We start from the raw sequence: 72,089 nt of genomic DNA, 5'->3' as shown, positions 1-72,089 counted from the left end.
AATGCCTGAAGATATTTTCTTGAAACTTAGTGTATACATGTTTTACCCAATTAAGATTCTCTGGTGAAAGTTTGGGTCATGAGGTCAAAGGTCAAAGGTCAAAAGGTCAGGGTCAAATACATAAAATTTCACTATTTCCACCATATCTATTGAATGCCTGAAGAGATTTTCTTGAAACTTAGTGTATACATGTATTACCCAATTAAGATTATCTGGTGAAAGTTTGGGTCATGAGGTCAAAGGTCAAAAGGTCAAGTAAAAATATTAAAACTTCTTTTTTTTTCTCCGTACCTTGGAAAATTGTTCAAGGTATCTTCATGGAACATAGTATACAGTATGTATACATGTACTGACTGGAAGTGATTATCTAGAGAATGTAGGGTTCATGGGGTCAAAGGTCAAGTGCAAGACTTCAAAATTTTACTATTACCCTCATATTTATGCAATGCCAGCAGGGTTATTTTTTTACACTTGGTGTATGCGTGTGTAACCTAATAGAAATTCTCTGGAAAGTTTTTTTTTTTTTCTCTTTTTGCCTCAAAGGTCAAAAGGTCAAAGATCAAGTGAAAGTGCTGAACTAACTTTTTCCTCCATATCTCGGAAGTGGCTCAAGTTACCTTGAAACTTAGTACATATTATGCATGTTCTACCTGAAAGTAATTATCTTATGAATTTTAGGGTCAAGGGCCAGCTGAAAATGGTAACAATTTACTGTTCAATTCAGAAATTGCACTTTTTCTCCACACCTGTACCTTGAAAATTACTCAATGCCTAAATGTATGAATGGGTCAAAGTCAAGTTAAAGTCCTTAAATCCCTAGATACATGCTCTCCTATTCATCCAATTAAACCTACGTCAAGGAAGGTGAACATTCAACACATTTGTGACAAACTTGTCATTCCAATATTTTGCCAATTTTGTGAAAATGTAATCACACAGTGTCCACATGTACTATCTAGACCTATTGGGAAAATCATGCATTATGGCGGAGGCATACCAGTCGCCAAAGCGACATTTCTAGTTACACTGAATATCATGAACGCGACTGAACCCGAGTGAGCGGAGCGAGCGAGGGGGATTGGGAGGATGTGGGAGGGGTGTTCCCCTCCCATGGTAAGAACTTTTTGCATTTTGATTTTGCAAATGGTGCAATTTGATGCATGTTTTTGCGCGTTTTATCGACGTGAAACATTCCCACTTGCTTATGGTAGCAGTATATTTTAGTGTAGATTATTATTGAACAATTTGCCTATATAAAATGGTATAATTTAGATACACTTCTTGTATTAATTCTTTTCACTGAATATCATGAACGCGACTTAACCCGAGCGAGTGGAGCGAGCGAGGGGGTAGGGGAGGGTGTGGGAGGGGGAGGGTCCCCCTCCCACGGTGAGAACTTTTTGCATTTTGATGTTGCAAATGGTGCAATTTGATGCATGTTTTTTGCTAGTTTTAACTCTTTATGTGCCACGTTCGCACGTCCGACTCAGTCGACGGCCTGCTCAACAAACAAAGCCGCCAAGACCGATCGATAAACCGATAATTACTGCTAATCCCGCGGCACAATGAAAGCGTTTCTCATGCTTTTGTCCCTCTCATATACGGCTGGCATTCTATGTGGTGATCGACTATCAAGCGATGTTCCTAACTAGATTTGGTCGTACATTCTGAGTTTCTGTCACGGTTTTATGTGCAAAAGTCATACCTTAACAGTAATGTAGCAAGTGGTCATTCAAAAAAAAAAAAAAACAAATGAAAGTAGATTCGTCATACAACTTATGTCGAAACAAAGCTTGGCATTCCTCTTTTACTTTGCCTACTATTATGCCCATCTTAACAGAAATTTGTAGAAGTTATACAAATTGAAAAAAAAAAAAAAAAAAACAGAATTCTATCTCAAAGCATGACTACCGTACCTTGGTGTCTCAGAATAACGTGGCACACAAGGGGTTTCCACCATGGCATATAAAGAGTTAACGAGTGTAGATTATTATTGAACAATTTGCCTATAAAATGGTATAATTCAAATACACTAGTCTTCTTGTATTTATTCTTACACTGAATATCATGAATGCTGTCTGTTCAGCAATCAAACAGAAAAAGTATGCACACGAGGGTGTAGATAGGGGCATATCCCCTCCCACACGAAGGTGATTTTGCGTTTTCAGATCTGAAATTCAGCGATCTGGTGCAAATTTTTGGTGCAATACTTTTTCATCGAAGTGTTAAAATCACGCAATATAGCTCTTATTCCGAATGTGCACCATCTGTGACGCTCTATGTATAAAGTATAGTGAGGTAGAGCTTAGGGGAAGGGGGATTCCCCCTCCCGCTCGCGGAGCTTTTGCGTTTTTTTAGAATTGAAATAAAGCGATCTGGGTATAGCCACAGTCTACTCCTTTGCATGGCGGGGGGGGGGGGGGGCGAACAGGGAGAAGGCGTGGGCGAGTGTTATCTCCACCCTTCCTTTCCGATGGAGCTTTTATCTTTTTAAGGTTGAAATTGAGACATCTCGTATACGAACGTATCAAAGAGCGTTCTTAAACCTATTACTAAATCATAATTTTTTTTCAAACATGTGTATTCAAAGTAAGCACAAAAGCACAAAAGCACAAACAACTTGAACTGTATTTTTTATTATTTTTACCGTATTTTTACGCTGTAAGTCCTTGTCAAATGCAAAATATAAGTCAAAAGTCAACCAAACTATACATTTCCTGAAAGTAAATTTAACAGGCTTTGAGATGACATTAAAGAATCTGGTTTCTTAGATCATCCTGGCGTGTTCTATATATATATATATATATATATATATATATATATATATATATATATATATCATATAGACGATGAAGACAAACAAGTTGACATAATGCATTAGAATCCAACGTCATTTATTTGTAAACCAAATTTTCGATCCTTGCACGGATCTTCCTCAGGGTAACAGTGATATTTGTATTTGAAGCTCAGCACAAAATAATAATAATAATAACAAAGAAACGCGCATGGTTGTTAGCTTAGAGTTTAAGCTAGCAACCAACACAGATGTTCAATCAGGCAACGACGAACCGGTTTCCCAGTAGCCGAGCATTTCAGCCAAACCGACCATTCCTTAAGTGGTCTTAAGATCTGCCTCTTCTGAGGCGGGTATAAATCCGCGGATGAGAGAAAATTGGCTGAACTGCGCGCTATAATTCGTAGCAAGAGTTTTCAGACTGGGCTGACCAGAGACCTGTCATGACTAGACAAATATAGTTTCTTTAAGTAGTATATCTCTTTGTCTCTACGCCTCAATTTAGGCCCAATTTGATAAAGTTTACGGGCTATTACTCAAACATGCCTTTAGAATGTTTTATCTGCATATTTTAATCGTTATGCTCTCTTCGGGTTGCTATGTGTTTTGCGCGGCTGGTAAACGATCAGTTTCATTATGTCTTACTTCTTATGCATTTTATGATACATTGTTACGTCATAATTGAGTTTAAGGATTTTGCACTCATGAAGGAAGAACCGTGCAAGGGTCGAAAATTTGGTTTACAAATAAATGAAGTTGGATTCTAATGCATTATGTCAACTTGTTAGTCTTCATCGTCTTCATGCTCTCATTCCAACACGCGGATAATAATACCATTATATATATATATATATATATATATATATATATATATACATATATATACATATATATATATATATTTTCATATATATCGTCGGTCGCATTACGAACCGGCGAATGTTCGAATTTGCGCGGAAACACGATTTCGAGATAATCGCGTTTAAAGAATCGGGACTTCTTTAAACGTATAAAAACGTGTCTTATAACCGCACATTGATGATGATATTAAGAGAGTGATGAAAGCGGAATTTTCTGCTTTGTCTAATACTAAATATTATTTTGTAGCTGCACCTGGGGCTCTGTGGTAGTGATGGAAAGTGCGTTTGCCGGTTCGTAAAACACCCCATTTCAGCGTTTTACGTACATCGCGTACTAAAGAGAGGGCATTACGAACCGGCAAATGTATACATTTGCCGGTTCGTAAAGCCCATGCTCAATACGTGTGGACGTAGCGAGTGCGCATTACGAACCGGCAAATGTAACATAAAATGGCGCTTATCATCACACATTCCACACGCTTAGGTGGTACGCGCACAGTGTAATGTATACATTCGCCGCTCTAGGTAGTGGGATTGTGATTCATTCATGTTCATTCATGTTCATTCATGTTAGTTGTATCATAATCATGGATATTAAGGAAAGTGTAAGAAACACCACAATTATTTTCTCAAACTATACAACCTACCTGTACTTTAATTTACACATTAATTGTTGATGCGAGTAATGTTATCAAACTGTGCAATGGGTTTTTGATTGGATGAGTACCGTTCTATCAAAGTGTGCCTGGTAGTCACTATCTATAAATACTACAAGTGTTAAGTCATTATCAGTATTGAGAGAATATAATTACACCCATACAAACACAAACATACACAAACACACATACACGCACATATACCAGTAAACACACTCGAACCCACACACACAACCTACTTTCTGACACATTAATTGTTGATGCCAGTAATGTTATCAAACTGTGCAATGGGTTTTTATTGACTACTGGATGAGTACTAAAAGTGTGCCTGGTAGTCACTGTCTATAAAAAAGTGTAAATTCATTATTGAGAGAATATAATTACACCCATGCAAACACAAACATACACAAACACACACTATACATGCACATACCAGTACACACACTCGAACAAACACACACACACACATACCCTCTTACAAAGCAGTCATAATCACCTTGTTCTCCCAATTCTAGGTATCTGTGTCTCTCTCACCCATTTTTTTTTTCTTTTGTTCTTTTTTTTTCTATTCACCAGTCCCCAAGTTTGTGAAGAATTCTGCATTTTATTAATTCAAAATGCACCATTCCACATGTCTGCCCCCCCATGGAAAAAAGCAGTAACTGACATTTTTATGAATGTTTACTTTTTTGCAAAAATGAATAGTTTACCCAATGCTCTCCAATGTTAATAGGTCAGTTTTGCAAAAACAAAAATGAAAGTGACCAAAAATGCAATTTTTCACTTTTGCAAAAAGCAGTAACTGCATCCAGTTGATTTAACTTTGCAAGTTTCCCCACGGAAGAAAGCAGTAACTAACAAAGCCCACGGAAGAAAGCAGTAACTAACAATTTAGTCTAATCATTCAGACTCTGTATAGTCCTTCCTGTATATTTTTTCCCTAATACCATTTATTTATTCTACTATTTTTTTTTTTTTTAACAAATGTAAACAGCAGTTTCTTCCATAATTTAGGGGAGTAGATATACAAAGATTGTTTCACCAGTAACTTGACTCTGCCCGCAGGGAATCATATGATAAGTCGTAGAAAAAGCTTCTTTCTGGAGACTAGCAAACCTGGCAGACTCAGCGCGCTCAGAGTGCAGAATACGCGTGCAGCTAGCTGCATGCGCATGAATTCTGCAGCATACAGTAACTAGCTAAACAGTGCATCACATCACAGTCATCACTTGCACAGTATTGCAGGTCTGGTACAGTCTGAGTGATCATGCCAGTGCTAACCATGCTGTCACACAGTTTCTGCGGTCCAGGCATGCCTGTAAATCTATCATGAATTGCAGAGGAAAAGTCATGGTAGCCATGGCTTTGGCCAGAACCAGAAAATCTAGGTGAGCTGAAAATATATTGAAGGGAGATGAGCACTAGTATTAATACACTAACGTTAGTCTAACGTTAGATGTAGGCCCTAAAGTTAGGTCTACCAGATCTAACGTTACAGAGTAGATCTAGAGTTTAATCTATTGTTAACTGTTTAGTGTTAGACAAAATGTCAGTAGGCCTAATCTAACGTAATAGATCTAGGTCTAGCACTAACATTGGGCATAGATCTGTAGTCTAGCTTATGTGTAACGTGAGAGTTCGACTAGGATCTAAGACGAAGAGACTTGACTTTATTGTCTAGTCCAGGGTCATGTGTTAGGGGCCAGGCCGGGCACTTCAAAGTTCAACTTCAATTACCTTATTTTTACACAGAATGCCATTCAATCGACAAGACCTAGTCTAGGTCTAGCGTTAGGTCCTAGATCTTATAGATCTAGACTAACCAGAAAGTAGAACCTGGTGGTGGTAACAATTCTCCTCCTATGGTCATGTGACATGTGCAGTTACTGCTTTTTTCCATGGGGAAAACAGCAGACTCCTGGCCGTCTGCAGTTACTGCTTTTTTCCGTGGGGAAACTACCCAGGATCAAGGGTGAGCCACCACAGTAACTGCATTTTCCTAAATAACATTTAAAAAATAACGGAAACATAATTTTTTCCTAGGTATTGTTAGACAACTAGGTATGGTGCATTATCATACCACAAAATTATTTTTGAATGTTTCTGTGTTTTTAAAGAATCTGCAAAAAACACAAAATCGCATTTATCTCAGCTCAGCAGCTATGCAGTTACTGCTTTCTTCCGTGGGGGGGGGGCAGAATTGTGTGTTCATAATTACATACAGTAACTACAAAACAAAGCATTCTCCTCAAACTTCCAGATATAACCTGTAAATTCAGAGAGTGATTTTTTTTGTTGCATTTTCGACAGCTCACAATAATTACATTGCACACTATTATTACAATACATTAAATTACAATTGATACAAAATAAATGTGACATTCTCCATGATACTTCACTATGGAATCTCACTTGGAATGAGAAGTTAGGCATTTGTTGCATTTCAGAATTGTGTTCTGACCACTATAAAAGTGGTGCAATAACATGTACAAAATACAAAATTCTCCCAACACTTCACGAGGTAATCTGACCTGTAAATTGGTGAGAAGTTCTGCATTTCCTTGACTTTAATGTATTACAGTAGTACGCGTGTTAGTCACAAATAGTGCAATAACATGATCAAGTGTACCATTCTCCTCACGTGACACACTTCACAAGGTAATTTTGCCCAGGGTTGAATGAATGAAAGTGATACCCAATGTGTTTATAAACACGAGTCTACAAACTTTAACAGTCTGCCAACTACTGGACTGCTGGGAGGAGAGTAGTGTACGTCATTTGTCTCTTTTTGCTGTCCTTAGGATGGGGGACAACATGACAACATGTTAATAACATGTCTGGCTAGCCATTCTCTTTCTAGGACCAGAATTTTCAAGGCATGATAATATTGTCTGATAGACATTCTGCCATTTTCACTGAGGCAATCATAGCCAAAAGATTGATATGGTTACGTGTTAAATCACATCTTTGATGGTTAAAATATGTTCTACCATCTACAAATATTTCTGACTTTTTGTAGGCTTCCCCACTGTTCAGCTTTTTTTGGACAATTCTGTTTTAGATTCCATGAATTTTTTCATGACAACTGAATATCTATCAGGAATAGAACTGATGTCAGTACCTACATATTCTTCCACATGAAAATCTTCTGGCTTTGCACTGACATCTATCTTTCACTCCCTCAAAAGCCTCAATGGCAGTAGTTTCCAAATTTGCAATGAAGAGACAATAAATGGAATACATACTGGAACACTACACTTTATTTCTATTGTTTCTTTTATATTTGAATAAGGTCCTCCCGAAGTGATAAAAATTGGTCGATTTGTGTGAAACTGTGTTGAAATTATTGAAAGCATGTAGCAAATATGTAACACTGAAGATAAAATAATTACCAGAAAGTATTACAAACTTGATCATGCATCAAGTCTATATTTTTACAAGGCACTATGAGCAAGAAATTCACCAATAATTCCCTTTCCTTTCCTTACAAGAAACATGTACAATAGTTTGCCTAAATGGTCTTTATTTTAGGAAAGTTGGTCAACAGTTAGTGCACTACATATAATAATGTAAATACAACCAGATGTATACCAACAAGACTAGATAGAGGGCAGTATAGAATACATACAGCATAATATGAATATGCTGTACTTCCATTACACTTCACAAACAGTTTTCTATTGCTTTCCTGTGTCCGGTTACCATCAAAATCGGTTCTTCAATGTCTGACAGGGACATTGCTTTCTTGAGATTTAACAGTTTTCCATCATCCAGCAAGGTTCAGTATTCTTTGTAATCTGAAATAAGAGTGGAGAACTTAGTCTGCTTTCAAATTGAAATCAGGTACACCTAATGCAAGGAAAACAAATACATGATTTGATGAAACTGCCAAGTCTGGTTGAATAATTGTTACTTCATTTACTGTTTTTTTTTTAAACTATTCTTTGCAGAAGACAAACTATTTTCTTTAAATTTTACAGGTTGCCTGCCACAAACTTTTTCTTACAAGAGTGAAGGATAAAAGAAAAAAAAAAGATAATCAAAGTATTTATCACATGTTTAAATTATTTTACATTTGTTATTGGAAAATTAAGTTTAGGCTCATAATTGCTTTTTTAGGAATTTGCACCACACAGACAGATAATGCAAGAAATACAAACAGCAGTTGTACAATGCCCTGAACTTCTCAACTCCAGTTGAATTACCTTCAGTTTCAAAGGTAACATTGCTGCGTTGTTTCTTAGAATGCGGACACCACAGTTGTTTGTAGAGGCTCTGCTTCTGTTGCTGCTGCTGCTTCTAGCAGTGTTGCTAATGTTCCTGGAAGTGCAGATGCTAAAGTTGCAAGTAGAGACTCTGCTGCTACAGTGGTAAGTAGAGGCTCAGTTGCTACAGTTGTAAGTAGAGGCTCTACCACTGTTGTCGTACTTAGAGGCTCAGCTGCTAGGGCTGTATGTACAGGCTCCGCTGCTGCTGCTGCTGCTGCTGCTTCAAGCGGTGCTGCTGATGTTTCTGGGGATTCAGCTGTCACAAATCGACGTTGAGGCTCTGCTACTGCTGTCGCAAGTAACGATACTGCTGGGGAAGTTGTAAACAATGCATCAATGAAAAAAATTATGTGACCATTCTGAGGGTAGAATCAACAAGATTTATACTAGATATACTTGCAAACATCTATCATGGACACTAGAATCTACAGTGTATTACATGCACATAAAGCAAATTATCAGTAATTGATTTTGTTTTGGGACTGAGAAGAGACGTTGACATAATAAATTGTAAGTAATAATCAATATCAGACTTTTAAAGAAAGGAAGTGGAAAGCTAACAGTCTTCAGCATCCTACAGTCATTACAAACTGCAATTACGACATTTGTTTTATTCATTACACAGAATTGAACATTTATATTGAAATGGTAATGCAATGAAAGTACATTGTACCTACATGATACTATGCATAAAAATCTCTACATCATTTTAAAATGAAAAAAGACATAATATATCTTGATAAACTTATTGATGTAGAACAAATCAGTAACTATGTATTCAAATTACCTCAGGCAGAAAGAGGAATGCCCTCGTCAACTGACATCCTACGTCCATCCATGGGCATGTTGAAGACTTGAAGCATCCTCCCTTTCCACCAGCCATTTTCACTTCTCATATGTACGCAGGAACCTTGTTTCGGTTTGGTCCGTTGAGCATGATAGAGGTCACTTGAGCTGACAGGATTCATAGAACCATCCCTCTTCCACTTTACAAGAACATCTATGCCTACGGTGGTTCAAAAACACAAAAAATTGTATGGACAATTTCAGTGAGAAATTTGACAGTTGTGTCATACACTATGTGATAAAACATTACAAGTACCTGCAGGTTTGAAAAATGTGAAGAAGAGTATTTCTTAGAGCTAAAGCACAATTTCAGAAGAAAAAAACAAAGTAACATAAGGAAATTCTTTACAGGCAATCACCTACGACATTTTGTGAGACAAAATGAAAATAGCTACAGCCAGCATACCTATTTGAAATGCAAAAAAAAAAAAAAATGTCAAAGTCTGCTGATCTCTGAAGGGCATAGTAATTCAGGTGCTATTGGTCGAGCTTTTACACCTTGGGGTTGGCAAAGGTAAATAATGATAACTGCTACACATTCTTTGATTAGAAATGTGATGTCTTTCACATAAAAACCTAACAATCTTATACACAGAAGTATTAGTGCTTGCTTTTTTCTCTTTTAATACATTGAGTAGCAGTCAACATTGATATACATGTATGAAATAATTACAGTAAGGCCATTAGAAACTTCCCCCAAGTATGCTCAAGCAGGTGCCTAGGGAAGAGCTTGTAATATCAACATGAGCCTGTCCTCACCAGGTTAATATCTGCATAAGATACTTGACAGTAGAGTTAGATAAGATCGACATTACAGAAAAGGTGTGACTACATTACATTCCAGATATCAAAACAGTGATTTCTGTCAAATGACATGGTATTGTTCAATCATCTATTCCACTGAAAGTAATAAATGACCTATTCCATTCACCGTAAACTGAGAAATGTTTGTGAATACCTGGTTCCCGGTACACTTTATGGTCCACAAGTACCGGTACCATAATCACTTGTTACGAATCAAACTTACCATTATAGGCAGAAGGAAAAACATCCTCATCACCACTACTCTCTGCGGTTGTACGTAGAGGCTCTGCTGCTACAGTCTGAAAGGCTCAGCTGCTACAGTTGAAAGTTAGGATCATGCTGCTACAAATGTAGAGTTTTACGGTAGCATACGTAGACGCTCTGTTGCAATAGTACTGTCGGTAGGCCTATTGTAGTACATAGAGGCTTCGCGACTACAATTGTATGGAGAAGTTCAGCAGCTGCTACAGTTGCACTTTACAGGCTCTGCTAATGCTGCTCCTGCGCCGAGAGGTGCTGCTGATGTTCCTGGGATGCTAGCTGCTACAGTTGTAATGATAGCGGTGCTGCCTTTGTTTGTGGGGACTCGGCTCCTGCTTGTAGTGGCCTGCTGCTCCTAGAATTATCCCCAAGATATAAATAAGGAAAATCATGTCAGTATTATCAGGGCACAAATAGGATATAAATCCCTGGATATAGGCTTATACTTGTACCGGTACATGAGTGTTAAAAAAAACTGTGAGTACCGGTACCGGTAATCAACTTCGTTTAATTTTTCTGAAAGTTCATTGATATCTGTCCCGGTAATCAAAATAAGTAACATACCGGTGAATACAACCTCGAACTAGCCTATAAATTTACTGTTTATGCAGGATTTTAGTTAGACTACTAGGCCAGAGCAGCTATTCTTGCATGCTTAAGGAAGCTATATGTAACTATAACTGACTTAACACTGACGCTAAACAGTCTCATCATGCAATTTCCTTCTTACTTAGGGCCTAAATACTATTTTTTTTTAATGCAACAACATGAATCTTTGAAAACAATGATAATCATTTATTACTTTGGGCCTATTTTCAGTTCTACCTGGGTATTTGCAATTGCTACACGATATTTTTTTTTTTCAGTTTATAGATTCTACTATGCTTTAGTTTAAAAAACAATGCATCCGGGTTGTATGGGAGGATTGCTTTATCTCTGACCAAGAATAATCAAGGACCCCCTTCGACAAAAATGGTGGCTAGGTGTACGACTGCGTAAGATCTACAAGGAAATGAAATACACAGGAAAGCTACTTTTACATGATAATGTCGAGCAATTCTACTTCTCTGATGTAATATTTTATGATTACACATAAACCTGCCCAGATTATCATTACTTTTGTTTTTAAACAGCAGATTAAATAACAAATGAGCAACAAAATGCACCTAGTAGTTACATACCAGCACAATTCCGAGTGCATGGGACTGATGGTGATGACGAGCCCTCGCTCGCGGCCTCGCAAGCTCCTCGATTCGCCCCACATACCTCACGTGTGTTCCGTCTGAACAGGGATTTTACGAACCGGCGAATACGAACATTTGCCGGTTCGTAATGTCACAAATTGCAGCATTTGGACATTTTGAAAATTCGTCACTACCAAAAATACATGTTTTCGTGAATTTTGCGATTTGATATTTTGGGGATAGATAGAGTTTGGTATGGACATTCAAAAAATGGAAAAAAGTGAATTTTGAAAAATTGACCCAAATTCGAACATTCGCCGGTTCGTAATGCGACCGACAATATGTATATATATATATATATTTACATATATATGTATATATATATATATATATATATATTACATATATATGTATATATATATATATATATATATGACCATGCATTACAAAACGAACAAAAAGTCGCACACACTGATTTTGCGTGAGGACTGAAAGTAGGTGAAATGGGTCAACCTAGCCGGTCTTGACGTTTTCATATTTTCTCAAAGGACAAATCTCTTACATTATGCTAAATTTTGGGGTCATAAAAAGGGTGGGAAATTGTAATTTTTAGCAGTTTATCTCGAACACTTTTTGGTAGAATAGTGTGATTAGGTATGTCTTTAGAGTCCCTTTCTCATTTCTGAAAAATCTTGTACACACTATTCACTTTCAACTCTAATAACTTTTGAAAAGATAGTGTTACTGCTTTGGAAGTTTGCAGTAATTATGGACAGAATGTGTTAATGAGGCATGCTCAATTTCAGTTTATTCTGATAATCCCTTCATTGTTGTTACTCCGGTGGACAGAATGTGTTAATGAGGCATATTTAATTTCAGTTTAATCTCATAATCCGTTCATTGTTGTTACTCTGGTGGTTTACTTCCTGTTTTTTGTCCCATTCATCGAATACCCAGCACGGTTTGGTAAAGATTAAGCGCTTAAATAGACACTGTACTTCAGAGCCTCTTTTCTCAGTTCACACTTTTCCTCAGTTTCTGCTTTCTTTCCAATATTTAGATAGGTTAGGTGAGTCCATTTGATTTGAGTTATACACCATTTTAAAGCTTAAAGTCTGTTCTTTCAGAATATGATCTTAACTAAAAATTCATGTCTGGCGACATTTTGTTTGTTTTGAGGTGCAGGGTCACATATGGTCTTAACTAAAAATTCATGTCCGGCGACTTTTTGTTTGTTTTTGTGGTGAAGGGTCGTATATTATATATATATATATATATATATATATATATATATATATATATATATACAAACATATCGTACACATATATACCTGCATGTAATAAAACAACAACACAAAAGGTGTGTCGTGTATTATGTTTCTGTTGTTTTTTATATATTCATTTTTTTTTTTTACATCGCAGACTCTGTTGTGAAAGGGACAAGTCTCTACTGGTACTATGAATCATACACAACCGTGTACGTAGAAGTGGAAAAGGGAGAAACGGGCTTTATTGTGTGCAAGCTTAACGCGAGCTTCGATGTCGTCTTTTGGAAACGGTTGGCTGATCCTCATGATTATGAGCTGGTGAGACTCGATGTATCCGTCACTCCACCGGTGAGGTCTGGTCAAGGATATGAGGCCGGAATGTTCAACATCACAGACGACTTTTCCTTGGTCATTAATGACGTCCACCCTGACGATGAAGATATGTACTATTGTGTAATGGAGGACTATGTACACGATATTTTATATGAGAACACAACAAGACTTTTTGTTTACCAAAAAGGTATGAAACTTTCTTTTTCTCTTTTCGTTTTCAATAACAAATGACTTAGCCTATCTATCTTAAAGAAGAGGAGTGTTGGGTTCGTGGAAGTGAAAATTTCTGATATGATGATACCGCAAAAAAGGCAATGAAACTGTTTTGTTTTCTTCAGTCATAACATCAGATATTCTTGTTGTATGTTTGGTATCAACCGTTTGTATAACTTCTCTTACATTGGTTTAAGTGCATTATTACTATAAGTTTATCGTTAATATTTTACCCCTAATGTCACAAAAATACATGCTTGAATTAAATAATATTTAGTAGGTTAATCAATCGACTATTTCATTTTATGGTTATATTTTTTTCGTATAAATTTGTTTAGCATACAATTGAAGACCCGGTCTATAAAAAAAAAAAAAAAAAACGACCCGAGTCCAATTTCTGGCCGAATTCAGTTCATCATTTATATAATAAATGATAAACCTTAATTCCCCCCGAAAGTGCCTAAAATGAATGAGTGACAGCTGTATGAATAAAAGAATGACCTAAGTCCAAAATATGTCATAATAAGTGATTATTTTACTCGTCAACGTTTTACATACGTAGCGGCCCCAAAGAGATCTACTGTACCATCGGCGAACCTTTCCACAGAACAAACTCGATCTACTCCAAAGGCAGTGTATTCCAATGATATTCAGTGTACGTATAATGGCTGAAATTTATCTTTTACTAGTTTTTCTTGCTAATGCACTAAAGCTATTGGTTATGAAATAAGGCATCATGCTGACTCACACATTAAGATAACGACTTCCATTATGTGTGCATCATAATCAGCGGTCCGGTTGCCAATGGCCACCGAAAAAGAAGAAGAGGAAAAAGAAAAAAAAAATAGAAAAGATGCCGGATAACCGCTTGTATGTAGGCGAGCTTATTTATTTACAAGCATGGGCGTAAATCCGGGGGGGGGGGGGATGGGGGTATGAATCCCCCTGAAATGGAAGAGGGGTGGGGGTGGCCTATACAATCATCCTCCCCGTGAAATTTGAAAAATGAAAATGGAGGAAGCAGAAATGTGATTTTATCAATTTTGGCATATTGCATGACATTTTGGCGTATTGGATACGCCCGCCTTCTGCTGCTAGGTGACAGAGCTGAACAGTATTCTATTTTTTTTTTTTTTTAGGATAATGTGTAATAATTTTCTCAGCGCTCGCTCGCGAAGGAAGTGATATCGACAAAAAGTATGGTCGATACAGACTTTGACAACGTCAAATAGTATAGGCCTACATGTAAATATGATATGATGCGAGCAACTTGGGACCATCTGCAAATTATGTACAAATACAAACAAACAAACAATAAAAAAAAAAAAAAAAACACCGTCATAATTGACCCCCCCCCCCCTGTTGCGACACGGATTGTCGCCCCTACACGGATTGTCGCCCCTACACGGATTGTCGCCTCCTGCTCGGGGCGACAATCCTGACGGGCGCTGTCAGCACGGATTGTCGCCCCCTACACGGATTGTCGCCTGGTGACAATCCGTGACGCTTGTGCAGTTCCCAGTTTTTGACCTCGAAGGCGACAATCCGTGTTGGCTAAAAATTTGTTGCGACACGGATTGTCGCCCCGTCACGGATTGTCGCCCCGGGCTCGGGGTGGTTCCTCCAGTGTTAAGCTTTGGTGGGATGGGTATGACTGGTAAGTTATGCGTATGTGTGTGTGTGTGTGTGTGTGTGTATTGTGAGCTGCATGATATGTGATGTGTATGATTTGTTGTGTGTGTGTGTGTGTGTTTGTGTGTGTGTTTGGAGTATAATAATACAATATGTAGAAACTGTGCATGTGTGGTGGTTACATAGTGGTAGTGGTTTGTTTGTGTGTATACGTATGCCTGTATGTTTACGTGTGTATGTGAAATATAGTGGCGCTACTGTGGCAATACAAACGCCTTCAGAGTGTATGAGCACGTGTTTAAAGAATTCACACCAGCGTTGATCTAAAAATAGTATGGGTGTGTTAATCAAATATCAGCGGCGAGGCGGGCTAGGTGAGAGAGAGACCGAGAGAAAATACATACGAGGGAGGTACCCTCCCCAAATGTTATTTGTCTTTGTTCATTTTTCCCTGCAGTCATTTTCTTCCATCAGTCTTATAAACTAGAACGTCCATACCACTATTCTTTGTCCCAGAATAGGTTTGGCATGCTTTATGCATGAGCGAATAATTTCCACACGCCGTAAAAAAATTGTCAATCGTTACTTGATTAATTAGCACAAACGAACTGCCATTGCACACCGCTAATACACACGTAATACAAACAAACACTAACAAACACTCAAACAAACCTCATAATGCAAACAAACCAACTCAACACTTTTTTTCCTTGATATTTATTGATTTCATTCAAATCATTCATAAATCGACCCATTCTGGGTGTAACACGAACAAAAAAGTTACAAATGGCAATTCGAAACAAAAGCAAATCCATGTGTCAATTTATACCACAAATAATCTCACCTCAAAATAGATAACTCGATTATAGACCAACCATACTAACAATTTCTTCACGAGAAAGTTTTGACATGTATAGGGCCCTACCAAACCTATATTCCTTGTATATATTGGTTTGGATCATGTAACACCTTCTTACTTAAAAGGGCATACATTAAAAAAAACACACACACACACAAACATATTACACAAATCTAGAATGAAATCAGTCATAAAAAACCCCACCACCCCCTCCCCTCCCAAACCGAAACAAATCTAGGGCCTACATCTATCCTAAATATTAAATCCTACCAACATCCGTCATACCATTTATAACTATCCTTCTTCAAATCCAATCCCCAACCCACCAACCCCTGATTAAACAAAACCTAAATCATCCCACACCCACATTCACCGATCCAAATACATACACACACACACACACACACACACACACACACGAAGGTTCGTTATTCCGAAGTTTCGTTTTTTCCGAGGCTTCATTTATCCGAAACACACAATTCCCTATACCTAGTGGTTCGTTGATCCAAAAATGAAATTCGGAATAACGAACCTTCGGAATAATGACCCTTCGGACGAATGAGCCTTCGGACGAATGAGCCTTCAGAATAACAGACTTTTGCAATAACGAAATGTAACCCCCTTCCCACATACCGACGCACACCCGAACCGACACCACATCCTTCCTGATGAAACGATTTCCCAATGTTGATAAATAAGACATAATGGACCGTATGCAGAAAAGCAGCATCCGCCCGCACGCAAGCTCCACTCCGAATTCATATACAAATCTGCCAAACAAACTCATCAAATTCAAAGCTGCTGATAAAATCAATATCAATGTTTATGCCAGCAACAGCTTACTAGGTATCCCTCCCCACGCGCAGTTAAAAAAAAAACATACGCAAAAAACTGACATAATAAACACATTCTTCCATCACACACACACACACTCACACACGCACACGCACAAACGGACACTAAATTATCATGTGCACGCGCACATACACACTTCCTTGAAACCTCACCATGAGTTTTTACATGGCATGTTTGCATGGATGTAGCCATGTAAGTTATGTGTTAGTATTTCAATGATTATGTCCAGAACGATATTACCCAGCAAAATTTGCTTCGAGGGCGGGCGACAATCCGTGTAGGGGGCGACAATCCGTGCCGCCAACGCCCATCACGGATTGTCGCCCCGAGCAGGAGGCGACAATCCGTGCAGGGGCGACAATCCGTGTCGCAACACACCCCCCCCCCCCCTTCTTTTCTGAATCATTCCTTAAACGATGATGACTGTGATGACTCAGTCAGGATGCATCTATGGGCATACACAGGGATACTCAGGGGCGTCAATTATTTGGGGGGGGGGGGGTCATTTGCCCCACCGCTACGAAAATGTTGGGAGCAGACAAATCATTTGTCCCCAAGCAATTCCCGAGATGAGGACAAATCTCGAACTTTCTTTATAGAAATGTATTCAAATATCGCGGGAACTATGCACAAGGTTGTTAAATTGCAATCATGAACATGCAAAAGCTGCACTACTGGGTCCCTTTGTCATTTTGTACAATATTGAGATTGACGTATTTCCTAATATTTTATTAAAGAGTGTGTAGCAGAGTTTTCACGTACAAAAGTTCCCACATATGCAGAGGCGACAAAGGTGTGCGTGTGTGTGTGTGGGGGGGGGGTTCCCCATATAAGTATTGGGGCAAACATATCATTTTGCTCCTTCTCGTTACTCCCGATGTGTTGAAATTTCTTACTTTTTTTATAAAAAAAAACTGTCTAGATATTTCACCAAAAGATGGCTAAATTTCATTTCCGAATTTACAAAAATTCCCTCGCGTGAGAGGGTGATAGGCCTATAACCCCTTCCATACCCTTCCCGTTCAGCCTTTTTTACTTAATACAGTGACAGATTTCCAAATGTTTCATTTAAAGTGTGCACCAGATTTGTTACTTCAAAAACAAAACAAAAAATAAAAGTTTCGTGGGTGGGAGGAGATATCTAGATACTTTCAATTAACGGAGGGTCCCCCCCCAAAAAAAAAAAAAAAATAAATAAATAAATAAATAAAATAAAATAAAATAAAAAAATAGTACACTTCTGGGATTGAAATTTTCACAGATTACACCCTAAAAACAGATTGGTTGGAATAACCAATATATTGGTTAAAATTTAACCAATCTCGTTGGTAGATATGTGTTCAGCCAATCTCTTGGTTACAGTAACCAATCTCGTTTGGTTCAAATATCAACCAGTGTACATTGGTTGCACATTTAACCAACATGGATTGGTTAGTTGATTGGTTAGTTTAACCATAGATTGGTTAATCTAGTATGGGCTATATATGATGCTACCAATCCACATTGGTTGAAGGGACCAGTGATATTGGTTGGGATTTAACCACATTTCATGAATAAAAAATACGACTGGTGAGTGTCACACGTCATATTTACGACTAATTTCATATCATACTCCTTAGCTAGACTATAGTGCACAACCAACGATGACGTAATGTTAGCCTATTGAATATAAATGACCTATCTTATACACCCTAGTACTCTCGAATCTATGTCTATGTCCTATTCCTAACTACAATCACAATGCGACCCATGGTTTATATACCCACGAAAAATTGTAATGATTGAAGGCATGGTTACTGAACTATATTTCATTCTTATCAGGCCAGCTGAAATATGAAAATATTTCCTGAAACACATGTTGAAATTTGAATAATGCATATCACAATAAAGTGTACAATTTTTCTACACATTTTAAGATCGAAGTCAATATGAATACCTTGTAGATTCATGTATTTACTTTTTGCCACTATCTTTTGCATATCAGATCATTTCTCATGAATACTCATGATCGATATAGAAGTAAAACGTATGTCGGCTTTTGACGACTTTATGACGTCTTAAAGACGTTTTTATGACCAAAACACACATATTTAGACAAGCAAAATTCATGTCATATGGAAACATGAAAGTTGAAAAAATATAAGCTTTGATATTCGATGTTTAAGTTATTTTGTACATATACTCTCTAAATGAAAATGCATGATGGATATAATAAAAAAAAAAGACCGACAACAATCAAGCTCCATCTGGAATCACATTTTGTTATTTTTACATGGTATCGTAATGGAGATGCATGATCGATATAAGAACCAACAGAAATTATGTTCAAACAGAAAAAAAAAAACGCCCTTTATTCCCGCACACAATTGCGCGCGCGCACACACACACACAAACACACATATACACAAGTTCATTTTATTCATTTCATTTCATTATCGGCCTATAATTGTGTTTTATCAATGCAATCATGCATAATATGTAACTAATGCATTGTCTCATTATCGATCTGCACTAAATTATCGTATGAATGAATTAAGATGCAATTAAGTTGATATGTTTAACCATTTTTGAATAGTAGCGTCTTATTTTCACAACTTTCTTACAATTTTCTGTAAGAAAATCGAAGTAGGTCAAGTATGAAGCATCTTTTGATATCGCGCTCGTATAGGTTATTCAGGAATGGCCGACCGCGTAGGTCCAGTGACCCAATTCCTCACTTTTCGTGAGACAAAGTTTTATGCAAAACTTACTGATAGTTTTTTGTTTGTTTGTTTGTTTGTTTGTTTGTTTGTTTTACTGTGAGATGCATAAACCGGCCTTATATGGTTACACTATTTAAAACAAACTTTGCAAAACAACACAAAATGTCGCTTACAAAAAAAAAATATATATATAATAAAGAAATAAGATTACTGCATGACTGTGAGCGCGAACCAATGTGAATTTGTTACAGGCCCTAGCTAGCCTAACCGATTACATTGGTTACTGGTTGACCAACGAATTGGTTAGTTTATAACCAATATAATGGCTGAAACAACCAATATCGAGTTAACCAATGAGATCTGTTTTTAGGGTGCACTATTACATCATAAATGTGTTTACGAGATATTTCATCAGAATTCTAAAAATGCAAAAAGCATCCTCGTATGCAGGGACGTCGATCCTTCAGAACGGGGGGGGGGGGGGACGGGCATTATCATTTTGATCCCCAATAATTCCCGAAATGAGGAAAATTTTCTTGCGTTGTTTTATAGAAAACTGTCAAAATATCTTATTCAAAGCGTGCACCAGATTGCAGAATTTTAATTCTGAAAAAAAAAAACCTCGCGTGTGAGGGGGATACCTCCTCCAACCTCCTCCCACCTCCTCCCCCTTTCGGTCCGTTTCCTTGTTTCTTTCATGTCTTTTTAGCAGTTTCGTCTTAAGTGTGCAGCAGGTCTGTCACTTCAGGTACAAAAACAAACAAACACACACACACACACACACACACACAAAACAAACAAAAGAACCACGCGTGTGGGAGGGGATATCTTCTTTCAATCAACCCTTTCCTCGTACGGGGAAGGGTGGTAATAGCCTTCTCCCTGCCCCCCCCCCCCCTGCCCTATGCATATACAAGTAGACTGTGGCTACACTTTGAACATTGACAAACATGCCACAAAATGTATGAACCAAAACGTTTAAAATGCAACCAGAAAATACAGAATTTCCCTTGTGTAGGAGGGGGAAGTAGGGCTCATCCCCTCCCACCTTCTCTGATTGACAAATTTCCAGATATTCCAACAAAAGTGTGCACCAGATTGTTAAATTTCAGTTCTAAATCTGAAAAAAAAAAACCTCCATCGAATATGGGTGAGGGTATCTTGTCACCCTACAATTGCTTGGTCCCCTTTAGACCAGGCGTCCACTAGGGCGCGGACAAGACCCGGACAAGACCCGGAATGCAAATTTGGCATTCCGCACTCCTTCGGCAACCTGTCCGCACGTTCCTGAACGTGTCCGCTCACTAGCCTAAACATGTCCGGGCGTTTCCGCACCATCGGGAGAGAGAAAAATTTCCGCGTCCAAATTTTGATCGAGACCAAAATTTGGACGCGGAAATGAACTTCATGACACCTTCGGCGACTTGTCCTGACGATGTCCTGAGGATGTCCCGCTTGTCCGGAACCCTTCCGCTCCTTCCGCCCACGCTCCGGAAAGAATCCCGCGGTGTGGGGAGGCTTCCCGAATGAAAGCGGAAGACACCAGGAATGTTTTAGGACAGCGCGGAGCCGATGCGGATCTATATATGCAAGTGTCCGGAACCGATGCGGAAATTTTTGTGATCCAGACACGAAAATGTCGACACTTTCCGCGAGCGTCATGCCAATGAAACGCAAAATGAGCAAGAAGGGAGGCGAGGACCCCATGCAAATATCCCCATCACAGGCACACCTTTCGTCTAGTGATGAAGAACAGGTAAATCTAAGGAATTTCCGGTCCCAGAAGGCAAAGAAGAAGGTAGTAGAGACTGTGCCAAAAGCAACCAGAAATAAGTGAAATCAGCACCCTAACTTCCTAGTAAGTTTGTTTTGATTTGATCTTTTCAGAAATTATTTTTCATCTGAGTGACTTTCCTGGTCCCTATTACTTACGATAGTACATTCTCCTTTATGTTGTTTTCGTATTTTATTTGCAAACAAACTAGGTTGTCCCATGTGACAGCCCAGCTGAAAAATCACAAAAGTGAGGTGGAAGTACACTCAGAAAAAAAAAAAAAAAAAAACAAAGAATTTTTGGCTAAATGTTAATGTATTATATAAATATGAACAAGTTGTTATTCATACGTAAATGCTTTCTAATGATACAAAAGACAAATTCATCACACTACAAAGCATGAATTCAATTGCAAAGATATACCTGTGGTCTCATTACAATGTAATATCTTTGAAGCCCAAAATAACAATGAAAGGTAAAGATGATGGAGGAAAATGAAGAATTTTCTGTCACTTCAAAACTCAAGTGAGATGAGAGAAAAAGCAATAAATCATGAACTCGAAAAAGTGTTAAATTTTTGTCTTTCTTTTGCTTTGTTTTTTTTGCTGAGCGTATATATTTAAGTACACATTAAGCATCACAAATCATTTCAGAAATATTCTTTACCTGAATGATTTTCGTAGTTGCTATTACCTAATATTTTTTCTTCTTTTTGTTTTAGTTGCAAACAAACTCGATGGTCCAATTTGACAGCCCAGCTGAACCCCCCCCCCCAAAAAAAAAAGAAAAGTAAAATAAAGTAGCTTACAAATATTTCTCCATTTTTACACTTCATTGGCAATAGGGTAGTAAGCTCTAAGCATGAAAAAAAAAAAATTCTCGGACTTGAAAATGTTCAAAAGTGATCAAAATAAGAGAGGGTTAGAGATGCACAAGGGTAAAAATCAGAGAAAGAAAAAAAAATAATGCTTAGGATCATTTTGGCATGCTCTACAGAAGTATCAGACAAAACATGTATATACTTCACTATGGATAAAGCACATGTCTAAAAAAAGGAATAAAGAATATATATATATATATATACATTTATAAATATATATATATATAATATATATATATATATATATATATATATAAATATATATATATATATACATATAGTAACATTATAAGCAACAGTTAGTAATATAAGTAACAAAACTGCAACAAAGTCCATGCTGTATTCCCCAACGGTTTATTTCTTGTGAAGAAATAAATCGTTGGTGAATACAGCATGAACTTTGTTGCAGTTTTGTTACTTATCTTTCTATCTTGCCCACACGTGGACTACCTTATCAACATGATTATATATACATATGTATATGTATATGCATTTACATTTTTATGCATACTATATATATATATATATATATATATATATATATTTATATATATATATATATGGTTCAAAAAGTTTGCGAATATCATCCATGTGACTGTAGGCAGAGAAAAAATTGTTCTCCCAGATGAGACAAATCAGAAATAAAAAAAAAAAAATGAATCGTCAGCCCACATGCAGACAATCCTATTCTTCGACTTTTGGTGGTCACATTTATCAAATGATATTGACCAATCATATTGATATAATATCAGCCGCTATTACGGAAGCAAAACAAGGAGCAGCAATGACGGCTAGCAGTCAAATGAGGAAAAGTTAAAGTCAGCGCCAAATTTATACCTTTCCATTTTCCTGGTATTGTCCGCAGTTTGTCCGCATGCCTAACTTTTGTTGTCCGGAAGGCATCCTGATTGTCCGCGTTCATTCCTGGTGTAATCCTAGATGTTTCCGCGCTGCCCGGCTACGATTAGCATATTCCGAGGTATTTCGCGCTCTTCCGGAGTGATTCCTAGGAATGTCCGCAGTCAGTCCGCGGACAGTCCGCGGACAGTCCGCGGACAGTCCTAGGAATGTCCCAGGACAAGCCGATTCACAAAGTTATTCCGCGTTTGTCGCGGACAGGATGCCGAAATAACAAAATTTGCTTCCGCAACCCTTCCGGGCTTGTCCGCTCCCAAGTGGACGTCCGCCCTATAGACTTAGTACACTTTGGGAAATGACAATTTCCGAATTTTCCACAAAAAGTGTGTTTCAGATCGTTTAATTTCAATTCTAATGACGCCAAAGCTCCGTCCAGCGGGAGTGGGAATTCCCCTCCCACATCCTCCCCATAGCTCTACCTCAATAGACTTTGTACATACACAGAGATGATGCATACTTGGAATAAGACCTAAATTCCGTGATTTTAACACTTTCCTGAAAAAAAAAAAAAAAATTATTCCATTATAATTTTCGGGCACCAAAAGTTTGCACCAGATCGCTGAATTCCAGGTCTGAAAACGCAAAAATCACCTTCGTGTTGGAGAAAAAGTGAACCTTATTTACAACCTCGTTGTTTGCTTTTCTATTGTATTGCTTATAAGAGAGCGTTCATGATATTCAGTGTAAGAATATTGATACAATAAGTTTATTTGAATAATACAATTTTAAAGGCAAATTGCTCGATGTAATCTACATCAACATAGCTACCTTAAACAAGTAGGACAGTTTAAAATCGATAAAACAAGCAAATATGCGTAAAATTGCACCATTTGCAACATCAAAATGCAAAAAGTTCTCACCGACGGAGGGGGGGGGGGAGGAGGACACCCCCTCCCACTCCCCAACACCACTCTCCCGTCGCTTGCTCCGCTCGCTCGTGCTCGGTCGCGTTCACGACATTCAGTGTAAGAATTAATAAAAGAAGTTTAATTGAATGATACAATTTGTGTAGGCAAATTGTTCAACAATATTCTACATCAAAATGTACTGCCACCTTCGAAAAGTGGGACCGTCTCTTGTCGATAAACACGCAAAACATGCATCAAATTGCACCATTTACAACATCGAAATGCAAAAAAAAAAAAAAAAAAAAAATCTCACCATATGAAGGGGATCACCCCCTCCCACACCCATTTGTGATGATATTGCCTGCTGACAACGTCCCACCACCAACCAGATAATGACAATTCATAAATTTAAAGGCGAACTGACACACAATGATCTCATAAAGTCCCGCAAAAGTAAACCAATAAAACAGCAATACACAACAAACAAGACGTATAAAATACACATATATCAGTTTCAATAAAGTCGATTTTATTTTCATCGAAAGTGTCAACTAACCCTCCATATTATGCTCGTCCGTATTCAAGTCTAGGGCAGTTTCCCCCTGGGCAATTACCCTGGACCCTTCCCTGGCCCTATTCCTAAGCATAATCCTGAACCTAATCCCAACCCTAACCCAACTCCTAACTCTTAACCTAACCCTAACCCTTATTGTTATTCTAGTCTTACCACTAACCAGAATTTAGCCGGGGGGTAATTGTCCTGGGGGGGGGGGGGGGGGGTAATTGCCCTGATACTCTGTATTCATGTACAGTGCCTAATGTTTATTTCTTTGTTTGTTTCATTTCCATCGAAGAAGATGGCTGGATAACCCATATTCAGCTGCAATAGCTGGTCTTTCATAATGGGGTCCAGTTGTTAAACACCCTGCTCTTTGCGATGAATGAATGAAGTTGGACCTTTTACGTGCATGAGTGTGACTCTCTCACACATGGGACCGCCATTACTATGTCCAATCCGAGGGACATGTGCCTGTATATTCATTTTCGCTGAGCGTGGGTGCAAATTTTCAATGAACAGGTGGACCTCTACCGCAAAATAAATAACCATCATATATAATCCCAATATATCCAAAGCCACATGCGTACACGGCCCCCAACTAACTAAATTCAGGACTTCTTTTAAATCGAATGCAGTTATTTGGCACATGGTTGCCTATTTACGATTTTGGAATATCCGACGAAATTCCGTCGCCAGCTTGAGAAGAATTTGAATGCCCCGACAGTGAATTTGAATGCTCGGATAGTGAATTCGAATGACCGGATTTTGAATTTGATTGCTGATTCACTACTGCGAGCGTGGAATGCGTGAAATCGAATGCTCGGAATAGGAACATAAACGGCAAAGGTATGAAATTGACCGGGAACACCTATAATAAATCTTACAGGCAAATTGTTTGATACTCTACATCAAACTATACTGCTACCTTTAACAAGTGGAATTCTGTCAAGTAGATAAAACACGCAAAAACAGGTATCAAATTGCACCATTTACGACTTCAAAATGCAAAAATTTCTCACGTGGGAGGGGGGACACCCCCCCCCCCACTCTCTCCTCCTCTCTTCCCCTCCCGCTTGCTCGCTCCGCTCACTCGTTCATGATATTCACTGTAACAATAATACAAGAAGTTTGATTGAATGATACAATTTTAGGCAAATTGAACATGATAATCTACATCAAAATATACTGCCACCTTCAATAAGTGGGACTGTTTCTTGCCGATGAAACACGAAACACATTCATCAAACTGCGCAATTTTTTACAAAGCGAAATGCAAAAAGTTCTCACCGTGGAAGGGGGAAAACTCTCCTCCCACAACCTCTCCCTCCCCCCTCCTCTCGCTCGCTCCGCTCGCTCGGGTTCGATCGCGTTAATGATATTCAGCGTAATAATTGATACCGACAAATATCTAAATAATACATTTTTATAGGCGAATTGTTTAATAAACGGCTCGGGTTCGATCGAGTTCATGATATTCAGTGTAAGAATTTAATAAAAGAAGTTTAATTAAATGATACAATTTGAATTGAATGACACACCCTCCCCCCCCCCCCCCGCTCCCTCCGATTGCTCGGGTTTGGTCGCGTTCATGATATTCAGTGTAATAATTTATACAAGAAGTTTATTTAAATGAAAAAAATTTGAGCAAAACACGCAAAGCATGCATTAAATTGCACCATTTACAACATCGAAAGCAAAAAGTTCTCATCTTGTGAGAGGGAACACAACCCACCTACTACCTCCCCCCCCCCCACCCCTCCCCTCACAAGCTCCGGTCGCTCGGGTTCGATCGCGGTCATGATATTCAGCGTAATAATTATTTCTAGAAGTTTATTTTAATAATACATATTATAGGCAAATTGTTTAATAATCTGCATCAAAATATAATTCTACCTTTAACAAGTTGAATTCTGTCAAGTAGATGAAACACGCAAAAGCGTGTATCAAATTGGACCATTTACGACTTCAAAATGCAAAAAGTTCTTACCATGGGAGGGGAACATCCCCCCCCCCCCCACTCGCTCGCTCCGCTCGTTCGGGTTCGGTGGCGTTCATATATTCAGTGTAAGAATTAATAGAAGAACTATATTCCATTGATACAGTTTTATAGCGAAATTGTTTAATAATAATTGACATCAAAATATACTACCTTATACAAGTGGGACTGTTTCAAGTATACAAAACGCGCAAAACTTGCATTGAATTGCACCATTACATAAAATCCCAAAACTTCTCACCGTGGCAGCGGGACACCCCCTCCCCTCCCCCCCCCCCCCCCCCGCTTGCTCCGCTCGCTCGGCCTCGGTCCCGTTCATGGTATTCAGTGTAATGATTAATACAAGAAATTTACTTAAGTGATACAATTTTATAGGCAAAATTGTTCTATGATAATCTCCATCAAAATTTACTGCTACTTTAGACATGTGGGACTGTTTCAATTCAATAAAATGCGGAAGAAAGTATCAAATCGCACAATTTACAACATAAAAATGAAAAAAAAAAAAATCTAACCGTTTGAGGGGACACCCCTCTCCCACACCCTCCCTATTCAGGACGATACTACGTTTTTAAAAGATTGGGGGAGGTCGAAATCGCCTGTCAGTCAAGAAGAAAGAAAATCATAAGAAAATAGTAACAACAACAAAAAGTCTAATTACTTGTAAGGTCTGACCAGGAAAAAAAATAAACAAACAAATAAATTAAAAAAACAAGCAAAAACAACAAAAATTATTCATGTTTTCGCTGCCACTTCCCACCCACTTTATATTTCTTGCAAAAGAGTGCAGAGGATGCAAACATTCGATCCCTGTGAAGTATGCGTGTGTGTGTGTGTGTGGGGGGGGGGGGGGGCAGCCCCCCCCCCCCCCCCCTCTCCCCGGCTTCGTTGGTCCGGTTATGAGCTTGTAATCGTGGTGATGTTGACTATCGCCGTTCATCCTCCACCCCTCAGTACGGATTTACGCCGTTATCTATAAGTTTTTTTTTTCCTACTTTCCCTACAAATTGTCTATCAAACAATAACAGTAGAGACGCCACCCCTTTTTAATATAATCATTTTATGAATATCATATAGCGTGATATGCCTTAGTCAACGTATAAGTAAACCTAGGTAGCATTTTCTTTTCAATCCTTACTCTACCTATTGCAATTTTCATGATACTTTACTCTTTTTTTTCGGGCCAATAAAGTTCAATGTTTGTTCAACCAAATCAGAAAGGAAAGCCGATCGTTGTGTTTTTGTGGGTTTGTTTGTTTGCTTGCTTGTTACTCGTTTTAGCTGATCCGTGAAAGATCATGGATATCTTTGCTTTGGTGTTTGTATAGGGCGTTTACCAAACAAAATATAATGATAATTGATTGTTTTAATCGTTTAAATATTACATACCATAGGGACCCCCCAGAGATCTGCTTCGGCGAACCTTTCACAGAAAACACTCAATCTACTCCAACGACAATGTATGCTCCTGATATTCAGCGTATGTATAATAAATGACATTACTCTTCTTTCAGTTGTTCCTCTTTGTATAGTGCAAAAGAAAATTTAATAACGTATTCTATTTGTTCATTTTAAGATATTTTTCAAGGCAGTAATAACCACAAGTCATGAAATGATACAATCTACTGCCTTACACATTGAGATTACAAGACTTTCAAATGTGCTATTTGTCTTGTATATGAGAAATGAAGTTGAAAACAGTGCGTTTATAACACCTTAAACCGCTCGGCCACGGAGACGTCAAGGCGGTTCAGGCAGACCCAAGCTCAATTACTCGACGGACTAACCTTTCAACTCTTTATGGGCATGTTCCTTTCTTTTTTATGAATAACAACCAGCCGCGTGCCTGAGCTTAATCTTGTAATGAGATTCAGGTACCAGTGAATTAATCTAAATAATGTTTTGTGAAAGAAATCACCACAACATCCATCTTCCTGTCTTCTCCTGAATTAATTTTGCATACGTGAGATATGAGAAAGGAAGAAGAAAGTATTGTGTAGCTTTGAAATTATTCGTTTCACTGTTTCTCCTTTTTGGAAAAGTGCAAGAGTTGAGAAGTTGGTCTTCGCCGGAAACCAAACCAGGGTCTTTGGAACTGAACGCCAACGACTAAACCGGGTAGCTGAGCTTGTATCTCCCTGAACCGCTGCCTGTGACGTCTCCGTCGGCGAGCGGGATCCATGCCAAAGACTCAGGTTCGATTTCCGGCGAAGACTAACTTTTGAACTCTTGCACTTTTCCGATAAGGGGGAACAGTGAGAGGAATGATGATGTCAAAGCTGCTACGCACGGTTTTCCCTTTCCTTTCTCATAATATATATAATATATATATATATATATATATATACATATAATTATATATATATATATATATATATATGAATATTGTAATCATGTTGTGACTGTTCCTTTCTTATTTTGTTTGTTTGTTTTGCTTTTTTTTTTCTCCTTTTGTCTTTTCATGAGACGTTTGCCAAAACGGCATGTAATGATGATTGATTGTTTTAATCGTCAAAACGTTACATACCTAGGGACCTCTCAGAGATCAACTTCGGCGAACCGTGCCACAGAAAAGACAACAAAGAATATCCAAAAGGCAGTGTATGCTCCTGATATCAACCGTAGGTATCATGGCGGACTGTTTCCTTCTAGTAGTTTTTCTTAGTATTGCACACACACACACACACACACAAACACACACACACACACACAAATGAATAATGCATTGTGTGTGTTTTTTTAAGGATATGAGACTTTTTATATCTGTCAATAAATTATTATTCATAAACTATTGAAATGTGATGCATCACATATTGGAATACAAAACTTTCATTTCTCTCTCTCTCTCTCTATATATATATTATATATATATATATATATATATATATATATATATATATATACAATATACATAACATACGGTTTGTTGGATATACACTGTATCATTTGCCTTTAGAATGGAGGGTCCGAGTTTAAATCCTGTCAAATTCTGTTTGATATGATGATTCCCCGATGATATCCCTCTCAACTCAATTGCAAATTTTATATAAGTGAAATATATATATATATATATATATATATATATATAGGGACGGAGAGAGAGAGAGAGAGAGAGACTGAGAGGGCGCGGGAGGGAAAGATGGTGTGATGTTACTAAATTTCTATTCGTATCATATGCAAATACCAAAAGGGGGGGGGGGGGATTCCGACGGTTTGTGTACAAAGTTGATGTCATGAAATATCCCATGTCACGTATATTGTGTTTGTTAAAGTCTTTTCACTAGGCCGTACCATGGAAAAAGCAAAAACTGTAACCACTCAAACTACACCAAAGACGGAGTGTCCAACTGATGGTAAGTTGTTGTTGTTGTTGTTGTTGTTTTTTGTCTGATAAAAAATACAAACAGAAACTCATGTTTCTGCATAATTCAAACACTTTGGGATCATAAAACGAGTAGAGAATAATCTGCTGTTGTCACTGTGGGTTTGTTTTTCTTTAAAGGTGATGGCTAGTAACTGGTCAGTGGGAATCAGTGGGAATGCTGGAGGATGATTCTTCCAATCCTTGTTTGTGGGATTCATTTAAGAGTACATTACTCAGCCTTGCTACGACATAATAAAAGACATCGAAAACCAAATCTGCGGTTATGGTGGTTTAATCGTGGAAGCAATAAGTTATATAATCCATACAATCGAATGACAACGTGCTTATCCATAATAACGAGTTCGATCATGTCTTATACATCTTGCATATACATTTTGATTTGTTGAGAACTTCTTTCACCATTCCGTACACTATTAGTACACTTTCACAGCATTATACATCCCGAGATGAAGGGGTTTATAGCCCCTGTGACAGACAAGGGCCCTTAATTCATTTAGTAAACCAATGTTACTCGACTGGTATATCAAGCGAAAGCAAAGCCACCCGTAAAAGTCCATCTGCCCCGCCGCACCGATAGCGAAATTGGCAGGAAATAAAACCCAAACACCTATTCTGGTCGCTGTGCGGCACATATACCAAGTCCGATCCTTTGCGTCCACGCCTTGAAGCAGTCACCGACCAGCGCGACTGCCCCAAGACTCGCATATTTACGGAGGGCTTAGACAACAATCCATCCTCGTGGTACTAAGGTCAGCCTGCTTCGCTACTCGCCGGTAAATAGAATTGCATCCAAAAGTATGTTACCAGAACAAAGCCCCCCCCCCCTCTCCACCTCGAGAGGAATGAAATTATGAACACGTCAAACTGTTCTTTAAAGCAGATGTTATCCTATAGCGGCTTAATTTTATCAAAATACAGCCGCAAAGTGTGGCAACCCCAAGCAGGGGCGAAAAACCAGGAAAAAACCCTTCAGCTTTTCTCAACCACCATTATTATGAAGGGAAAATGTCGCCGGAAAATTCCCTTGCGGTCCACCTGCGCGGTGCAGCCAAGCTACGCTCTTGAGAATGGCCACACTATTACACTGTTACCTTACAACCCACGCCTCCCCGATACCCATTCCAATATTGTTATCATTATTCCATACATCCGTCTCCATCTAAGTCAAAACGTCCATTACGACATACGTATCCTCGGATAGCCAATGCAACCCACCAAGACCGTATAGAAATACGTAAGTAAACTTGCCCCCTATGTACTTTGATATGAACTATCGAAACACCAATAAGAGATGATATGCCAATCCCAAAAATGCAGGAGGCGGACGGGGAGGAGGTGGGTTTTCGAATTAGTTCAATGTGTAAGACCATGCACGAAATCCAATAGTAGGAGCCTCCTCAATTACTACCAGCTACTTCCACGACAAACCACCATCGAATGACGCTACCTATATAAGTGATTTCTTTACGGCGTGAGCTTACCCCCGCAAACGAGAGGGGCAGCAAGGGCAAGGGTCACCTGTTGCGTAATCCCCCTGCCCTATATCTGCCCTGCAACATCGCTACAGTATCCTTCAAGAGTAGTTTTAATTGTTTTAACTTCCTTGTAGTCCGTTAAAACGCATTACTCCTCGCTACGACACAATAAAAAGACATCGAAAACCAAATCTGCGGTTATGGTGGTTTTGTCGTGGAAGCAATAATTTATATAATCCATACAATCGAATGACAACGTGCTTATCCATAATAACGAGTTCGATCATGTCTTATACATCTTGCATATACGTTTTGATTTAGTGAGAAATTCTTACACCATTCCAAACACGTACAATATTAACACACTTTCACAGCATCATACATCCCGAGATGAAGGGGGTTTATAGCCCCTGTGACAGACAAGGGCCCTTAATTCATTATAGTAAACCAATGTTACTCGACTGGTATATCAAGCGAAAGCAAAGACACCCGTAAAAGTCCATCTGCCCCGCCGCACTGATAGCGAAATTGGCAGGAAATAAAACCCAAACACCTGTTCTAGTCGCATTAACATGTGCTTCATGAGGACACATATACCAACTCCGATCCTTTGCGTCCACGCCTTGAAGCAGTCACCGACCAGCGCGACTGCCCCAAGACTCGCATATTTACGGAGGGCTTAGACAACAATCCATCCTCATGGTACTAAGGTCAGCCTGTTTCGCTACTCGCCGGTAAATAGAATTGCATCCAAAAGTATGTTACCAGAACAAAGCCCCCTTCACCTCGACAGGAATATAATTATGAACTCTTCAAACTGTACTTAAAGCAGATGTTATCCTATAGCGGCTTAATTTCATCAAAATACGGCCAAACGGACCCCCAGGGTCCGCGCCATAGGATAACAGAGTCACCGAGAACCGTAAGGACATCATTATCTCCAATCAACAGACCGATGGAGCAGCTCCGTTATAATCCCCTAAACTCATACACAACTAATCAAGACACTACTAGAGCATGCCCACTACCCCCAGACTAGTATAATTATAACATATACAACCTACAATAGTGGAACATGAATGTACACGGCCGAATAATAATCCAGATGGCACAACACTGACGGGCCGCTCCGTTACCAATGTGTATCATAATTCTAATTTATTTACTTACTTACTAATGTATTCACTTATGTACCTATTTAGTTGTATTCTATGCCAATAGAGTTAGCAATATTATTTTAGAACGGTTGGCCACAATAATGTTAAACTGTGTCTTGAAGGGCCCTATCAAGGGAATGTATGAGACAAGGTAAAACAGTCAACTATGTAAACCCGAATAACGCGGAAAAGAGGAAGCAGAACCTATAATCCTGCGGGGAACCGGCTTCTGTCGAAAGTCGATGCCATGTCCTGTTTGGGTCCATTTAAGAATAGTGTTCCCTGCCGCTAAATACACCTGTGCTCCAGCCCATGGCAGACGTAATAATGACGCGAGAATATTGCCTGATTTTCATTTTTTTTTTTGCTTGTCTGTTTGTTTGTTCGTATGTATCGTGCTTTAATCCATTTGGAACAATGTATAACACATTGATCAGGCAGTTCGAGATCGGTAGTGGGATTGCCTGACAGCGACTACCAAGGAATGATAGGATAAAGTTGCCCCGGGTTGAAACGCGACACTATAAAAGTCGAAGATTCTGACCTCACGTGTAAACCGAGCCAACCAGGCAGCAACCCGAAGGTGGAGATGCTAATAAACTTATCATTATGCATGTCCGAACGAGTCCCAGCAGGAAGCCTGAGCCCGCTTCGTCGCTCCCCTGAAAGGGATCGTACAGTTTTGGTTGAGACCTAATTTCAGGTTTCTAACATTATTTGTTGAGATAATGAGAAACCTCTTATGAAATATGAAAGAGCACGTAATTTTATGAGGAATTCAATGTTTGTTTGATGAGAATTGGTTTTGAAATGGATGAGATATTCAAATAAGAGCGATTCTAATAAAGTGTGAGACCCATACTTTATTACGATCGCTTTGTTTTACTTTGTTTTTGGATGTTTCAGCCATTCCAAACCCGATTTTCATCAAATAAACTTTGAATTCCTCTTAAAATGGTACGCTCTGTACTACATCATAAGTGTTTTCTTGGTATCTCGCAAAAAAAAATTAAAAGCCTAATTCTCATCTCTACCAATACTGTATCATCCCTTTAATCCCCGTCTGCGATCACTCTTACGCCTGCATTGTGAGAAGAGAGAAAGAGAAAAAGAGCCGAGAAGCGCGGTATCCGAAATGGAAATGGGGGGGGGGGGAGGCTAACTTGGCATAAAAACAAACTTTGTTGCCCTATTTGTACTTTTACGGATGTAAGACAGCGTTTGGCAACTGTAATGCACTGGCATATTGATAACTCTCAGTTTACAATAATAAAGATTGGGTAGCCCTTATCGCAACCTGAAACAAATAATTAAAGCTAATCATTCACAAGAGTTAAGAACATCCAGCTTTCAAAAAGATTGATAAAAACTTATTACCGCTTTTAAACCAAAACTGTACTTGGGTTGTAATCCCCGAAACGCTCAATCAGCGCCACAGTAATGTGTGCTATTTAGAGAAAATCTTATCAATTCGGATGTAGCGCCTGAATGTATTAGACGACCACCGGCCCATGCCTTTAATCCTTGCATCCGGAATGCCTGCCGTGGCAGCTGACGTGGCCGCTCCAATACGTACGGAACGAATGAGAAGAAAATAGCGCGACTGAGAGGCGTACGCACTCGACGCAGCGCTTTAATATGTTATTGAAATCCTTCCTAACTAGGGGAGCCCCGTCATAACGCACGAAGAAAGCTTCGCTACCACGTGGACGCACAGCCACGTAAGCACTAGCGGCGGCCACTGGACATAAGCTCTTGGATTCGTTGCTAGGCAAGATTAAACAACCGGCACCCCCATGGTCAGTTTTGGAAGAACGGAGGTGTAGCTACATCGTTGTTTTGCCGCTGTGCAGGCAAACGTCAATCAATCTGAGAGTGGGGTGTGGTTTCGGGCGCGGACGGTAAATTCCCCAACCCAGAGAAACGCAAAGAAAGCTACTAGGAAAGCAGTTCGAAACAGCAGCACGTCGAATGACGAAGCGCACACGTGTGGGAGAGCCACAATCATGCGACTTAATATGGGCAAGGTGATCGGGCAGCGCACGTCTCTGGAGATGCGACCACGTTTGCTGCCGTCCAGTGCTACACAACGTAAATAATTACCCCGCGTAGTAATTCCAATTACGACGCGACGCAAATAATTACGCTGTGTTGTAAATAATTACAACACGACGTAATTCCGAATTACTGCTCAACGACTAACGCAGCGAATTAACGTAGCGACGTTAAATCAACCAATGGGATCGTTCGTAATAGCGTGTGAAAAAAAAAAAAAAAAAACAGGTAGTGAAGCGCATGCAATCCGCTCACTGCGTGCTGGTGGAAACCGGAGCTGACTATACAGCAGGGAGGTGGAAGTTCCTTTCCACCTCCCTGCTATACAGCTAGCCATATGCCATTTCGTTGACAGTACAATCCTATGAAATGTTTATAACCTAAATTATTGGGCCTACATTGTATCAGAAATATATGTATTCAAGGTATACCAGCTAACCAAGTGCTCTGTACTGACAAATATGCTGTAGGAAATGAGTGTCTAGCCCTTTCGCACGTGCACCGTGATGCATCACTGAGCAATTAACGAACGATCCCATTGGTTGATTTAACTTCGCCACGCTAATTCGCTGCGTTAGTCGTTGAGCATTAATTCGGAATTACGTCGTGTCGTAATTATTTACAACACAGCGTAATTATTATTTGGGTCGTGTCGTAATTGGAATTACTACACGACGTAATTATTTACGTTGTGTAGCATTAGGAATTGCAACGCGCCACTAATTCGTTTAATGTCGTGACATGAAGTCGTTGAGCAGTAATTCGGAATTACAGTATACGTTGTGTTGTAATTCAAATTGTTACGCGACGAAAATAATTACCTCGCGTAGTCATTCGAATTATGACGCGTAGTAATTCGAATTTTTTTCCGTAACCCTAACGCGTCAAAATTGCCAGTTGTGTCACTTGAGCAAAGACTATCAGTGTACTGGCTGGTTTTGTACGCATGCGCTTGGACTTGCGTTATGCATACTGTACTGCTATACAGTATGTACACATATACCAGTGGCATGGTCGTCTGCTGACACAGAATCAGATTCGAATGTGAATGGCACGCCCTTCAAACATAACAACGGGTTTGTGAGTAGGTGTGCGCGCGCGCGCGCGCGTGTGTGTGTGTGTGTGCGTGTGTGTGTGTGTATGTGTGTGTGCGTGTGTGTGTGTGTGTGTTTAAAAAAGAAAGTGATTCAGTAGCACAAGTGTGTGCGTAAGGCAGGTATGGATTGGCTTGAAGTTACTAAGTAATCAGAAAGCCTTTTCTGAGATATTCATGCAGAATTCTACGTCAAGTAATACGCTACGCATGGCATGATTTGTATAGGTCTATATTGTACTGTGTGTAAGAAAAAAATATGATTTAGAAGCACGAGAGATAAGAATTCAGCTGCTTATTTTTGTTCAAATTAATTTCATTGTAAACATGGGCCTGATACCGATGAAATTCTAATAAAGAATATCATTCTTTTAAACAAGTTTTTTTGGTGTATTATTCTGTTCGCACTGCAAGTATACACTCAACAGTTACACGTTCCCATTAATCGAAGTTCCAGAGGAAAATGAGAAGTGAGGACACAAGTCGTACACGGTAAATTGGAGCTTTATTCGAAGACGTTTCACATGAGCAAGCCGTTTACCAAGTATATCATTTTACAAAACTCAGCACTCGGTATATCGTGTACAACATAAGCAGGGAGGTGACTCATCTTGCTGGTATATTAGCAGGGAGGTGAGACTAAAATTCTCTCACCTCCCTGGTACACGGGAGGGTGCCTTTTTCAATCAAAGTTACAAATCCCTGATCACTTTCACTGACAGCGATCACTTGTGTTCAGATTATTTATGGGCTGCCTTACGCGGCAGCCTCAAAAGTGGAGTGAGCGTCAGGTGGTGTCCGTTGACAAGCCACGAGTGATTTTATTTTTATTTATTTATTTATTTCTTTTTTTTTTGGTGGGGGGGGGGGATAGGATAATAGTGCTGCTTGATATAATGATGTGTACATAGGCTGTGAGGTAAAAGAAATTTCATTTCAATTCAATTCAATTCGATTTTATTGTCCGTTTCTGGAAATGTGTTTTGTTAGCATGCATACAAGTTACATCGATACATACAATATACAGAGCACACGTTTAACATGGATACATAGACGTGATAAACACGCAAGAGATATACAGCAATACAATGTCAATGTCATTGTCAGAAATATAACATTAAAGAAATATTAATCTGCATAAATCAGCGTTGTGTTGGGTGTGGTGTGCATTAACATACACAAGTGTGCAAACATGTCAGATTTATTAGATTTATAATAACTATATAAAACTTTTAAACAATATAAATTAATACATCTTTACGTCTAAATAAGTGATGGTATATATAAAAATCTCGAAGGCTATTTATGTGCGTGTGTGTGCGTGTATATGTATACGTGTGTGAACGTACAAAAATGTAAGTCTATGATTTTTGACAAAACCGTATAAATTACATTCATACGATTGTTCTTTTGTTTTTGTTTTACAACAGCTGAGATACTGTATGATATAGTAATTTGCTAGTCAACTGTAAGGATGGCGTTAACAGCTGTCTGTGAAGGGTTAGTGTATAGGATCGCATTTGTATAAAATCAAAAATCTACGGTTTAAAGATGTTAAAAACAATGACAATATTCAGTGAAACATTGTGCCAACATCGATCCATGTGACGTTTACATGAATGGTTAGTCCAGCGTGGCACGACATAACTGTGTGCATGTATAAGGTTGATTAGGTTGATTAGGTGTGTCTTTAGAATCCCTTTTTCATTTCTGAAAAACCTTGTCCACACTCTTCACTTTCAACACTAATAACTTTTGAAAGGATAGTGCTACTGCTTTGAAAGTTGGCATTGATTATAGACAGAATGTGTTAATGAGGCATGCTTAATTTCAGTTTAACCTGATAATCCCTTCATTGTTGTTACTCTGGTGGTTTACTTCCTGTTTTTTGTCCCATTCATCGCACAGCCAGCACGGTTTGGTAAAGATTAAGCGCTTGAATACACAGTGTACTTCAGAGCCTCTTTTCTCAGTTCACACTTTTCCTGAGTTTGTGCTTTCTTTCCAATATATAGATAGGTTAGGAGAGTCCATTTGATGTGAGTTATACATCACTTTAAAGCTTAAAGTCTGCTCTTTCAGAATATGGTCTTCACTAAAAATTCATGTCTGACGACTTTTTTTTTTTTTTTTTTGAGGTGCAGGGTCACATATAATAAAGAAGTTATATGGGGGGGGGGCACAATGTGCCCCCCTTGGGCCTGGAAGGGGTCAAAATAGCTTGGGCTTTATAGGGTTAAACCGATGGCAGAAAGTCGTATTTCTGCTCAAATGGATGACGTCTAAAAGACGATATATTTGTGACGTCTTTCTGACGTCTGGGTTGTCATACAAAGACGTCATAAAGACGTGTAAATTACTAATTTAAAGACGAGACTGACGTTAAAAAAAATCTTTTAGACGAAAATAAACAAAGATACTGGACGTCATATAAACGTTTCAAACTGACGTCAATGTGTCGTATTTTTGCTCAAATGGAAGTTGTCCAAAAGACGTCATAGGTGGTCATATAAGAGTCGCCTTAATGACGTGTAAATCACAATTCTAAAGACAAGATGTACGTCAGAACGTCATGAGCACGTCGTTTACACGTGAATTCATTACTTTTTAACGTATATTGGAAAAGAAAACAAGGAATACATCTGAAAGACGCCTTTTCTTCAAGAACAAGGGGAATGGACGTGATTTTGACGTCTACCACCTATTCATATATAGTTGCTAGCACTTTTGTATCACGTTTAAGGGGAAAAATTTGTAATGCTTTATGGCATGGTTACTAAACTAGGTCACAGCAGGCTCAATCTTGAAATATATAAATATGTGTTCATAAAACACGCTGAAGTTTGAATATCAAACATTTTTTAACAATAGAGTGCACAATTTCTGACACTTTCATGATTATGACCAGAATGTTTACTTTTTCAGACGTGAACGACCAGCTGTGACCTCGCTTTCATTTTCTTTCAGAATAACTCTTGATTATCATACTTTTTTACGTTAGCATACACAAAACTTTGCAAGTAACGATATACTGCACACTTACCAGACCCACACAAACACACATTGCACGCACTCGCACATACACACAAAGACACACACACAAAGTGCATGGAAGGTGCAATCGCTGCACTTTCAGGCGCCCGCCCTCGAGTTTTCGGTGCAAAGAAAACACACACACACACACACACACACACACATTGCAACATTGCTCATAGATTCCGTACTTTCGTTCAGGCTTGGTATGGAGCTATATAGGTGACCATAATATGATGGCTATATTCGTTTAAACGTATATCAGTTTCCTATAAATGCATATTATAAAAACGCGTAAGTAGCGTCTGTGACTCTGAACAGATGCTTGATGTTCGAACTTAATGAAAAGATCTTAGATTTGGCTAATATCGGGTAGATTAATTTTCTTTTGGTTATCCTTCACCATTAGAATAAATGAAATTAATTTGTGCCAAATAACAACACATTATAAAACGATCATTTCAAGTCACTTCGACAAATGTGTTTTATTTCATAAACTCATGAACCCACCTGGGAATCTGATACCAGTTAATGCCAGGTGATTGTTTCTATAATATATCGCTCATGAAGTTTCATAAAAAGTTACGAGTATAACAAGAACTCGAGTTTTGGAGCGCGCTCGGTAACCAGGTAACATGTGTGAATGCGGCTAGTGTTCTTACACCGAACAAACAAACAAACAAACCAGTGTTTTGATATCCAATCATTATCTCATTTCATTGAATCGACTTACAATAAGGGTGCTAGGCCATGTGGGCATTGAAGGGAGGGATCGAGTAGGATATATTGATAGTCGCAATACTTATTTAGACTGATGATAATGATGAAGCTGAAAATATGCAAGAGATTTTGTTGTTGATGTTGTTGATGGATTGGTGACATGAAAAAAATATTGATAGTATAATATGGTGGAGGATAGATTGCTTGTGGTGATATGTATGCGATGGTAATACGATTAGCAATCATGGTGATGATGATGATGATGATAAGATGATATCCAGTTTTGAAATGATAGTAATGATGTTTATGGTCGATCCCACAGAAATCTTTTCTGTGATCGATCCCTCCGTTTTATAATCTAATTGATGCAATGATAATAGTGATGATTGCTTGATATTAAAGAAAACCAAAACCCAAAAGAGCAATATGGATTGAGTGAACGCAGCAACATTAGTAAAAGTTTGAGGAAAATCCGACAATCGATGCAAAAATTATTCATTTTTCTAGTTTTGGTGTTGTAATCACTGGATAAGGAGACTACTAGAGTCCATGACGTCATGTGTGGACAACAATGTAAAGAAAACATGAAGAGAATTCCACAAAGAAATCATTTTTCATGAAAATTACACATTCCATCAACTTAATTGATACTGACATAAGTTATTCTAAAGGCAGTAATCATTCACCCTACTTTCTGAAAGCGTTTTTATAGTCAAATGTTCTTTCCTTACGCAAGAAAAGTGAAAACATGTTTTATGATTTTCTTTATTATTTTCTTTATGTTGTTGTCCACACATGATATCATGAACTTAAGTATCCCCTTATCCAGTTGTACCAACATCAAAACGTTGAAAATGCATAACTTTTCCATCTTTTACAATATTGTGCGATTTTCCTTTAACTGTCACTGATGTGTTTTACTAATGTTGCTGCTTTCACTCAATCCACATTTCTCTTTGGGTTTGGGTTTCCTTCACTAATGGTCGTTTTGGTAGAGGTAACGAGGCACTTGATGAGGAGAACTATAGGGTTGGCAATGATAAAATGAACATCCAAATATATAGACCTATATATTTATATTGATAGATCAATTCAAACCGTACGTGATATTAGAATTTTAAATGAAAATGAGTTGCTGTTTGCTTTATAAATGCTGTTTAAAATGCCTTTATAAAGCTGATTGAATTAATATATCAATATAGAGATTTTATCGATCGAAATCAATGACTCTCCCCCAGCTTCTCTTCCCTCCCCCATCTTGATCTTGGATGTTAGTGCATGTGCATTTAATCATTATCTTGATCTACATGAACCTGAACTAAAAAGAAGCCTGCTACGCCTTTCTGAATCATTCTTTTTTAAAGCACAATCATCGTGAGATTGGAGAAGTATAAACCCAAATTAACCAAGTAGCGTATACATGTTATCCAATTAGACATAATGCCCACTTCGAATCTGATTCTGCGTGGCTTAATAAACTTGATCAATGTTAACAATAGCAATTGCTGCAGTTGTACGCCTATATAGGCCTATATAAAACTTATACTCCATTCCAAGCTTAGATCTCCAATTTACTTTTGCAAGATATTGATGAAAACTTCGAGTTTGCATCTTGTACTCCATGACTGAATTTCTCTTTTCTAATGTTTTCATCGAGACGCCCAGTGCTTAGAAACATTGTAATAAGCGCTTTATAAATGATATGTATTATTATCATTAACAACGCAAGTATTGCGAGACAAAAGGAAAAGTGTCAGCAGACGGCGAACAAAACCACAGGAATACCAGTAGTGTAAGCAGACGGCAAAGCAGAACGCGATGCCGATGGCGAAGTGGAAACACACACGCGCACACACACACACACACACACACACACACGAAGCCGTTGTTATGACAGTTCACAAGGCGGCGTGCCATTCTCACATTTTAATCTGATTCTGTCGTTAGCAGACGACCATGGTACTGTACGTATAAGAAAAAGCAACACAAGTATCGCAACCAACTGGTTCTCTGATAGTCTTTGCTCAAGTGCCACAATTGGCAATTTCGACGCGTTAGGGTTACGGGAAAAAAAATAAAAATAAATCGCGCCCCGCGATATAGGTGACCAACGTGGCAGCTGCGTAACCGTTAAGGCTGCGTTCACATAGAAGTATATTATTCGGGTGTTCGGGGCTCGTTTTCGAGGGCACGCGAATAGCTTCAATCGAACGATAGGATATCCTAACACCGGTTCACATAAGAGGGCACTATTCGAAAGTACCGAATAGCATAGAATAGTATAGCATAGTGGGAATCGAGCTTGTTCGATTTTCTTGCAAAGTATACAGTCTTTCGTTTATGAAATAATGACAATTTTGGTCTGAATTTGCCCTTTAGCAAAAATAAGCATGTAGATTGACATTCTGATGCCGTTTAGAAATTGTTAATAAGATTTGCTGGGATGTAGGAGGAAGAAATCCTCACTGCATGGGGTGGTGAGTTGACGTTGCGGGTGATGGTGTACTTGGTGCCCGAATAGCGAATAGCGAATAGCGAATACCGTATACTTCTATGTGAACGCAGCCTAAGGGACAGGTAGGTTATAAATTGCACAATCTGCTCGAGCGTAGGGTTTCGAAGTTCAATGTGTAAGAGCATGCACGAAATCAAATAGTAGGAGCCGCCTCAATTACTACCTACTTCCACGACAAACCACCATCGAATGACGCTACTTAAGCGATTTCTTCACGCGTGCGCTTACCCCCGCAAACGAGAGGGGCAGCAAGGGCAGGGGTCACCTGTTGGGTAATCCCCCCCCCCCCCCTCCTGCCCTATATCTGCCCGGCAACATCGCTACAGTGTCCTTCAAGAGTAAATTGTTTTAACTTCCTTGCAGTCCGTTAAAATGCATTATATAATTATCTATTGTTGTGTGAAAATTATTTGCTTCAGAATGGTCTCCTATTCAAGTAATGTGCAGTTTAATGTTTCCAGGTTAGCGTGCCTGGTCAGTGACGGGGCATTAATCTGCACATTACTCGAATATGAGAGCGTTCTGAAGTAAATAATTTTCACACAACAGTAGATATATAATGTACTCTTAAATGAATCCCACAAGGATTGGAACAATCATCCCTCAGCATTACCACTGATTTCCACTGATCGGTTACTAGCCATCCCCTTTAATCTTTCACGAACATACAGGTGTACTGGAAAAGAGTAGTGTGTTTATATGTATGTATCTTAGGCTCTATTTCATATGAAACAAACATAACTAACAAAATCTTCGATTTCAACTCTGATAACTTTAAATGAAAGAAACAAAAATGATGCTACTGTCGAGATAAAGCTGGTATTAACCAGGAAATGAACGTGATTAGTAGGTGTGAACAATTTAAGCTTATTGTGATAATTCCTTTGTAGTGGTTGACAGAAACTGTATTTCTTTTTTCTATCCTATGCTAGCAGGATAAAAACAGAGAATAGTGAAATAAAACACTTTTTGAGACGATGTACGTTGTATTCCATTGTTTGATTGATTTAATCAAGGAGGTTCTAGAGAATGGAGTCACAACCGTCTTATTTCCTTTGCTGGATGTTCGAAGCCGCCGCTCAAAAATACTTAAAGCATGTGCAAAACAGGATCTGCCGCGCAGATAGGAAGACGATTGACTTGTGTCTCATTGCATAATCACTAGCCACTTTCAAAGGAAGATATTTCTTTGTGATGGTAATTACTCTTCGCTACCCCTTCTTATAAAAGGTAGGTGGTACAGACATGAGGATGCGCGAATAGAAATTGAGCTAAAAATGCTGAAATCAAGAAGAAAATTACTCGACTAGGCATATACGGGCACTAATCTGATATATCTATCAATAAAGAATTATACTTGAAGATTATTCCATATTAGTTTCATTTGTGGAAACTAAGCGGAAAAGTGATAAAACCAGCTTTCCAGGATGGTACAGTTTTAAACATTTTCACATGATACAGCTCAGATTTACACTTTTGCGCAAATTTCTGGACGGAAATGTCTTTTTTTTTACATGCTTTATTATTAATTGAAATTTCATTTCATTTAATAAATAGTTAAGCAAAATATAGCCAAAATTATGACAACGTTCAAAATTAATCTTTAGAATGCTGAGCAAGACGGCGGCAAGGAACATCGATCATCAAAGGCACAAGTGCACCTGTGGAATTCATTTGTACATCAATAGAAGTCTGACAACTGTTTGAATATAACACAGCAAGTTTTAACACCAATGTATAAAACCTCCTTGATTTAATTTATATCGAATCATGCGTTATTTTGAATATTTAGTCTGTTCTGTCAGAATATCTGCACTGACTAAATATGTACCCACTTGGTGGTTTTGTGATGCAGTATCACATATTACACACAGACATACACACCCACAAACGCATATATGTATATATATATATATATATATTATGTGTAGTGTATTTATGACCAACATGTGACCGTGCACCACAAAACGAACAAAAAGTCGCACAAACTGATATTGTGTGAGGACTGAAAATAGGCGAAATGGCTCAACCTAACCGATCTTGACTTTTTCATATTTTCTGGAAGGGCAAGTCCTGTTCTACATTATGCTGAAATGTGGGATCATAACACGGGCAGGAAAGTGTGTTTTTCAGCAGTTTGTCTCGAACATTTTGGTAGAATAGTGTGATTATGTTTTTCCTTAACCCTTTATGTGCCATGTTCGCACGTCAGAATCAGTGGACGGCATGCCAACTTAGCATATTCTGCTGAAACCCACAAACCCGCCCAAACCGATGGATAAATCGTCAAATGCCGCTGTACAATAAAAAAACTTTTCTCGTGCTTTCGCTCGTCTGACATAATAATACCTTGCATTTTATGTGGTGATTGACTATAAAGCGGAGTTCCCTAATAGATTTGCGTGTAAATCCTAAGTTTCTGTTACTGTTTGTGCGTAAAAGGCATGAATGTATATAGAGTAAATGTAGCTACTGGTCATTTCAAAGAAAAACAATTATCGATTTGTCACACAATTTTCATCAAAGCAAAACTTCTCATTTTCCCTACAACTCTGCTCACTACATGTCCTGCTTAGAAGAAATCTGTATAGAAGTAACATAGATCTTTAATACAGAACGTTTTTTTTCAAAGCATCACTACGTTGCAGTCTCAGAATAATGTGGCACAGTGGGGGTTTCAACCATGGCACACAATTTCTTAAAAACCTTGTACACGCTCTTCACTTTTAACCCGTTCCTTCCGCAATTCTCTGAGGGCCTTTAATGCCCCCAAACGCGATTCGTTTTGCCCGTCGACAGAGAGGCAGTCAGATTGGTAATCCACCTGTGTGAAGGCAGTCAAGCGGCACATTGTATCCCCCTTTCCACGGTCAACTACATGTGCCAGTGAACTATGGGAATATCGATCGGGTGCGAGGTATGAACAGAGCGTGCGCTGATGAGCTCACATAATCTTTTGTTCTACACAAAACTAGGTACCTGAATGAGGTGACTGGGATCATCGAACCCAGATATCTAACTGATCTCAGCATTGATCGCTATGTACATGTTCGTACGAGTTTACAACAGAACAGGCAAAAAACTAAATCAGGAAAAAGATACATAATACTGTGAAATACGCATTTTTTCAAACAGAAGGAAAACAAATGCTGATAGAATAAAGTCTGAATTTTTTGTTTTAATCAAATCCACTTTTCTGGGGATTTTAACAGAAAGAAACATGAATTTATGCCACTAAAGCAGGCACTCTTGTCTTCATTTTGGGAACCTGGTACTGTATACCAGGTTCCCGTATTGCTCCCACGGGAACCTGGGCCCCGTTTTATCAAAAGATAAATTTAACGTTAAGTCAAGATAATCTATGATTAACCTCTCAAATCAACTCTAAGTCCACTTAATCTATGATTAACTTCCAAATCAACTTGGAATCCGTTTTATCAAGAGACTCAGATTTGGAATCCACTTTAACTTTCTCCCAAATCAACATACAAGTTTTCTCAACCGCTCCAAATCCATGATAACTTTATAGTTGATGAAATATTAACTCTAACTAGAGACAGTCTAGGTAGACTCAATTGTAAGGCAATAAAGAAGAAAGACGACTGTCACACGTTCCTAGACTAAATGAGGTGTTGTCACAAATGTTTGTCTGTTAACTGCTCACTTTCTGTAACATTAGTTGCGTTTCTTTCATGTAATTATGGTCCTTTCCTAGCATGAAATTCACGATCGACACCATTGCTTACGCGACTGCTGCACGCGACACCCTAGACAGGCAGTCTCAATCCCACCCTGCGCGCCCGGCTCCTCGGCCCGCCCGCCCATCAAGCCATCGCCAGCAAGGTCAATACTAGTAACCGAGTAGCCTAAATAGAACCGCGTCTGTATGCAAAGCATATCTTGCCAAATAACCTATATGCGAGGAAACCAGTGATTTCTGACGTGCCTAGGCCTACGTAGAGCTGGTTCGTCAATAGATTCTAATAAAGAGTTTAGTAGGCCTAGACCTTCTATACAGAAAATAAAGAGTTTAAGACTATAGCACCGAGTACGACAGTAACCAGTGATTTGATAGGCCTAACGTAACGTTGTCGTTTAGGCCTAGGCTAAGTAACGTTACAGCGAGTTGTTTGTACTTACCGTAACACTGCAGACTAGAGTTGCTACTAGGTCTAGAATTTCGACATGTCGACTGGCGATCTATTCCTTACAAAGCCGATCTGCGCCGTAGAGGTAAAAACAAGCTACTGTAGTCACCACACTCTCACTATCCTACACACACAAGACAGACTTGAAACAATGCATATAAACGACCAGTCTTCACCTTGGACAGTCGGTTATACTGTACGTTTAAACGCCATGCCAATGAATACTGTTATAACGTTAGATTTACTGAGATCCTAGATCCTACGTAGTGTGCGAGGTCTTTACGGTACGCGCGTACGCAGATTTTCGTTGAGCTCGAGATGTGCTAGATCTATCGACCTACTCTCTTCAATACAACGCAAAACGGCGTATTTTGCGGTTCTGTTGCAAACATACTTCTAATTCAGCGGCTGTAGCGCTAATAATACGCGTCGCGCTAGCAGGCTATGCTTCCGTGGCCATGGCAAACAATCATGTTTTTGTTGTTTGTTTTGCTTAATGTATTGTATTGTTTTTAAGCAGACAGTACCGGTAACCAGCCTCGTCCTGTATTTTTTGTTTTTACTAAATCAATAATTAAGTCACGGTGATGAGCTATAAGTATAATCGACTATTAAGTCTCTTCGTAAAACGGAAACTTACAGTTGATTTAAAGTAATACCGGACTTCAAGTTGGATTTCACAATCAACGCTAACTTTATCTTGATAAAACGGGGCCCAGGTTCCCGTAAGGAACGGAATAACTTTTGAAAGGATTACGCTACTGCTTTGAAAGTTGGCAACAATTATGAAAAGAATGTGTTAATAAGGCACGATCAACCTCAGTGTAATCTGATAATCCCTTCATTGTTGTTACTCTGGTGGTTTACGACCTTTTTTTTTTTTTCTTTGGTCCCATTCGTCGCATACCCAGCACGGATTTGTAATGATTTAATTTAGCGCTTGAACAGACACTGGACTTTAGAGCCTCTTTTCTCAGCTGACAATTTCCCTGAGTGTGTGATTTCTTTCCAATATTTAGATCCATTTGATTTGAACTATACATCATTTTAAAACTTAAAGCCTGCTCTTTCAGAATATGCTCTTAACTAAAATGTCATGTCTGGGGCTTTCTGTTCGTTTTGTGATGCAGGGTAAAATACACATACCCTGCATCATAAAACAAAACAAAACAAAACAAAAATCGCCAGACATGGATTTTATAGTTAAGGGCAGAGTAAACATCAGACTGTAACCTTTAAAATAATGTATAAATCAATTCAAATTAACTCCTCTAACCTATTTAAATACTGGAAAGTAAACACACACATTGGAAAAGTGTGAACTAAGAAAAGAGGCTCTGAAGTACACGGTCTAGTCAAGTGCTTAATCTTTACCAAGCCGCGATGAAATGGACAAAACACAGGATGTAAACCACCTGAGCAACATCAATAAAGGGATTATCAAATTAAGTTGAAATTGGGCACGCTGTATGAACACATCGTATCCATGATCAATGGAAACTTTCAAAGCAGTAGTGTTTTCCATTCAAAATTTATTAGACTTGAAAGTGAAGAGTGTGCAAAGGATTTCAAGAAGTGAAAAGGGGCCTCAAAGCTGATCACTCTATACTCTCAACCCAAAAAGGGTTGTAGAAAAAAATGAAGAGTTTGTTCGCAAAAACCGATAAGTCCATTTTTGAAGATTTTGATGTACGGTCTCTGTCATAAAGAACAAAATAATATCTTTTAAATGATATATTGGTCAATGCATATAAAGGTACATTTTTGAAGTTACGGTCAAAAGAAGCGAAAATTTTCTTATTATTCTCTTTATTTTTCTTGACCTTTAATCACAAATATCTCCATTTGGCAAATATGGACTTATCGGTTTTTACGAACAAACTCTTCAAATGCTGGAAAAAAAAATATCCCCATTTATGTTATAATCCTAAACTAAAGAATACTGTAGAGGAAAGATAGCTCTTTTAGATAATATGAAAGACTCAACATTTACGCTATTGACCCATTCCACCTTTTTGGAGTCCTCACGTAAGATCAAGGGCTGCGGCTTTATGTTTCTTTTGTGATGCACGGTCGCATATTATATGCACACATGTACACATGACATGGTTGGGATGGTGTATGGCTGTTGGTGTACAGAGACGATGTCAGGATTCAACGTCATGTCATTCTTATTAAACCCTTTACACCAGACCTTTCCACGGCAACTTTACCTACTGAGACTACGCCTACCATGGAGTGTCCACTTGATCGTAAGTTAAAAAAAAAAAATAAACCAAACATATCTTCTTAACTTTTCATTTCATAAAAAACTCTAGGATCAATTTCTTACAGAAAACATTGACTGATTCTTATCGGAGTATGTTTTTTTTTTTTTTTTCCTTGACAGGTTTATTTATTCATATAACATCTCGTAGCCCAAGGTCTAAATTGCGTATAATATTACATAACATGTATAGATACAAATTCACACATTCAGACAGTTACAGAATAAAGCATGTACACATGTGATAGAAATGAGTGGGAACATATCTTATTTACACAATTCAATAAGTTGAGCATTATCCGATACATATATCATGCGAGTTCAGAACATATTCCACATTTGTCAAAACAAGCAGAACTATATAACAAATACTGTGACGACTGGTTTGCCTCTACTCCTAAAACTACAAAACATCATGCACAAGACATCAGGTTTGCATCACTGATAATAACCATAACATAACCAAATTTCATTCTAATGACTACATTATCCCATGACACATATACCCAAGCACATTCACCCGACACCTACAAAACCCACTGACCCACATTCTTCTTTAAACTTCATTCAAGCAACAAAATCAAATACACAGAATAGTTTCTGTAACTGTCCAAAAATATATATATAAAATCATATTTCTCTATTAAGAATTGCAGAGATATGGGAGTGATTCTCAAAGTAAGTATCAATACGGAAGAGATGTGGAGTAGAAATACAAGAGGAATAGAGGGAGAAGGTGAGATAAAGATAGGAATAAGTAGATATGTGTATACAATACATATACAGATATACACAATACACACAAATACACGGCCATTTGCATGTACACACATTTATACGAACCCTTGTATTGGGCGGGCGCAGAGTTAAAGAAATAACATATTAATGTACTGCTTACCTTTCTTGGTAAAATACTTATAAACCCCACACATTTTAAATATATATTGGAAAAAATAGAAAGATACTCGGTAATGAGCGCAACATAATCAGAAAGAGGGTCCCATCAAAATAATAACATTAACAGTAAAAGCTTTCGCCTGCCGGAGCAGGTAGGAAGGACAAGGCACGTTGGATTAAAAAAAAAAATGGTCTAGCAAATATTTCGATGTGGATAATACAAACATACATGTATACACATACATACATACACAGACATGTGCATGTACACCCATAAATACAGACATTTGTATGGGGGTGCAAAATGAAAAAAAGTGACACATTTATAACCCATTTAACTTTCACAATAATACATACATACGTACATATAGTGTACCGCACATATAAAAATTACAAAGCTTAAGAGATACAGCAACGTGATAGGGAAGGTGGCTCCATAAAAATAATAACAAAGTCAATGAAGGCTTCCACCTGGTAGAGCGAATTGGAAGAAGAGGGTATAGTGGGTAAATGAGGGGTCTAGTAAAGAAAGAGAGGGGAAAGGAGAGACAAAGAAATGAATATGTGAATGTGTATAATCATATTATACATACATACAGTAGGTATACATTTATGCAAACACAACTATATTCATGTACAACCTTTACTCAGAAGTCCAATAGTGACGTAATTATGAAAGTTTTCCATTAAAAAAAAATGCATGATGAAACTCATTTGTATTATGTAATCGGGTAATAATATAAAATTTATGACCCTGATAACCTTTCCTGAACAGGAAAGGGGGAGCTTAAAAGGAGAGAAAGAAGTAAAAGGCTGACACACAGAGAGAGAAAAAAAAAAAACTGTAAGGAATGAGTATGAGGGGCGTGTCATCGTTCTGACCAGACAGAGACTTGTCAGTCATCTTAACCCGGGATAACAATTCAAAATAATTTACATTGATTTAGAATTCAAAAGCCTTGTGAGGTAAGGAATTGCACTATTCTCAAAACGCCTAGTGCGACATATTTTTTTTTCCATGTAGCGCTTTGTGTGTCTGAGTTTTCGAGAGAACGCATTCAGCACAAACCATTCTGGAAGTACACAGAGTTTGCCGTTTTCTGCGCAAATGTCATAGACAACTCCTCGCGTCTCACTTCTAGACTGGAGATTTTTGGCTGTTTACAGTGCTAGGTACCTCGTAGTTGCAGTGCGGTAGAATGGTCCTCAGTGCCCGCTTCTGGGCCCGTTCAAGTAGAGCTGCCTGCGCGACCGTGAGACCTGAGCGCCACACTGGGCATGCGTATTCTAGAAGCGGTCGAATGATCCCAGCATGCACAGACACAAGATCATCAGTAGGCATGTTGAATGGTTTCAACATTCGGAGCATATACATGCGACGGTTTACCCACGATACCATGGTACGAATATGACATTCCCATTTCACTTTGTATCATGACGCCTAGGCGCTACACTGACGCGAATTCGTTCATCACTTCGTTGCAAAGTGTAAAATCGAAATCTGGGAGGCCTCGTTTCCCGAAGGGTATAGCTTCATGACACTGCACTTTTTGAGGTTGAGCATCACACGATTGTTGTCACACCAATCTTCCAACGAAGTGAGGACATCCTGTATACGGTTGTTTGGGTTGCAACGGCGATTAGAGCACAGGGTGAGCGACATGTCATCTACGTACTTCTATCTGCTGTAAAGATCACCACACAACGCGTCATTCATCAGAGCGAGGAACAATGCAGGAGCCAGACAAGTACCCTATGAGACACCCGCTGTGACAGGTTGCCAGGGTGACAACGCTCCTTGGTATCGGACACGACATCTACGTCTAGTGAGGAACTCACAGATCAATATAATTATCGATGGGGATAGCTGTAAGTCTATGAGTTTCCTCACCAGGATTGTATGGTCGACCGGATCAAATTCGCGGCTGAAATCGGTTGACACAACAGTAATCTCTTGGCCGGCGGTCTCCATGTTCCCGCAGAGGAAGTCCATCAGGTCAGCCAGGCAATGAGTAGTAGAATGTCCAGTAGGGTGCCCCGTATTGCTTTGGGTCAAGATGACGAGATAACTCTGACATAACGCGTCTGTAGACGAACAGCTCAAGGACTTTTTGCAAAGTGGTTAGTTGGAGAAATAGGGCGTAGTTTGTCTACAGGTGCTGGTGATTGTTCTTCAGGAACTGGGTAAACAATTGCATCCTTCCATTGCTGTGGAACGAAACAGCTTTCATATGACGAGTTCAGCACTTCGCACAATGGTTCAGGTAGTTCAACTGAAAAAATCCGAATAATCCGAGCGAAGATATCTGCCCCCCCCCCCCCCACCACGCAAAAAAAAAAACAGTAACTGACATTTCTATGAATGTTTACTTTTTTGCAAAAATGAATAGTTTACCCACATGCTCTTCAATGTTAATAGGTCAGTTTCGCAAAAAAAAAAAAAAATGAAAGTGACCAAAAATGCAATTTTTCACTTTTGCAAAAAGCAGTAACTGCATCCAGTTGATTCAACTTTGCAAGTTTCCCCACGGAAGAAAGCAGTAACTAACAAAACCCACGGAAGACAGCAGTAATTAACAATTTAGTCTAATCATTCAGACTCTGTATAGTACTTCCTGTATATTTTTTCCCTAATAACGTTTATTTTTTTTTCTATTTTTTTAAACAATATAAACAGCAGTTTCTTCCATGATTTAGGGGAATAGATGTAACTTGACTCTGCCCGCAGGGAATCATATGACAAGTTGTAGAAAAAAGTTTCTTTCTGGAGACTAGCAAACCTGGCAGGCTCAGCGCGCTCAGAGTGCAGAATACGCGTGCAGCTAGCTAGCTGCATAATAAATTCTGCAGCATACAGTACCAGTCTAGCTAACACTGCATCGCATCACACAGTCATCAATTGCACAGTATGCAGGTCTGCTGCAGTCTGAGCTAGCGAACCATGCAGTCACACAGTTTCTGCGGTCCAGGCATGCCTGCAAATCTATCATAAATTGCAGAGGAAAAGTCATGGTAGCCATGGCTTTGGCCAGAACCAGAAATTCTAGGTGAGCTGAAAATATATTGAAGGGAGATGAGCACTAGTATTATACACTAACGTTAGTCTAACGTTAGATGTAGGCCCTAAAGTTAGGTCTACCGCGTACCAGATCTAACGTTACAGAGTAGTGTTAACTGTTTTTAGACAAAATGTCAGTCTTTTCTAGGCCAAATCTAACGTTAGATCTAGGTCTAGCACTAACATTGGGCATAGATCTGTAGTCTAGCTTAAGTGTAACGTCAGAGTTCGACTAGGATCTAAGACGAAGAGACTTGGAGTGGTATTCTGAAATCCTTCCTAGGAAGAAATTTCTTCCCAAGTCAGGATTTTTTCCTAAGTGGTATTTTGAAAATCTTCCTAAGTTTCATCCTAAGTACACTAAAGAAAAAACTTAGGAAGGGGCGGGAATATGCAAATTTCCTACTTAGGAAGAAGTTGGTATTCTAGAATGCACTAAGGAAAGAATTTTAGGAAATATTTAGGAAAGCTCCACCCCTGTCCTAAGTACGTTGTTAAGAATAGCAAAATGCAAGCATCATGATAGGCGCTCTTGTCAGTCATTGCGCGCACATGTACTTTGATGTGGGAAATGAGCGTGAGAAAGGGGACATGCCGCGCACTTGTGTATTTGACCCTACGTCATAGTAATGTACGATTGTCATTGGTTACTTCCTTATGATACGGCATTTCGTATTGGTTTAGGAAAGGACGTGGGCGGGAATAAGGATGGCCTAATTTGCATTAAGAAGTGCCTAGGAAGAAATTTCAGAATACCAATTTTGTCTTTCCTAGGCACTTCCTAAGTTTCTGACTTAGGAAGAAACTTAGGAAGAAACTTAGGAAGATTTTCAGAATACTACCCTTGATACTTTATTGTCTAACGACTTAGTAACGTTACTAGTCCAGCAGGGTCATGTGACAGGGGCCAGGCCGGGCACTTCAAAGTTCAACTTCAATTACCTTATTGTTACACAGAATGCCATTCAATCGACAAGACCTAGTCTAGGTCTAACGTTAGGTCCTAGATTTAATAGATCTAGACTAACCAGAAAGTAGAAGAACTAATAAAAGCTGGTGGTGGTAACAATTCTCCTCCATGGTCATGTGACATGTGCAGTTACTGCTTTTTTTTTCATGGGGAAAACAGCAGACTCCTGGCCGTCTGCAGTTACTGCTTTTTTTCCGTGGGGAAACTACCCAGAATCAAGGGTGACTCACCGCAGTAACTACATTTTCCTAAATAACATTTAAAAAATAACGGAAACATGATTTCTTTTCCTAGGTATTGTTACCCAACTAGGTATGGTGCATAATCGTACCACAAAATTATTTTTGAATGTTTCTGTGTTTTTAAAGAATCTGCAAAAAAACACAAATCGCATTTATCTCAGCTCAGCAGCTATACAGTTACTGCTTTCTTCCGTGTGTGTGTGTGTGGGGGGGGGGGCAGATATCGTCTGGCCACATGATTGGCCAGGTTTGATTCGCTTCAATTCCCTTTCAACTTTGAACTGGACAGGTCAAGCTCGGGCATATATCGTCAGCGATATTTGCAAAGTGGCAGTTGACGGCATCGGCTATCCCGGCTTTGTCCGAGGATGAGATGCCCGGCACCATTATGGTAGCCTCCTTCTTCTCTTGGGAGGTCATTACTTTCAGAAATCTGTACCAGTCAGACGGGTTGTCGCGTTTTAGGTTCTGTACGCGATCGCGATAAAAGATCACGTTGGCGCTCACGATTCCCAGTTGGACTTTGTTGCCTAGTTTTCTCCACTCGTTCTTGTTCTTCTGGAAGGCAACTTCTCCCCCCTGTATCAGTGATTTCACGAGTGGAGTAATTCATGGCTTGTCCCTCCCATGCAGTTTGACAATTTTTCTGAACATACTCTTTTTTATGCTTTACAATTCCTTAATCCTACCATATATTATGTATTCTAATCTAGTGTGGGCTACAAGTTCAAAAACTAAACTCAACTCTATTTATTTATTACAAAAGAAAGCCGTTCGCATCTATACTGGATCACCATACTTAGCCCACACCAGTTTACTTTTTTATCAGTTAAAGACACTGAATATATTTGATGTAAATACCTTTCATTCTTTGCTTTTTATGTTTAAGTATTTGAACAACTTACTTCCAAACATTTTTCTCGATTTCTTTAAACTGAATTATACCGTTCATTCATATCTAACTCGTAATTCGCAAAATGTTCATTTAGTAAATCCCAAATTATCAATTGTACAAAAATCTATAAGACATAATGGACCAAATCTTTGGAACACACTCCCAGATTATGTTAAATCATGTAAAACTTTATATTCTTTCAAGGCTAGATTGAAAACTACAAAACTGTGAGATTACAATCTATGAATATAGCATGTGAATATACAGTATATATATATATATATATATATATATATATATATATATATATATATATTGTTTGATCACATTTCTTTTCCTGTGAATTGGATTTAAAACTACAATAATTATACACAATGTTTCTTTGTCTATCATTTCATTTCATTCCCATTATCTTCAGCATCACCACCATCACTTTCATCTTCATTATCACATTTTTCCTTATCATTGCCCTGTCATCCTCATCATACATCATCATCATCATCATCATCATATTTCGCTTTACTCTTATTCGTATATATGCACTAGGAATATAAAAAACAAAATGTATTTACAGTGTCTTATATTTTGTAGTATTTCTTCCATTCCACAAACATTTTTTTTTGTGTGTGTGTGTGTGTATTATGTAGATAGGTCCCTGGGCTGCCACGTGCTCAAGCTTTTGCTTATAGTGGCAGTCCTTCTTCCGCATAATTTCTCAGATAATTATTTCGGAAATTTGGTAATACGAGTTATATTTTGTTAATGAAATTAATCTACACATCGATTTTTCTTCTTTGAATCATGTACATTGTAATCTGCTTAGTGATATTCCATGTGATATTATTGAAAAGAATCTTGATTTATGTATGGAATTGTGCTCGAAGAAAAATAAATCAAACAAACAAACACATTTTGGTTGGAAAGTAGTAAATTAATCCTTGAGTAGGGGTTCTCATAAAATGCATCACATTTCTGTTGTGTATCAATACATTTAGCTACATTTACCCAATCTTGGTGCGCAAATCATGTTCCGAATACTCGAATGGAGGAGTCTTTCATAGGTTTGGAAATCTGGTCAACCGCTTCGTGACAGCATTAGTCTGAGTGGCGAAAGGTGACCTAGGGGGTGTTGCAAGAAAGTCGAGTTGTGATTTATTGCGAATATCTATTGCAACTTTGCAATAGATAGATCTGTTGCAACTTGCAATCAATTGCAAGTTGCTGTTGCAAGAAGGGAGCTTGCAATTAATTGCAAGATGCAATTAATTGCAAGCTCCCTTGCTGTATTTTGTATTTATAAAAGCGACTGTCAAGACAAGCCTAGCCAATTTGTCCATTTTTCAATGCATTTTGTATGCATACTCCATATAGCTCAATGTGCTGTGTCTCTCCTGTGGTGGAGGTTTGCTGTGCGATCGTTGGGGATTCGAAACAGAGTAAGTTACACAGATTGTCGATTTTGATCCCATTATTTACTCATTTGTCTTGTATTTAAAAGAGCTAGTTCCTTAGACTTATTCTAATAAAAATTTTCTTAAAAAAAGGGAAAATGTGTTTCCTATAACTGACAGAGTTGTGGCCGTCGCGACCACTCATTGGGCACACAGTACATCAATTATAGTCCCACACATAGCTTTTTGTGTTAGCATTTTTTTCTTGCATTGGCAAGCTCCTTTTTTTTTTTTCTGCTGCCAGGGCTCTATGTCTATAGGCCAGCTGAAAAAAAAAAAGTCGATGTCAACTAGACTTTCTGAAATTACTCTATAAAAGTGTGAAAGTTCATTATCCAAATCCGCTACTTTCAAGCAGGATTATGAGCTATCAGTAGAGTGCTGGTGAATGCAATGGCGATGAATAGGTGCTAGGCCTACGCTACGCTTTACAGTACGCAATTTACGTAGCCTATAGTCTACTCAACACTGTATACTCTTCGTCTCTATGACTAGACTATAGTGGTAGGCCTACCATATAGATTTTACATAGCCTAGGCCTACCCCCTTGGCGTCATTCCCCTCCTGTACATATAGACTATAGCTATTTTGCAGTGATATTGTCCATGTGACGCGAAAGCTTGCTGAATTTTTGAATTGATGTGTAAATTTACTCTTAATACTCGATTAGACTGGCCTCTAGATGTGGTCTAGGCCTATAGTCTGTAGGCCTATTTGTAATTTGGGCTAGTTTCTAGACCTAGCTAGGGGTTGAGATCTAGGTAGAGGTTCTAGTAGAAGTTCTACTTTTGCAGGTCTGAGTAAAGAAAGTTCAGAGTTGGCCCCAGGGTACGTGCTCCACGATTTCACCATTTCAGTCCAACGCCCAAATGGTGTAATAGAACTAATCAACCGTATCAACCGTACCAGCAACCCCAACACAGACGTGTCGTTATTGATATTGGTGTAGGCCTTCAGCGCCCTGGGGTTAGTCTAACACCTTCTTTGAGCAGGGAGGTGGAATCAAAGAGGTTGGAGAACTTCTTTGGGTGGAATAGACCTTGCTCTTTTAGGTGGTTCTGTTCTGGAATTTGGTTGGACGGATCAATTGAAATCTTGCAATTTAGTGTTGACTTGCTGGATCAATAAAAAGCTAGGATTTAAAACGAACAAGGGCCAAGTGCATCTGTTTGGGTAACTATACGTAGTATACACAGCCCAGGGCCCCAGTCGCTGTACTTCGCACCTCATCTGGTTGGGCTACTGTTTTTTTTTTTTTTTTATTTGTTTTTTCTTTTTTTGGTGTGTGTGTGTGTTTTTGTTTTGTTTTGTTTTTGTTTTTTGTTTTTTTGTTTGTTTGTTTGTTGTTTGTTTGTTTGTTTTTTTGGGGGGGGGGGATTGAACCATATCTATAGCAAGTAGGCCCACCTACAATACAAGTAATCAGAGTTGCAATGATAGTACTGTATTGTAAGTGTATCAAATAGTGCCAGTAAAACTTTAAGTTTTGTAATACAGTGTGTAAATATAGGTCTATTATAGTCACCAAGGCTGAAATTTCAGACAAGAAGCGTACGGATAAGATCAGCAAACTGACTGTAGGATATTCAAGCAGAAATATTTACATGTGTCAGTGCTTTTGTTGAAAACAAGTGGTTGAAGGGGTATGAAAGCTACCCAGGCCTGAAATTCAAGTGATTTACTTGATGGAGTCATTATGAGTACAACAATTCTTTATGCTCTTTTTGTTTTAGGAAAGAACAAATAGGCCTTGTTAGAATGCATTTAAACAAATGGTATTTATGGACACTTACCAATTTGATACCAGAATTTGCATAGTACTCTACTACTTACAAGGTGTGTGCCACCCTATATAGTGTAGTTGTATGTAACCCCGTAGGCCTACCCAAGCCCCAAGTCACAGTGACCTCCGGATTTGGGAGATGAGGAAACATAGTTGAGAGAGCTTGCAATAGGCAGGACACATCAGAGCCTAATGGATATGTGGTTTGCAATGTATATACAGCACTAAAAATATTGTTTTATGTCTGCATATGAATATGAGTAGGGGCTGATGGATTGATGGGCAGTCAACAGTCAACCGTGCCTAAGTCGATTTAATTTGGACTAAAGAAATAGATTCTGCTTCAAGAAAATTCAGTTTATGAGGATAAAGATTAATAGAATATAAAGAGAAGAGGATGTAAAAAGACCGTAAACTTTGGTAATTATTTGACTTTAATATGCAAGGTGCATGACTGTATAGAGGAATGATTTGTTACAGAAGGGAGGATATAAAAGCAGTTCAAAGAGTGTTCCAACATGTATTGTAATATCAAGAACAAAGTGCCTGCTTCTAAACATCAATGTCCATTTTGTTCCTACATTGTTTGGTTGTAATTTTGCTCATTGCTCTTTTGTACTTCTGCACAATGAGACAATTGTATCTGTTCTATCAACAGGGAAAGGAAGAAAAAGAGGAGAAAAACCATGTTTCTTCAAGACCGTCACTCACACCAGCATGAGAATTCCAGCCAGTGCACACAGACAGTAAGTGAACATTGTACATTGCACGATAATTTCTAGTTAAGAGAGAGAATGAAATGTGTAGAACCTCTCAGCTTGAAATGTGAATGGATTGATTTGTTGGAATCTGTCATTATTGTTTTAGGTTAAATTCTGATGCGATGTCTCATTTGAGGATGCTTGTACAATGACTTCATCCTACTGAAAAAGAAAATGTACACCATGGCATAGTAATGAGTAAAGAAGACTTCGCGGCAGTTCATACAAGATTATAAGCAAAAATGATGCATTGAAATCTACATAACACAAATCTACTCATAATGAAAGGAATGTTTTGTACAGCACTGGCTTGTATTATGTTTGATAAAGAGTTAAGACATTCAAATCTCTTCATCATGCCCTCTGAAAACTGAAAATGCTCTACATATCCTGACTGTAGTATTCAGGCCTTCATGATTCAGGTACATTGTGTTATTTTGGCTCTTGAAGTTGCATGTAATACATGTTTGTTTTTTTTTTTCAGTATATTACTGATTGTTTGAAATTCCCCTCATTTTCAAATGAAAATGTTGGCGCCATCGTACCTTTACACAAAACGCCTTTTGGATGTCCATAGATTGACTTTGTGAGTGCAGTGTTTCCATTTTTATTTCCCATTTCTTATTTCTTCAATATTTCTTGTGTCATGTAGAGGTATAACTTCTGTGAGTCAATGAAAATGGCAGCTGAGGGCAGACAGGCCAAACTTGATGTCAGGAGACGGTATACACTGCAAAGGATAGCAGCTCGCTGTCAACAATGAGGAAAAGTGCGAACAAAACAAGGCAGTGATTTTTTTAAAGACATTTCATCAGGCGAGGTCATCACTCTTAGAAAACAAGGGACACACGAAGCACGCAGTGTTTCAGAGTGCATGGGTAGTAATTTCTCGGCTGCATCACATGCATCCAAGTGTGCTAGCTACAATAAAAGCACGTTGTGCTTTTCAAAGATATTGAAGAGTCTTCTGGGTATTTCGACCCTGTCACTTATTCTGTGCGAGTCATTTATTCTGCAGTATTAGCACTGATAATGGGACACATCATCATCCTTTTACTGAACCAGTGTTCAAGAAGTTATGTGTAACATCCAAAACCCTCCACGTAGAGATTGGCAGAAAACATATTGCAGAGCCCTGTTTTGTTCTTTTCCATGAGAAGAAATGTTTAGTCCATGATGTGAGTATGCGTATATGCAGGGAGGCGACTCTCACCTCCGCTCCCTGGTATATGTATATACACTGTAAAGCACCACAGTTTGAGTTTCTAGAGAGTTGTGGGAAAATTATAACTTAAATATACAAGAATAATCTGGTCATGTACATCATGTCTATGACATGTTTTACTATATTTTTTTCCTAACCCTGATCCATCATACACTGTAAATACAGCTACAACTGTATTCATTATCTCCAAGGTAACAGTTCACTGGTCCTTGTTTCGTTATTCAAAACACAAAATATGGTTTGTTACTCTAAAGGTTCGTAAGTCTCAGCCGTATTCCTTTCCAGGCTATCAAACCTTTAGAATAAGGAACATTCAAAATAACAAACAGTTGAAATAAAGGACATCTTCGAACTCAAAACCGCCAGGGTATATTGTGAAACATTTCATGTTTCTTGGTGGTGAAAAAGTTCTTTGATAAGTACTGGTTGAAATTATAATGATATTGATCTTGTTTACAGTTGTGTAGCACCACCTGGGGGCAGATGAACCTGTGCTGTGGCAAGATGGCACTGTATTTGATTTCTCAGCAATTGAACCACTTATGTATTGCATTCATGGGTCTTGGAATGGTTCCCACTAGAAGGTTAGAAGGTAGTTACGAGATATGTAGTAAACTATGTTTTCCGACAAGCTGCATCTGTTTCACATTAGCACAAAAGATCAGTAGATACTGCTGTGGGCCAATTTGCAGATTACATAACTAATCAGTTGTACAAAGTTAAATGTATATACAGTGAACACAATGGTGAATCTTTTTTGGTTAATATGCTGTTTCCCAGTTGACATTGTGATATTGTAGCATAATTTGTACACATTTCTAGTGCATTTGCATGCATTTCTTTGGCAAAAAATTAACAGGTCACCATGTCGGAACTTTTTTTTCGCTGCAACATTTGGTTAACATAAACTTAATAAATACATGTTTGTATAAGTAGATCACAGCACAAGTATAAATATGCACGTAAGTTACATGCAAGATAAGCTAACTTTATGCGTGGTTGTCTTGATATTCAGTAATATATTAGTACCTCTATGACCAAGCATGCTTAAAAGATATGCATGAGTGCATGACAGTGGGGAACACACACATGAGTATTCAGCCATAGATGTGGGTTAATTTTGTGCTCAGTTGATGGTATGATTTGGGAGAGATAGGGTTTATGCAATGGGAAGAGAAACTTGGTATAATTCAGATGTGATTGCATGATGTTATCATGAAGATGTTCATGTCATACACTACATATGTATGTGTTCAGTCGTGCTGAACTGCAGAGAAGACATAAGGTATAGAATACAGATTTCAATATGGAGGCTTTGACACATTTAGTGATAGGCCTACATGTCCTTGGAAGAGAGCATGTGAAGTAATCCTATTTATGAGGATAGCTACGGGTAGTTGACTGAAGGGTTTCCAGCAGACTGTCAACCAGTTTGCAATTAAGCATGTTACAAAGAATGTTCATTTAATATATCAGTTTTAAATATAAATGGATCTGATTATTGATTAAAAAAAACATAAAAACAAATAGAAAAATCACAAGCAAGGAGTTAAAGAAAACATTTACTCTTTGTTCACTGTTTTAATGGAGTCAATCACACAGTGGATAGGGAGCTATGTATTGAGCAACATACAAGAAACAAACAATCAGCAGTAATGAATTATTGAACCTAGTAATTATTCCAGTAGTTTAATGTTACATATATCATAATAATATGTAACACTTTGATTTACTCACCCCTTCTCATTCTGTAGGTGTAACTAGTGTTTCATATTGTGAAGAGTGTATACTAAGTACACATGTAATTGGCTCTTCTGTACTCAGCAAGGTGTGCATTCTCATTTACTGCCTTTTCATACTTGTAGTATGCTTTTCTTTTGCACATTTCTCTGTGCTATCATTCATTATAATATGAACATTTCTTTCTATATGAGAGCACGAGAGCAACAAGAAAAGAGGTACAATGTAGGGGTCCTATATATCCGTGAAAGTGCACGCTGTCTTGTTCAGAGAGACAGTGTGTCTTTTGTCTCCATCATGTCTTGTCATCAATTGCCCAGCATCATCTGAAATGGGGCAAATGGGGGGGGGGGGGGGTGAGGAGCAAGCTTAATTTGCGATACTGTACGCGCCATATATTTAACAAGTATATATCAAGACTGAGACAAATTGTGCAAGTAGTTCAATTCATGATTGTGGGGTACAAAGTACTGAATGTAGAAATATATGTTTGCAGATGCACCCTAATGTCAGTGTCAGAGTTGATATTTTTGTGTGTCTTCAAATTCATGGATACATGTAGCAGCTGTCTTGGGAAATTCATGAAGATATATACCTTGCAGAATACTGAGCATATACAGTAGATTAATTTTAGTGTGGTATGGTGTATATCATGTAATGCATCATATTCATACTTTACGTCATTAAAAATGTCATTCTAATGCTTACAGCTGCTTTGATAAATACTTGAAGTGCACCTTTAAAGTACCATCCTGAACTGCGCCAAAATCTCTTCTGAATCTCCTGAAAACTGCAGGTGAATTTAAATCTGCATCTTTAAACTTGAGTTAAGGGTCAAAATGCACTGTTTCCATGACAACAGAATTTCAACTTTACTCTTGTTAAATGTGTCCATCACAAATTTGCACTGACCTTGCTATGTGTTTTTGTGTGTGTGTCTGTCTGTGTGTATACATATGCGTAGTACCTGGTGAGTACCTGGTGAATTTGACTACAGGTACTTTACGTGGAAGTAGTTCATTGAAAAAAGATTTGAAGAAAATATGCAGTAACCATGGCAACACGTCACATACAAGCACAAAGAGTGTCTTCCATAACTACACCTTTGGATCATTACACGCCCTACATACTGAATTTGAAATAAATAAAATAATATTTCGTTCAGCAATGTTTTGGGTAGTTACCATGGCAACGCTTTCCCCGACAGACACACAAAAACATGTCTTGCATATCTACACCTCAATGTCATTATGTACACCAAATTTGAGTTCAGTTGCTTCAAAATAGATTCAGAGGATGACATAAAGGCAAGACATCCCGCCGCCGGAGTCATCCTACTGAGTGACTTCAATAGACTTGATATCTCGCCACTTGTCCTTGGATAACTGCGTCAAGTCGTCAAAAAGCCCACTCATGGACGTCCACACGACAGCATTATGGTCAACACCGCGCCCAAGGGGAAATGATATTTGAGGTTCCTTGTACTACTGATAGATCTTGGTAATGATCTAAGCCAATATAGCGTCTCCACGAGTGGGCTTTTTGACGTTCAAATCTTAAGATTTTCAAGAAAATATGCCGTTACCATGGCAACGACTTGTCGGGTACAAACACAATTAAGTGTGTCTTGCATAATTGCACCTTTAGATCATTATAAATACCAAATTTGAAACGAATTGCTTAAATACTATGAAAGTAGTCAAGTCACTCCACAAGGTTTTTGGACAATTGTGGTTACTATGGCAACACTTTCTCTGACAAACACACACACAAAAAAAAACATGTCTTACACGTCTACACCTCAATGTAATCATGTACTAAAAATTTGAGTTCCATTGCCTTAAAACTCGAAATAGTTTCACCCCACATGATTTTTAACAAGTGATAATGTTTTCAAGCTATCATGTTTCATGGTTCTATAGAATTTCGGGAAAGAAAAAATGTCTAGATATATAAACAAGAAGTATATGTTGGCCCATTTGGATGTACATGGTCTGAGCATTACTTTTTTTTTTTTCCGGCCAATGGGTTGATGAGCAGCAGCTATGATTTGTACTTACTGATGTACTTCTGAAGCATTGTGGGAAAGTGTTTGTGTTTCCACCAATATGTAGGTGAGAGTGCAAATACAGTGATAGATATAGTCAGCAGCAGAAGCTACTGCATATTGTATCCACATCGTCTTTATAAGTGTTTTCGTAGCATCAAATTTTGATGCCGTTATAACATACGACTGTAAATCGAACTTGAATTATTGAAAAAAAAAAAAACAAACTACAAACCATGCACCTTGTATCGGTTTTGCGATTAACTGATGTATTACTTGCAGGGCAATAAAATCAATCTGCGAACATATATATTAAAAGAGAGATATAGAGATTGTTAGGTTTTTTTTTTTTTTTTTTTCATTCGTCACACTCAAGCCAACTCATCATATCATCAATACAGCATATGTTCTATACCATAACATAATGTAAGCTGCCACTGCGAGATGGAGATGTCGTGAGATGCAGGCCAACTACCTACTCTCAACCATGCCCAGCTGTCACATCCTAAGTAATAATGCTTGGCTGATTTTCATATTGTTTTCTTTGTTTGATATAAAATTATAAAGGTACTATACAGACGTAAATCGAGTGGAAAAAGAGCGTGTTCTCCACGGACAATTAAAAATTTACAAATCTTTATTTTGTCAGTTACAGGTGGAACAGCTTGAAAAAAAAAAAACGAAATCGGTGCGGTCATGCGTTTTTTCATTGTATACATTTTCAAATAATTACATATTAACAATAAAACCCTTCATTTCATCACTAACAAATGACACGAAGTTAAATTTTCCTTCAGAATTTAGAATAACACATTGGGGCAATATCGTCGTTTAGGTTTTTCCTTTTTAGGAGAGAGTTACCTTTTAAAAGTAACAACATTACCAGAATTTTAAAAATGGAAAATCCAATCTAAGTTGTTGTTTTTATATATTTCTTTATCCTTGAAAGGCAGTATTAAAAAAAAAAAATGGAGATGAATATAGGACCCTTCTCAAAAACTGGAAACATGAGGATAGAATAGAATGGAAGAATGGGATGCTGTAAATGAGATTACCAAGTGTGAGGTTTATTAAAAATACATTAAAAGCAAACGGTAAAATGTGCTTACCTTAAGCATTAATTTCAAGCTTTTTTTCAAGGTGATCTGTAAGAACGATTTACTTTGATCTCTGAGGAGGTGTAAACCATTTTTTTTTGGGGGGTGGGGCTGGGGCTAGGTGGGTTCACACGCTACAAAGGACGACAGAGTGCGAAAAGATGATTAACACATGACGGATTTTACATCAGTTATTGACGTGTTGGGAACTTCCCATCTTGATGATTCATAATATTATTTAAATTGTCATTTTAGTATGAAGTCCCTCAGAGTGTGACAACACATACGCGCACACGCACACACACACACACACACACACACACACAAACACACATGTTCCATCACTGTATTTGCATTTTATGATGTAAGGTCACACAGGCCTATGGGATATCACAACATCTGTATCAAACCCACGATTGTCTTCTCAAGTCTTCATGACAATAAAAGCTCGACTTTTTTTCTTCAGTTGTGTTTAAAGTGCTTACAGGAGTCTCCGTCGCAGCCTTGGTTTTGTCATGGGTCCTTATAGCATGGTGTTTACTTTCCAAGGAACGGCAACTTGCCATTAATGGTAAGTAATTTAATTAAGCAATGTATTAATGCCCACATGCCACAAACCAATACGGCAACACACTTGCTGATATTTAAGAATGGATTTCAACTGTTTTGAGAAAAAAAAATAATGATGGTTTCAAAAGGAATGTAGAAAAGAGAAAAGATCAAACGGGGAAAAGAGGAGGTGTGGGGAAAAAGCAACAACAAACATCAAAAGTAATAAAACAGTGTATTCCCATTACCCCTATTTGTAATATACGAGACGTACGATATGGTCATTACTCTCAGCAAATTCCTCGTTAAAATTCAAGTAGCTGGAGATATCTACCAGAAAAAAAAAAAATTGTTCTGTTCACTCTTTCTACGAATATCCAAAAACTTGGGTTGTTTTCTGTTCCCAATTTGTTTCTTGCGGTTATCAATTGACCTGTAGAGTGATGTCAGAGAAGTGGACATATTGGTCATTGCGCAGTCGGCACCGATCGAAGCAATGTAATATTTCTAGGCCAAATGAGATCCGTCAAAATCAACGCAAGAAGAATGAAATAGGATAGCATAGGTTTTGCAATCAAGCGTTTTTTTTTTATGTCTTTCACAATGTACTTCCTTCTCTCCGTCTCTGTCACTCTCTTTCTTCCTATCTCTCGTGCTTAGACATGCAAGACTAGCCCTGAAGCGTTTGGCTCAGACGAGCTGAAAGAAAATAAAATAAAACAGACGATTCCTGATCTCCTCTACCCCAATTCAAACTCGATCAACTTCTGTCTTTCCTCTCCACCAACACCACGTTACAACCTTTGACTTCGACCCCAGGCAGTATTGCTGAGTCAGGTGCATCAAAATTCCTATCAAACATAGGTGTGGGCTTTTCATCCTTTAATACTTACCTAGCACATAAAACAACGGACACAGTAATAAAAAAGTATATATATATATATATATATATATATATATATATATATGAAGAGTTTGTTTGCAAAAACCGATAAGTCCATTTTTGAAGATTTTGAAGCACGGTCTCTGTCATAAAGCGCAAAATGATACCTTTTAAATGATATATCGGTCAATACATATAAACGTAAAATTTTGAAGGTATGGTCAAAAAAAGCAAAAATTTTCGTATTATTCTCTTTGTTTTTCTTGACCTTTGATCGCAAATATCTCCATTAGGCAAATATGGACTTATCAGTTTTTGCGAACAAACTCTTCATATATATATATATATATATATATATATATATATATATATATAATGTGTGTGTGTAAGCATCCCCTGATAATTTGAGTTTTCTCTATCTCTCAGTTTGATTAGTTAGACTACACATTTTAGGAAAAGCCTCTGACTTGCTCCGAAATAACAATGAAGATAAGAAGAATGATAGTTACAAGTTATTTTTATTTTCGCTAACCTCGAGCGACAAGTTTATATCCTCCTTCTGGTACAATGGCGGGGAGTCATGCTCCCCAGTGAGCTAATTTCATCTGTGTAGCAGTCTAATGTAGTTACCTAGCTGTTTCAATACTTTTGAACTTTTCGTAATAAAGAAACCGACAATGGCAAACAGAAATGTGTTGCTTGTCGTATTTAGTGTATATATGTATATATATATATATATATATATATATATATATATATGTATATAATCACACGGTACTTTCCATTTTTATACTGTTATTTTAGTGTGATTAAAATGTATGCCGGAAAAAAAAAATGCCGTTCTGGGTGGTCACTGTAAGGTAAAAATGATATGTGACCCTGCACCTCAAAACAAACAAAAAGTCGCCAGACATGAATTTTTAGGTAAGACCTTATTCTGAAAGAGCAGACTTTAAGCTTTAAAATGATGTATAACTCAAATCAAATGGACTCTAATAACCTATCTAAACATTGGAAAGAAAGCACAAACTCAGGAAAAGTGTGAACTGAGAAAAGAGGCTCTGAAGTACAGTGTCTATTGAAGCGCTTAATCCTTACCAAACCGTGCTGGCTGTGCGATGAATGGGACAAAAAAAAAAAAAAAAAAAAAAACAGGAAGTAACCAACCAGTGTAACAACAATGAAGGGATTATCAGATTAAATTGAAATTAGGCATGCCTCATTAACACATTCTCTCCGTAAATAATGCCAACTTTTAATGCAGTAGCCCTATCCTTTCAAAAGTTATTAGAGTTGAAGGTGAAGAGTGTGGAGAAGGTTTTTCAGAAATGAAAAAGGGATTCTAAAGACACACCTAATCACACTATTCTACTAAAAATGTTCGAGATAAACTGCTAAAAAAACACACTTTCCTGCCCGTTGTATGATACCAAATTTTAGCATAATGTAAAAGAAGACCCGCTCTTTCAGAAAATATCAACAAGTCAAGTTCGGCTAGGTTGACCCATTTCACTTATTTTCAGTCCTCACGCAAAATCAGTGTGTGCGACTTTATGTTCGTTTTGAGATGCACTGTCACATATTATCATGTCGCCAAATTTAGAGACCCTTAACACATTTTTCCGGATTGCAATTTTTAGAACATTTGTTATTCTGTGTTAAATTTGATTCTGTGTCCAGGGTTTGAATCTCGACATTGTAAAATAGAATTTCAGTTTAATGAGTGATCTCTTAAATTTTGAGTAACTTCTTCATTTGCCATGATATAGTGTTTCCGATTCCAGCTTGGACATTAAATCTGTATTGGTATTAGAGCAATGAACCCTTGGTGGGATTTTTGTTCATCTACATTTGGTGAAGTAATGGACGTCAATCCATCTTAGTTCACAACAAAATCTAATGGACAAACCTTCGACAGAATTAAAATGAAAATGTGACTGGAAATAACAACTGATAAAAGTATATCTAGTTAAATGGGAAAACACTTTAACACTTAAACACCCCAATATTATGTTCCATGGAAAAAAAAAAATCGTTCACTGCACTTGGTAATTTTGTTTAAAAGCAATGGACAAATGACCATTTGGATTAGGAGAAACAATATATATATATATATATATATATATGTATTCATGTATATATATATATATATATATGTATTTATGTATATATATATATATATATATATATATGTATTTATGTATATATATATATATGTATATATATATATATATATATATGAAAGGTTTGTTCGCAAAAACCGATAAAACCATTTTGAAGATTTTGAAGCACGGTCTCGGTCATGAAGTACGAATTAATACCTTTTAAATGACATATTGTTCCCTACATATGAAGAGTTTGTTTGCAAAAACCGATAAGTCCATATTTGCCAAATGGAGATATTTGCGATTAAAGGTCAAGAAAAATAAAGAGAATAATAAAATTTTTTTTTTGCTTCTTTTGACAATAACTTCAGAAATATACCTTTATATGTAGAGACCAATACATCATTTCAAAGGTATCATTTTGTACTCTATAACAGAGATCGAACTTCAAAATCTGCAAAAATGGATTTATCTGTTTTTGCAAACAAACCCTTCATATAAAGGTACATTTTTGAAGTTATGGTCAAAGGAAGCAAATATATTCTTATTTTCTCTCTATTCTTCCTGATCTTTAATCGCAAATATCTCCATTGGGCAAATATGGACCTATCGGTTTTTGCGAACAAACTCTTCATATATACATATAATTGAAAGAAATGCTAAAGAGAATAAAATTAAACATTACGATTCAAATTATTTATAATTCATGGCATCAATGATACTTGCTGTGCCTCCTTTATTAAATTTTCTTGATGTTGAAATATTGACATTGTTGTTTTATAAATATAATTAGTAGATATTAGCCAATATATACTTTAAGCTTTATAACTGGGTTTTTGTGGGTTTCTTTTTCGTGTGTGTGTGTGTTTGTGTGTGTGTGTGTGTGTGTGTGTGTGGGCTCATTGTAATGCAAAATTCCGAGTACACCTTATGTTTGTATCGTAGCTTTTGCATTATTCTAATATATCGTATACAAAGAATTGAGAAATGTATTTGTTGAAATGTGTAAAAAAAAAAAAAAAAAAATGTGTATTGTAATACTGCATCACAAAACCAACAAAACATTCGCCAGACATGGGTTTTTAGTTAATTAAGATTCTGAAAGAACAGACCGTAAGCTTTAAAATGATGTCTTTTAACTCAATTCAAATGGACTATTCTGTAGATTTTTCTTATATTTGAAAGAAAGCACACAGTCTGGAAAGTGTGAACTGAGAAACGAGTCTCTGAAGTTAGGGGTCTATTCAAGCTCTTAATCTTTACCAAGTTGTGCTAGCTGTGCGATGAATAGAACAAACGACAGGATGAAAACTACTGGAGCAACAGCAATGAAGAGATTATCAGAGGAAATTGAGATTTAGCATCCTTTATTAACACATTTTGGGTATGAGTACTGATAACTTTTAAAGCAGTGACAATATCCTTTCCAAAATTATTAGAGTTGAAAGGGAAGAGTAAGGATAGGGATTTTAGGAAATGAAAAGGGGGCTCTAAAAGAAACACCTAATCACATAATTCCACCAAAAAGACTATTGGAGGGAAGAAAAAAAAAAAAACGGAAACACAATTTCTCGTTCGTTTTATAACCCCGAAATCTAGTAAAAAAGTAGAAAAAGACTTGTTCTTTCCGAAAATATGAAAGACTTAAGATTGGCTGGGTTGACCAATGTCACCTATTTTTTAGCCCTCGCACAAAATCAGTGAGTGCAACTTTTTGTTGGTTTTGTGATGCACGGTCACACATGGACTATACGTAGAAAACCATTTGTGGGGAAAATTGGTATTCATAGTCTTTCCATTCACAGTGTACACTAATACAATGATTGCTACGTCTCGTGATATGTATTTAGTTTCATCGTCCTGTATACTCACAGAGAGAATGGCACCTAGCGGACGTGACTGCTGCTTTGATTATTTCGAGTATGTTTTATGAAATAAATCATGAAACAACAATACTTTAGGACACCTTTGCTAAACATACTCCACCATTGGTGGAGAAAATTATGTGGATATCACAGCTGAGTCCAGTGAATTAGAATGTTGCAGTTAATGTTTAATAGAAATGTACTTTGAACTTCAACACTCTCCTTCTATTCGTATTTTTTTTCTTCATGAATATTTACGTGAATATATCTGATGCTATTAGCTCATATATGTGTATCATAATTCTATACCATTATCATAGTACTGCGAGGTACGTCATCAGGTCACTGAGCAGTGCCGATTTCTTATATCACCATTTGATTGCTTGTTATTTCATCTTACATTGAGTCTAAACCTTTAGGTTATATCATATTATTTTGTAACCAGAGAGGATCATCGTTTCTGTCAAGTAGTTACAAGGACGGGAAGAGGCTGATCTATTGAAAACAATACAGACTACAATGAAACTCCTGTTCGTCAATAAGTGTGTGTATCATGCGAATTCATACGTGGTTATGTAGGCTACATGTTTGTGCATGTTTGCATTGCGCTATATCGTACCATTCCGTGTGTTGTTTTTTTCCTCCATGGTTTACAACACCGCATTTCGTCAATAAATGACGTTTATTTCATTATCGAAATTTAGAACATTATTTCGAATTTTCTGATTAATGACCAGTCGGAATAACGAACCTTGTTTTCTTTTTTTCGAGTCACGTGAACAAACCGTCAGAATCACGTACTTATTTGATTTCTGGATCCGCGAAACTTTTTAATAACAAGCCTTTAAAATAACAAATTATAACCGTAAATTCTGAGGTGTCCGGTAAATTGCGAGTAACTGGCGGCACGACAGAAAAAAAAGAGAAAAAAACAGTTTATAGACATGCGCTCTTTGTGATGTATTTTCCATATATGTATGTGATAGCACTTTGCATGTGTCTCTGCACCACAAAAACCACCAAAAAGTCGCCAGACATATAATTTTTTGTTGAGGGCATATTCTGAAAGTATAGACTCTAAGCTTTACGAGGAATCATGTTTACCATTGTATTGGTAGATTTTATTTGAGACTGATCCCAACTTTCAAAGCAGTAGCATCTTTATTTCTAAGGTTATTATGGTATAAATAAAGAGTGCGTAAAGGGTTTTTAACAAATGAAAAAGTGTCTCTAAGGAAACCGAATCACACTATTCTATAAAAATGTGTTAGGAAAAAGAAGGAAAACATAACAAACACAATTTCCCATAATTATTGCGACCCCAAACTTTTGAACAATGTAGAAGAAGAATTTCTCTTCCAGAAAAGACAAACAGACAAACAATGGACAAGTTTGACTCACTTCCCCTGTTTTGAGTCCTCAAGTGAAGTCTTGGTGTGCAACTTTTTATTGGTTTGTGATGACCGGTCACATCTTATAATTTTAATGACACCTTGATAAGAAATCGTTCGACCCTCATCAAGTTCTCTCTCTTCAATATCGTGTTTATCGTCCTTATCCCCTTATGTTGCTCATCTTGCAGTTAAGTTGATGGTCATAACATTTCATCAGCTATCTGTCCGCCTTTAGCTCTTCCATGGAGAACTAAGTGCCAAAAAGAACCATACCTGTACAATTCGGGCAATAGACTAGCATTTTCACTAAACTTCCTTTGCCCTTTTGTTAATAAATGACACTATTTATTATCATATCAACATTCGTTAGTTTTCCTACTTTCTGCCTGTGTTTGCGCATGCATGTTTGAGTCTGTTTATACACAAGTATACTGTCTCAGAAAAAAAGAACGCGCCCTACGCTGACGTCTTTACGTCACTTATTTCGATAAAATTCTTATTACCTAAAGATTGGGTGCTGAGGCCGGCCATCACAATCTGCAGACAGAAACACGCTATGCAATAAGTATTGACACATGAAACACATTGAAGTTTCGAAGCCCCCCCCCCCCCCCCCACACACTCCTCACTTCCAACCCTTTATCGCATTCTTATGTCAGGTTCTGTCTGCGTGACTAAAATGTTCCTGTCGAAGTCCTTACCATCCGAAATGTGTTATTGTTGGTGTATACCTGTCTATTAATTAGAATAACATTACCATTCGTTTTTGC

At 38.0% G+C, this 72,089-nt stretch overlaps 3 long non-coding RNA genes and 1 pseudogene across 3 annotated transcripts; 2 read left to right on the top strand and 2 right to left on the bottom strand.

The window, feature by feature from the left end:
- Positions 1-8,525: 8,525 nt before the first annotated feature.
- On the bottom strand, positions 8,526-10,617 carry LOC140229495 (uncharacterized). Its single transcript, XR_011901310.1, has 3 exons — positions 10,452-10,617; positions 9,366-9,584; positions 8,526-8,885 (listed from the first exon to the last, which is right to left on the bottom strand). It is a non-coding gene; the product is annotated as an uncharacterized lncRNA (long non-coding RNA).
- Positions 10,618-29,064: 18,447 nt separating this feature from the next.
- On the top strand, positions 29,065-48,306 carry LOC140230282 (uncharacterized). Its single transcript, XR_011901379.1, has 3 exons — positions 29,065-29,131; positions 29,783-29,863; positions 48,284-48,306. It is a non-coding gene; the product is annotated as an uncharacterized lncRNA (long non-coding RNA).
- Positions 33,975-45,768, bottom strand: LOC140230108 (uncharacterized; annotated as a pseudogene).
- Positions 48,298-65,980, top strand: LOC140230283 (uncharacterized). The gene is made up of 3 exons (XR_011901380.1): positions 48,298-48,343; positions 64,990-65,094; positions 65,733-65,980. It is a non-coding gene; the product is annotated as an uncharacterized lncRNA (long non-coding RNA).
- The last annotated feature ends 6,109 nt before the right edge of the window (positions 65,981-72,089 follow it).

The sequence above is a fragment of the Diadema setosum genome, chromosome 6 (assembly GCF_964275005.1).
Source record: "Diadema setosum chromosome 6, eeDiaSeto1, whole genome shotgun sequence".
NCBI classification, from domain to species: domain Eukaryota; kingdom Metazoa; phylum Echinodermata; class Echinoidea; order Diadematoida; family Diadematidae; genus Diadema; species Diadema setosum.
Note: the sequence above shows the minus strand (reverse complement) of the source record. Positions and strands in the feature narration are given on the sequence as shown.